The following is a 72089-nucleotide window of genomic DNA, read 5'->3' as shown; positions in this document are numbered from 1 at the left end:
TTTTCATAAAAATATACCCTGGTTTCCATCTACGTTGCATGAAAAATAATTATGCACGATTTTAAGTTTCTAGACTGTAGTCGAGATGTTAGAAATCCTAGGGATCCAGAGATTAATCTGTGTTTAGTGTGTGTTTGTAGCCATAAAAGAGAAATCAACGTAGATAGTAGGAAAACTAAAAATCTTTTTTTTTGTAACCTATACCTTGATTTCTGTAAAGATTATTATTTGTTTAACAACTGCAAAATCTTCCCGTAACTTTAGTTACATTCATAATCTTATTCTTTATCCCGAAAAGTATGAACCCAAGAACCAAGGTGACATTTGATACATTTCCCCCAATATTTCATCCCGTATTACATTTTTTTATGTAAGAGCCGGGCTACACGTAGCGACTTGCATGCGCTTGTGGCTTGTACAAAACTTGGCGTACTAAACTGTATGGCGGCCAAAAGTACATGTGCGGTATACCATTTTGGCGTCTTAACGCACATGCTTGCTTGTGCAAATTGGAATTTGCGCAAGTATGATTGAGCATGTAGCCGGACCCTAAAAGAGAGTACAAACGAAATTAAAACGCTCATTTTCCTCACGCTCGAGAGTCAGAGGAGGAAATGGCGCTTGCCTCGGATTACCTTTAATTAGCTAATGTTTGCAAGTCGAGTGCAGGACAGGTTTCATGGCGAAGAACTCTAATTAGACCAGTAAAAATATCTGACGGAACACGTGAAGAATGGACAACGAAGTACACATTCTGCCTATCTCAAGGTATATCTTTAAATGAGCACTTCATTCACGAGTTATTTATTTCCGGGATTTCAGAAACGGCTTGAACAAGTTCCTGGTTTTTTTTTCTATTCGTTAAGCATGAGAATAATTCGTTAAGTATTGTTATTATTTATTTTTAAGAATGTTGAAGTAAAATCAAAATACCCAAAATGGCAAAGCTGGTGACCCACGTCTAGATCCTAAATGCATCTGTTAACAAACGTTAGGATTCAAGAAGTTTTTTTGACAGCAAATACGCGGAGTAAAGCTAGTCTTTAATATATGACATTCCTTAAAATCGTTATTTTATTCCCTAATATCGCTGATCTCGGCCGCCCATGCCACATCCCGCGGGACTCCCGTAATTACGGGATTAAAAGCATGTGTCCTGGAATGTTCGGCGCAGGAAGAATTTTCTAAATCGTTTGGGTAATTTCCGATTGGCTTTGGAACCATGCGAGCCATTTCCTCATTTATGTCTATGATTACGTTCGTGGAGGGAAATAGATGTTAGCACGTTTCGGATTTTGCTACATATTTCGAATTTATTTCGTGGGGATCTTTCAACAGTATTTTTTGTATCTATCTGAAATATAAGAATTTTACGCATCCGTAAAGTACCTAATTATATCGTGGTTTTCATTGACGTTAAATTAAAACACCCATGCCAAATTTCATGACTCTAAACACAGCGGTTGTTATTTCGAGATTTTATCCCTATCCTGTAGGAATATCGGGATAAAAAGTATCCTATGTTTTAATCCAGGTTATAAACTAACTTTTTGCCAAATTTCATACAAACCCATCCAGCCGTTTCAGCATGAAGAAGTAACAAACATACTCACTCACTCACTCACAAACTTTCACATTTATAATATTAGTAGGATAGGATAAATTTTAAATCACCTGGTTAAAGCCACAGGTTCACGGTGGATGCAGGCCACTTTCAACCGAAGCAACTGGAGGTCTATAGGGGAGGCCTATGTCCAACAGCGGACGACCTACAGCTGATAATGATGTTCATGATGACAAATACTTTAACTGCATTGTGAAGTTGTGTGTAATTTTTGATGACCTTTTTTAATGAAGGATACCTGGAACTGGATAACTAAGGATACATGAAAGATGCGCCTCATGCACGTTCATTATAACACATCCCCACCTGATCCCTTGGTCATTGTGGGACTAATGGGAGCATGATGAGACCTGTAGTATCTACGCTCGTTGGCCGTGTCGGAATGAGGCCCCTTATTGCACCGCAAGATGGTGGGTGGGCACCGCACCCCTCGATAGTTTTTAAAGAGATTCACTCGTGGTTCGTCTGTTCCAACTCCTGGAAGCAGAATGGTACGGAGGTCTTGTTTCCCCACGACCTATTCGGTGACAGATGGAGCTGAGTTGTACGCTCCGGATAGCAGGAAGTTGTGGCGCCCTCGTAGAGGTTAGCCGAGTTCCGACATTGCACCCGATAGACCTAGTTATGTAGACGATTTAATAAGAAATATTCGCAAGTAAGCTCTGCTACGCACAACACGTTGGGGGCTAAAAACTTGACTCCGCATAATCCTCTAAGATTTACGAGCTTGTAGGAAGGCTTAAGCGAACTTATCATTTTAATACATCAAGCTCACGGCCACATGTGGAATCAAAAAACATCTGCGATCTCAGCAGATATGGAAAGAATTGATAGAAGTTTAGTTTCAGCATTTTTGTGCTTGAAGATGGTACGATTTAAAAAGCATGACACTATCGTATTGTACAGTTAATAAATGTCCCGCTGTTGAGCGTTCTTATCTTTTTAGAATGTAAGGGCATAGGCTGCAATTCCCACGCGCACCTATTGCGGATTGAGAACTTCACACTTAACATTGACTTGCTTACCTACTTGACAAGTTGGTTTTCCTCGTGAAATTGTCTTGGTCATGGAATATTATAAACGGATGATGAAACAACTGGATGAGACTTTCTTAAACATCTTGTTTTTTCCATAAGTCTCCCTTCTTTTTTCTGATGTGTACTTACTAACGTAGTTTAAAGCTGAGTGTCCTCACAATAACAATAATAAATACTGAGTAAATTCCCGTACCTACCTATTAGAATGAGAACATTTGGAGTCAAAATAAAAACAGCGGTTTCCGTCAAACCACTAAGCCACCTAGTCTAAGAGCTAGTGGATCATTACATTGGTGTAAATAAAAGGTCTAATTAGCAGTCCCTTAAAACATTCAGTAGCAGTTCAAAAAATCAAGAGGTCACTTAGTTACTTGTAAAGTTTGCGTTACATAATATCTATATGTAAAGTCGAATATTGGCAATAACCTTAGCCTGAAACTACCGTGAGACGCACTCATATTAAATAACATTGTAACGGATAACTCACATCTTAAATCGAGTTTAGTTCGACATGTTTCGGGCTATTTCGTAGCCTTTCTTCACAGGAGTAGGCGAACAGCCGCCGAGTCACGTGTTCCTATAAAGAAGGGCTACGAAATAGCCCGAAACATGATTTTTTTTATTCGACTAGATGACAAGAGATAGATGGCTCCTGATGATAAGAGATCACCACCGCCCATAAACATCTGCATGCAACACCAGGGGTATTGCAGATGCGTTGCGAACCTAGAGGCCTAAGATGGAGTACCTCAAGTGCCAGAAATTTCACCGGCTGTCTTACTCTCCACGCCGAAACACAACAGTGCAAGCACTGCTGCTTAGTGGCAGGATTAGCAAGCAAGATGGTGTTAGCAATCCGGGCGGATCTTGCACAAGGTCCTACCACCTGCAACACCTGGCACCTGCACCTGCATGTCAAGCTAAACTCGATTTAAGACGTGAGTTTTCCGTTACAATATTATTTAATATGAATCCTTCGCCTGCTCGTAATTATTCGGACATCCAATAATCGGAGTTGAAAGTAGGTAATCGTGTATATCAACTTTGGCACACCTGAAGAAGAAGAAGAATGCTCGTATCATAAATGTATTATTGTACTGTCACCTTCATTAATATATGCCACAACGGACGGAAAATATGTGACATGTCCTATCAGCTCTACAAATAGAGTCGTATCAGATTATGCACGCTTTTTTATGACTGATACTGGTGCTAGCGATTGTACTAGTTTCTACGCTGTTTCGAATACCTACTCTAAAAAGTGTCGCAGCTCTTGAAGCAACCGGGCGCTTTGGTACCGAAATCTTAGTCGGCAGTCGAGTGGCGCGGGGAGCGGCGGGCGGAACGGCCAACTCTCTAATTAATTCTACGAGCTGTCCGCAGGTGCCCGGCCGCCCCTGTCCCAGTAATAAGACCCGTTTTGTTCCGAATTCTTAAATTACAAGGACACAATTAAGTAATGAAGGCAGTCTGTCACTTGACGTAGTCATGTTTTTTGTGTTTAATTAGCTGGCATTCGTTGCCTTTTTAAAGAAAATTTATCCGTTACTCGTTACTTAAAATAAATGGAATAGCTGTCTTGCCCCTCCGCCAAGTAGTGAGGCCAAGTCGTGCAAAACAGCTACGTTTGAGTTGGAAAAAATGTTCTTTCAATCCAATTTCGCAAAACATCTACTAGAACATAACCATGATTTACCACATTCACATACATATGACATATTACATGTTTGTGAAAAAGGATTAGGATTAAATTTTTCGTCATCGCCATTATTGAGGATATTTTCTAGTACTACAGGCTATTAAAGTCAAAGGCTAGCCGTTCTGAGTGTGCTTAGCGTCGTAGGGTCAACACCGCTGATGATGCTTCGTAGAGAAGCGAAACACGTGTCCGGGATCTTGTTTATGGTTGTGGTGGTGGTGGTGGTTCTCTTGGTGGCGGGTTCAGTTACGTTTGCATTGGTTATTTACGTTTTTTATGCGGAGGGAGGGTTAAATTGCATTAAAGAACATTTTTTCCGACTCAAACGTAGCTGTTTCGCACGACTTGGCCTCACTACTTGGTGGAGGACTTTGGACTCACTACTCTGCAAAGTAACGCCTGAATCTATACAGTAGAGCAAACCTTGGCTTATTGGTGATACTTGGTAATTCGGTGATACTGCGTTATTATCTTATGTTGAGCTCACAATAGTGAAATGCAAGCAATTAAATCGCTGACAAACCGGATTTAAGGTTTGCGAGCATCAAAACTGACAGCAGCCATCGATTTATCGATTTTATAAGATAATAAAGCAGTATCAGTATCATTCGGTGATACTGTATCACCGAATTACCAAGTATCACCGATAAGCCAAGGTTTGCCCTACTCGTTACTTACCTCACAATCGTGTTTCGTTAAATTTAAAGCAAACATACGCAGAAGTAAATACGCAGTATTTTGATCTTTATACACTACTAGCTTTTCCCGCGACTCCGTCCGCGTAGAATTCGTTTATCGCTATCCCGCGGGGGCTAAGTAATTTTCCAGAATAAAAACTAATTTAAATAATAATAATAATAAAACATTACATCTAATTCGGTTCAGTAGTTAAACCGTGATGAAGTAACAAACAAACGACTTACAAACTTTCGCATTTGTAATATTAGTAGGATAGTGGGATTGTATCTTTGGTTGGGACTTTGGGAGGCAGATTTCATTTTGAATATTTCTACCCCGAAATAACTATCTTAAGCTGTTAAAAAATCTTGACAGTTTGAAAATAACAACACCATTATGGGTTTCTCGCTCGGAACACTTCGCATCCTGGAAGCCTGCCTAATCATTTAATAATGATACGCATCGCTCACGGCGGCCAAATTACATTCGCAGCAGACATAAACCTCGCAAAGATCAGCCATCGTAATTAACGGAACGGCCCCCAGGAGCCCGATGCACTGCCCAACGCTGGGCGCGGCTAACGTTGCCCAACGATAATTGCCCCGCGCCTCCCCGAATAGTCGTAATACGGAATTATTTCTCAGCCATTATTACACCAGTATACCCGGATCTCTCGTGATAGTTGTGTGCACTCTTTCTGCGCTCCCGTTTGTTGAAGGTCCGCGGGGCGCGGTAGACCAGGCTGTGGTGGCCATGCAGAGCACGGGCGCTAATCCTCGCGCGATATTTCCAGCACGTCGCTGCTGCGATTGTCCTGCTGATTGCAGCTCGATCGGCTGCAGTAAGAATAGATTTCAAACGGATTAACAGCTGTGCAAAGTTATTGAAACCCGTGGTTCGAATAACTGGGCGGGAACGTTGGATTCAGATGTCTGATTTGACTAAAACTGAGTTCGAGTTTAAAATTGGCACAAGTTTTAGACACAATATTTGATCTTGATTTAAGTTTCGTTTAGCAACTGCTGATTTTTGTTATACTTTTATTTAATTTATTGAATCAGGCGTTACTTTGCGGTGGTCCATATCAATGAACTAGAACAATAACTTTGCTCACCCTATTATGTTTCACTCTCATTATAAAAAATATCAAACTTGGGGTAATACATTAGGTTTTTTTTTGTCTTTTTTGACAACCCTTGCACATTTGCAGCTGACAATTTAAGTATCTACATGGGTGGTGGTGTCCTTTGACACCCAAGCCATTTCACAAGTGTTAGATAGTTCAACTGTTATTTTAGTCTGCTTAAAGTGAGTAATATAAATTTATTAGCCAAACTTCCCTTGTTGTTTTAAAAGAAAACACGAAACGTGCAGCTTAAGATTTCGTTTGATATTTATTTGAGCGCAAACTCTGACTCTCAAGAGGATTAGCCCCCCCCCCCCCCAAGATCAGAGAATTATACGTTCAATTTATTTTACCTATTTTTGTCTCTCAACAACTGGCGCTTTGGCAAACCGGTTCAAGTTAAGAAGGTGTATTAAATAAGACTAGTGTTTATAAGAATGGTTGTGTTGGCGGTAGCTTAGGCTGTATTAGTTTTGCAGCTAAAATGTCAGAACCGTTAAACAAGCGTCGCGAGCCTGAGCTGAGTGCTGAGGACCTGGGTTCGATTCCCAGCGCTGGTCTCTTTTTCTGGTTTTTCTGTGCATCCATGTCTCAGGATGATTTTTGTCTCGTCTACTCCATGGTGTGAGGTATCATAGAATGGGTGTTTTAAAAATATTATAGGTTTGCGAAAACCATTATTCAATTCTGGCATCTTTTTATGAAGAATTAAATTTTCTAATTTTTGTTTGTGTTGTTTTGTCTGTTTTATAGAGTAGAGAAATGATTGCTCTATGGGAATAATGGTCAATTATTGCTTACCTTGTACATTTTCTCAGTGAACATTAATAAAACTATTTTATTTTTCTTCGTGCTAAAAGAATAAAGTCTCCGAATTAAATAATTTACGTCACTAAAACATTTCTCCGTACTCCTGCCTGATAGACAATAGTTATTTGTGTCACAAGGGAGCAAAATGGTGTATTTACGGCGAGGGCGTACATTGAATCCAGAATGTAGCGAAGGATTCTACAATAGAATCCTGAGCGTAGCGAGGGATTCTAAAGTAGAATCCTGAGCGTAATGAGGGATTCAAGTGTTAACGCCCAAGATGAAAATAATTTTGCTCCCGAGTGGCTCATACAACTTTTCACACTTTTAATTACACATTAAGGAACTTGAAAAAAAATCTAAATATTATTAAAGAACAACCAGCATGAGAAAATGGCGTGGCTTTACAATTATCAACTTCAAAAAATAGCATTTGCAATAAAACACTTAGAAAAGCCTTGAAAAGAAAAGTTGCACTTTGCTCCCTCTCGTCAGGGAGGAAAAGTTGCTTTTCTGAAGGAGAGGTGTGAAAAACATCATTATTTATCGCCTACTTAAATTCTTCACGTTTCAAAAATACATAACTAACTAAACTAACTATATACGGAAGACGGAAGATAACTAAAACAACATGAAATTAAATTCTCGTTATCTCGCTAGAATGTTTCTCCGGTTTCCGCACTCCGTTTAAAAATATTTATGTAAGGGGAAGAAACTCAAAGACCTGTGTCAAATAAATAATACGGGAGCGCTTCGTTTGCCCAGTTTACTCCTGTAAATACGAATTCCTTCAAAAACATAAGTGTGCTAATCGGAGCCAAGTTCAATAATAAATACTCGCATGCGTGGTCAACTTTGCCGACGGAAAATTGTGCCATTTATGGCTGCCAAGTTTAGTCATCTTGACTTATTACACGTTACTATGCAGGGCACAGGCATAGGTTAAAAATAAGAAGGCTTGGGTCGTAGTTCCCACGCGGGCCCAGTGCGGATTAGGAACTTCACAGACATCATTGAATTTCTTCGCAGGTGTGCAGGCTCCTTACGATATTTTTCCTTCACCTTAAATTAAAGCTCATGGTAACATTTAAATGCAATTTTTTGTACAGTAGATTATTTTGAAAAGACAAAGCAAACAATTTAGGTGAAGTTTGATTTAGACTATGTTAGTTTATACAAACAATCAAGTTTTTTTGATGTAAAAGATAACCTTTTAATTAAAAATAGTACGTTGCATATAACATAGAAACAATAAGTTGATTGGACTGAGTTAACTCGTATGTCAATAAAGCCAAATTAAATCTTGAACTTCGATTCATGCGTTTACGTCAAATAGATTTTAAGTTATTCAAAACAAGGCTGCTGTGTCACCAGTTTCTTTTTATCCGAACTTGGCTAGTCACGCCGCGTGTCTCTTTGCGCCCTCTCGCAGAACGCCGACATTTTAAATAAAATAAATTACATGAATTTTTAAGCCGCATTGAACGGGAAGTAACTATTTGACGTCGAAGTTTATTCGCGTGTTGCGTTTCGGGGACTGTATTTTTCTGATCACAATTCTTAGTTTTAATAACGTCTTTCACTCTTGTTTTAATGATGAACTCTGGTTGAGTTCTAAACGTCAGCGTGGTGGTGGAGATAGTTGAGTTTGTGAGATATGTGTGTTCTTATAACGTGGACGCGGAGGAGCTGTATGAAAACATTTGTTGCGCAGACGCAGCTATAGTAAGGTCGCGGTTGAGCAAAGTACTTGTTAATAGTTCAGTGATATGGACCTCCGCAAAGTAACGCCTGGTCTTTAAAATAATAGCCTAAATATTTTAACCTGGCTCACTCGGGTAATTGAAGTCCCGTTCAGCAAAACTAGGAGTGTCAGATGCGGTGCCATCCCATTTTTTTTTTTTTTTTTTTTTTTTATTTGACTGGATGGCAAACGAGCAAGTGGGTCTCCTGATGGTAAGAGATCACCACCGCCCATAGACAACTACAACACCTGGGTATTGCAGATGCGTTGCCAACCTAGAGGCCTAAGATGGAATACCTCAAGTGCCAGTTATTTCACCGGCTGTCTTACTCTCCACGCCGAAACACAACAGTGCAAGCACTGCTGATTCACGGCAGGATTAGCGAGCAAGATGGTGGTAGCAATCCGGGCGGACTTTGCACAAGGTCCTACCACCTGCCTTTTAAATCAAATAGCTGGCAAACGAGCATGCGGGTCACCTGATGGTAGGTGCACAGCATCATTAGGACTGCAGGCATCATTAGGAAGCTAAAGGGGGAGGGAGGAAGGGGGGAAGGGGAGGTGAGTTGGGCTTCCGGATCTCCCACTCACCGTACGAAACGCAGAAGCAAAACCTACTATTTCACGCCGGTATTCTGTGGGAGTGTGGTACTAACCCGGTCGAGCCGGCCCATTCGTACTGCAGCCAGCAAGCGGTTACAGTAAGGCTCTACCACACCAACCCCTTGGCCACCAAACCAAGGCCTTGAAATAATGCTGTATTTTTTTTATTATTAAATACCTAGATAAATCCATCTTTATTTCGGTCGGATCGATTAAGTTTTAAATTAAAAAAATGGCCATCGTTAAACCTACTCCGAGATCAACAGATGGCGTCCAAATCAACAGAACGAAACCCCCTCGGCAGGGGGTCACATGATGCGTCCGCGCCGCCCGCGCCGCGCCCCGGGCAAATGTTGGTCTTTGCGAATCAGGTGTAGTTTAGTTAATCCCGGGAGTGATATATCGAGCTGGGTGCAGCGCGGACACACGGCCAGGGCGGCCGGATGATCTTAGAAGTAATTTGAAAAATTCAATTTTTTAAGTAGGTAACTTAAATTTCCATAGTGCAGAGCACTCTAAATCATAATCAGTTTAAGAACGTTTATACCTGCTGAGCAACGTTGCATTTTAGTTAGTTTTTCTCGATTATTCCATAAAAAAATAATGAAAATTAAAAAAGTGGTTTGATAGAACTGTTCTTAATAATATAAGTAATGTGTCTACTCCAATAATTATTCGTGATAGACTTTTATTTTCTTTAAAAACCGTTAATAAACATTTATTTTGTTGGTTTTCAATTTTTATCGAATAATCGAGAAAAACTAGCAAAAATGCAACGTTGCCAGCTCAGCAGGTATAAACGCTCTTAAAAATTCATAGTTGAATATTCAAAGTAATAAGGTGTCGCGCTTTGAAGTCTAAGTTACAAAACATAATTCTAAACTAGACTGTTAATTTTGGTAGTTTCCTTTTTTTTTAAGACAGCCCTGCTTTTTATTTCATATTTTTGTTGTTCCAGTGAAAATTATTTTCTTCTTCAGGCGGGGTACGGATTGAGATGGACTTGGCAGGAGGAGGCTTACGATGTTTTCCTTCATCGAAAAGATCATAGAAAATTTTAAATGTAATTGCGAAGGTATTTTGTATATTCGAAACATGAATGTTGTGTTGATAGGCTGTGTGTCTCCCCACACACCGTACATCCCGGCTGACAACTCAATTTGCAGCCCCCCCCCCTATTACCACCACGTGGTCGCGAACAGGTGCTCCTGCAGGCAGGGTCCCGGAGATTGTGTGTATGATACACTACAATGTGAATCATACGAGGTCTCACGTTGTTTCTAGCACGCAAAGCTGGCAACGTTTTCTGTAGTTTAATATTTTTAGAGTTCCTTGCACAAACTTTCGCATGAAACTACCGTGAGACTCACTCATATTTAATGAAATAATACCGGATAATTCACGTCTTAAATCGACCGAGATATTGGTTGTTCGGTACCCCCTAGTTGGAAAACATTGTTAAATACTCGTGCGCGTGATCGGTTAGTGTTAACGACAGAGGGATGTTGTGAGTGTGGTATGCTACCTTACATTTGAAAGTGATAACAAAAATGAAACGATGATAACGTGGGTAGTTGTGCGCCGGTGTTAAGCCGAGTTTAGACTTGCAAGAAAAATCGTGCAAGTTGTATTACATTGCGAGGCTGTAAAGCCAACGAGTTTGTAGTGGTCAATCGAGCGCCGCAATGTAAATAATGCAACTTGCACGGTCTTAACTCGGCTTTAGTTTCGTCGGGTAGTCGCGCGAGCAGAGCGGCGGCGCGCAGTGCGTGTTGCGCAGCCGCCGGGTCGCGTTGCTCCGAGAAGAAGGGCTACGAATTGGCGCGAAACATGTCAAGTTAAACTTGATTTAAGACGTGAGTTCATCATCCCAGCCTATATATGTCCCACTGCTGGGCACAGGCCTCCTCTCAGAACAAGAGGGCTTGGGCCATAGTTCCCACGCGGGCCCAGTGCGGATTGGGAACTTCACACGCACCATTGAATTGCTTCGCAGGTTTGTGCAGGTTTCCTCACGATGTTTTCCTTCACCGCATAGCTCGTGGTAAATTTCAAATGTAATTCCGCACATGAATTTCGAAAAACTCAGAGGTGCGAGCCGGGGTTTGAACCCACGACCCTCTGCTTGAGAGGCGATAGGTAGGCCACCACGGCTCGACGTGAGTTATCCGGTATTATTTCATTAAACTTTAGCATTGATAATATTAGTAGGAACACACATGTGGATCGCACCCTATAACACCATAACATGAGCTGAAGCATGTCTGACATACAAATAGTTCCCTGAAGGCACTCCACAATGATCTAATGGCGCATGGTTGGGATACGATAGCCCACACCCGTGGGGGTCGTAAAGGTAAAGGAGCTGGAAGCGGGACCGTAGCCTTTATGTCGTATAATGGTCGTCTTGTAGTCTATGGCGTGCATGGAGTAGGCAGTGCTAGTATTTGTGGTGCGCTGTTGCGGCGCCAACCGCCAACCCTAGAATGGACCCAATGCACGCCAATGGTAGCAAGTGCCACGCCAGGCGCTTGATAACGACAGCAGCTCTCTGGATGCATCCAGTATTTTTTAGGGCGGAGGGGGGGCACCCTACACACAAAAAACTAACATATAAACTTTTAAAAAAATACAGCAAAAATCAACATGTGGTATGGCATATATTCCGATAAGTTTATACTTTTAAGGTTCCTTTTTTTTGAGTTAGTGAATATTTTCGGTGATAATCGTTCTTTATGTTGCAAAGGTTAAAATTATGTCCCAAAAATAACCAAGAACCATAGTCAAGAAACAATTATTTTATATTATTGTAATGACAAATGAAATAAAATAGCTAAGTTTAATATTATACAGGTATTTACAAATAAAAAATTAATTAAAATTAAAATTAATTGTTTTCAAAATGATATTATTTTTAAGTCAGTTCTTGCCAAAAAATGCGCTTCTCAACAAAAGCAACGTATTTTGTTATGTGTTCCGGGATTACTTGAGAACCGCTGGACCGATTTACTTAATTCTAGTTAGGGGTAAATGTCCCCCTTCCCTAGTTTTTTTTTTATTTACGGATACGGAACCCTGCACTGAACATGGTCCGACATGCCTCTTGGCCGGTGTTTTAAACAACATATTTTATATATCTAATAAATTATCAAGTATATATTTTAATGCGACAAGTTTCAATCGCGCTTCGATATAAAAATAAATATTATTATGTGATTACAATTAAGATAACGCTCCTGAATTTCAGACTCGTTTCAAAGTATTTTTAGGGTTTCAGCTTAAAAATATCTAGAGATAGGTACTTCATTGCTTTTATAATATTTTAAAACTTTTGAAATTTACATTATTTCAGCTATTATTTCACTTATCATTACGTCTTTAAAAAAGGTTTTCATTTCTCTCTAATGTAAATTTTACGAATTTTAAATTTTTATAGTAACTTTGTAATGAAACGTTATTTAATTTCATCTTTAAGAATATTATAGGTTTGCGAAAACCATTATTCAATTCTGGCATCTTTTTATGAAGAATTAAATTTTCTAATTTTTGTTTGTGTTGTTTTGTCTGTTTTATAGAGTAGAGAAATGATTGCTCTATGGGAATAATGGTCAATTATTGCTTACCTTGTACATTTTCTCAGTGAACATAAAAAAACTATTTTATTTTTCTTCGTGCTAAAAGAATAAAGTCTCCGAATTAAATAATTTACGTCACTAAAACATTTCTCCGTACTCCTGCCTGATAGACAATAGTTATTTGTGTCACAAGGGAGCAAAATGGTGTATTTACGGCGAGGGCGTACATTGAATCCAGAATGTAGCGAAGGATTCTACAATAGAATCCTGAGCGTAGCGAGGGATTCTAAAGTAGAATCCTGAGCGTAATGAGGGATTCAAGTGTTAACGCCCAAGATGAAAATAATTTTGCTCCCGAGTGGCTCATACAACTTTTCACACCGAGCATTAAGGAACTTGAAAAAAAATCTAAATATTATTAAAGAACAACCAGCATAAGAAAATGGCGTGGCTTTACAATTATCAACTTCAAAAAATAGCATTTGCAATAAAACACTTAGAAAAGCCTTGAACAGAAAAGTTGCACTTTGCTCCCTCTCGTCAGGGAGGAAAAGTTGCTTTTCTGAAGGAGAGGTGTGAAAAACATCATTATTTATCGCCTACTTAAATTCTTCACGTTTCAAAAATACATTACTAACTAAACTAACTATATACGGAAGACGGAAGATAACTAAAACAACATGAAATTAAATTCTCGTTATCTCGCTAGAATGTTTCTCCGGTTTCCGCACTCCGTTTAAAAATATTTATGTAAGGGGAAGAAACTCAAAGACCTGTGTCAAATAAATAATACGGGAGCGCTTCGTTTGCCCAGTTTACTCCTGTAAAAACGAATTCCTTCAAAAACATAAGTGTGCTAATCGGAGCCAAGTTGTGCCATTTATGGCTGCCAAGTTTAGTCATCTTGACTTATTACACGTTACTCTGCAGGGCACGGGCATAGGTTAAAAATAAAAGGGCTTGGGTCGTAGTTCCCACGCGGGCCCAGTGCGGATTAGGAACTTCACAGACATCATTGAATTTCTTCGCAGGTGTGCAGGCTCCTTACGATATTTTCCTTCACCTTAATTAAAGCTCATGGTAACATTTAAATGCAATTTTTTGTACAGTAGATTATTTTGAAAAGACAAAGCAAACAATTTAGGTGAAGTTTGATTTAGACTGTGTTAGTTTATACAAACAAACAAGTTTTTTTGATGTAAAAGATAACCTTTTAATTAAAAATAGTACGTTGCATATAACATAGAAACAATAAGTTGATTGGACATATGAGTTAACTCGTATGTCAATAAAGCCAAATTAAATCTTGAACTTCGATTCATGCGTTTACGTCAAATAGATTTTAATTTATTCAAAACAAGGCTGCTGTCTCACCAGTTTCTTTTTATCCGAACTTGGCTAGTCACGCCGCGTGTCTCTTTGCGCCCTCTCGCAGAACGCCGACATTTTAAATAAAATAAATTACATGAATTTTTAAGCCGCATTGAACGGGAACTAATTATTTGACGTCGAAGTTTATTCGCGTGTTGCGTTTCGGGGACTGTATTTTTCTGATCACAATTCTTAGTTTTAATAACGTCTTTCACTCTTGTTTTAATGATGAACTCTGGTTGAGTTCTAAACGTCAGCGTGGTGGTGGAGATAGTTGAGTTTGTGAGATATGTGTGTTCTTATAACGTGGACGCGGAGGAGCTGTATGAAAACATTTGTTGCGCAGACGCAGCTATAGTAAGGTCGCGGTTGAGCAAAGTACTTGTTAATAGTTCAGTGATATGGACCTCCGCAAAGTAACGCCTGGTCTTTAAAATAATAGCCTAAATATTTTAACCTGGCTCACTCGGGTAATTGAAGTCCCGTTCAGCAAAACTAGGAGTGTCAGATGCGGTGCCATCCCATTTTTTTTTTTTTTTTTTTTTTTTATTTGACTGGATGGCAAACGAGCAAGTGGGTCTCCTGATGGTAAGAGATCACCACCGCCCATAGACAACTACAACACCTGGGTATTGCAGATGCGTTGCCAACCTAGAGGCCTAAGATGGAATACCTCAAGTGCCAGTTATTTCACCGGCTGTCTTACTCTCCACGCCGAAACACAACAGTGCAAGCACTGCTGATTCACGGCAGGATTAGCGAGCAAGATGGTGGTAGCAATCCGGGCGGACCTTGCACAAGGTCCTACCACCTGCCTTTTAAATCAAATAGCTGGCAAACGAGCATGCGGGTCACCTGATGGTAGGTGCACAGCATCATTAGGACTGCAGGCATCATTAGAAGCTAAAGGGGGAGGGAGGAAGGGGGAAGGGGGAGGTGAGTTGGGCTTCCGGATCTCCCACTCACCGTACGAAACGCAGTAGCAAAACCTACTATTTCACGCCGGTATTCTGTGGGAGTGTGGTACTAACCCGGTCGAGCCGGCCCATTCGTACTGCAGCCAGCAAGCGGTTACAGTAAGGCTCTACCACACCAACCCCTTGGCCACCAAACCAAGGCCTTGAAATAATGCTGTATTTTTTTTATTATTAAATACCTAGATAAATCCATCTTTATTTCGGTCGGATCGATTAAGTTTTAAATTAAAAAAATGGCCATCGTTAAACCTACTCCAAGATCAACAGATGGCGTCCAAATCAACAGAACGAAACCCCCTCGGCAGGGGGTCACATGATGCGTCCGCGCCGCCCGCGCCGCGCCCCGGGCAAATGTTGGTCTTTTGCGAATCAGGTGTAGTTTAGTTAATCCCGGGAGTGATATATCGAGCTGGGTGCAGCGCGGACACACGGCCAGGGCGGCCGGATGATCTTAGAAGTAATTTGAAAAATTCATTGAAGTAATTAGAAAACTTGATTGCCTTAAAAATCTTTGAATTTTTTAAGTAGGTAACTTAAATTTCCATAGTGCAGAGCACTCTAAATCATAATCAGTTTAAGAACGTTTATACCTGCTGAGCAACGTTGCATTTTAGTTAGTTTTTTTCGATTATTCCATAAAAAATAATGAAAATTAAAAAAGTGGTTTGATAGAACTGTTCTTAATATATAAGTAATGTGTCTACTCCAATAATTATTCGTGATAGACTTTTATTTTCTTTAAATACCGTTAATAAACATTTATTTTGTTAGTTTTCAATTTTATCGAATAATCGAGAAAAACTAGCAAAAATGCAACGTTGCCAGCTCAGCAGGTATAAACGCTCTTAAAAATTCATAGTTGAATATTCAAAGTAATAAGGTGTCGCGCTTTGAAGTCTAAGTTACAAAACATAATTCTAAACTTGACTGTTAAATTTGGTAGTTTCCTGTTTTTTTAGACAGCCCAGCTTTTTATTTCATATTTTTGTTGTTCCTGTGAAAATTATTTTCTTTTTCAGGCGGGGTACGGATTGAGATGGACTTGGCAGGAGGTGTAGGCTTACGATGTTTTCCTTCATCGAAAAGCTCATAGAAAAATTTAAATGTAATTGCGAAGGTATTTTGTATACTCGTAACATGAATGTTGTGTTGATAGGCTGTGTGTCTCCCCACACACCGTACATCCCGGCTGACAACTCAATTTGCAGCCCCCCCCCCCCCCCTATTACCACCACGTGGTCGCGAACAGGTGCTCCTGCAGGCAGGGTCCCGGAGATTGTGTGTATGATACACTACAATGTGAATCATACGAGGTCTCACGTTGTTTCTAGCACGCAAAGCTGGCAACGTTTTCTGTAGTTTAATATTTTTAGAGTTCCTTGCACAAACTTTCGCATGAAACTACCGTGAGACTCACTCATATTTAATGGAATAATACCGGATAATTCACGTCTTAAATCGACCGAGATATTGGTTGTTCGGTACCCCCTAGTTGGAAAACATTGTTAAATACTCGTGCGCGTGATCGGTTAGTGTTAACGACAGAGGGATGTTGTGAGTGTGGTATGCTACCTTACATTTGAAAGTGATAACAAAAATGAAACGATGATAACGTGGGTAGTTGTGCGCCGGTGTTAAGCCGAGTTTAGACTTGCAAGAAAAATCGTGCAAGTTGCATTACATTGCGAGGCCGTAAAGCCAACGAGTTTGTAGTGGTCAATCGAGCGCCGCAATGTAAATAATGCAACTTGCACGGTCTTAACTCGGCTTTAGTTTCGTCGGGTAGTCGCGCGAGCAGAGCGGCGGCGCGCAGTGCGTATTGCAGCAGCCGCCGAGTCGCGTTGCTCCGAGAAGAAGGGCTACGAATTGGCGCGAAACATGTCAAGTTAAACTTGATTTAAGACGTGAGTTCATCATCCCAGCCTATATATGTCCCACTGCTGGGCACAGGCCTCCTCTCAGAACAAGAGGGCTTGGGCCATAGTTCCCACGCGGGCCCAGTGCGGATTGGGAACTTCACACGCACCATTGAATTGCTTCGCAGGTTTGTGCAGGTTTCCTCACGATGTTTTCCTTCACCGCATAGCTCGTGGTAAATTTCAAATGTAATTCCGCACATGAATTTCGAAAAACTCAGAGGTGCGAGCCGGGGTTTGAACCCACGACCCTCTGCTTGAGAGGCGATAGGTAGGCCACCACGGCTCGACGTGAGTTATCCGGTATTATTTAATTAAACTTTAGCATTGATAATATTAGTAGGAACACACATGTGGATCGCACCCTATAACACCATAACATGAGCTGAAGCATGTCTGACATACAAATAGTTCCCTGAAGGCACTCCACAATGATCTAATGGCGCATGGTTGGGATACGATAGCCCACACCCGTGGGGGTCGTAAAGGTAAAGGAGCTGGAAGCGGGACCGTAGCCTTTATGTCGTATAATGGTCGTCTTGTAGTCTATGGCGTGCATGGAGTAGGCAGTGCTAGTATTTGTGGTGCGCTGTTGCGGCGCCAACTACCAAACGCCAACCCTAGAATGGACCCAATGCACGCCAATGGTAGCAAGTGCCACGCCAGGCGCTTGATAACGACAGCAGCTCTCTGGATGCATCCAGTATTTTTTAGGGCGGAGGGGGGGCACCCTACACACAAAAAACTAACATATAAACTTTTAAAAAAATACAGCAAAAATCAACATGTGGTATGGCATATATTCCGATAAGTTTATACTTTTAAGGTTCCTTTTTTGAGTTAGTGAATATTTTCGGTGATAATCGTTCTTTATGTTGCAAAGGTTAAAATTATGTCCCAAAATAACCAAGAACCATAGTCAAGAAACAACTATTTTATATTATTGTAATGACAATTGAAATAAAATAGCTAAGTTCAATATTATACAGGTATGTACAAAAAAAAAAATTGTTTTCAAAATGATCGTATTTTTAAGTCAGTTCTTGCCAAAAAATGCGCTTCTCAACATAAGCAACGTATTTTGTTACGTGTTCCGGGATTACTTGAGAACCGCTGGACCGATTTACTTAATTCTAGTTAGGGGTGAATGTCCCCCCTTCCCTAGTTTTTTTTTTATTTACGGATACGGAACCCTGCACTGAACATGGTCCGACATGCCTCTTGGCCGGTGTTTTAAACAACATATTTTATATATCTAATAAATTATCAAATATATATTTTAATGCGACAAGTTTCAATCGCGCTTCGATATAAAAATAAATATTATTATGTGATTACAATTTAGATAACGCTCCTGAATTTCAGACTCGTTTCAAAGTATTTTTAGGGTTTCAGCTTAAAAATATCTAGAGATAGGTACTTCATTGCTTTTATAATATTTTAAAACTTTTGAAATTGGAATTATTTCAGCTATCATTACACATGTCTTTAAAAAAGGTTTTCATTTCTCTCTAATGTAAATTTTACGAATTTTAAATTTTTATAGTAACTTTGTAATGAAACATTATTTAATTTCATCTTTAATAAACCGATTTTTTATCACAACATATTGCTATTGATGTTTTAATTGTTTTCACCAGAGTTTATTAATCAAACAAATCAAACCAAATAATTCGAAATGATCTTCAAATTAGTAAATGAAGCTACCCCAGATTGCAATCGTTTGTGACAGACGATACTGTATGTAAAATTGCTGTATTCAAAGGGGCCAAGTTCTGTGTAGAAAAATTCGTAAATAATTTGCGAACTTGGCACCTTAGATCTCAATTAATTCGTTCTACTGAACTTGGCTCTTATTCCACATTTATATTTTTGATGGTGGTATTTATTTTGCCAAAATCTGAATGCACTGAGGTAATAAAATAGAAAACTTAACGCATCCAACCCCAAGTCTTCGCAATCCAATCAACCTATAACTAAGCATATTTGGACTTCTGATTTGAATATTTACAAGTGATTTAACTTTGATTCGTCAGTGGCGCCAGCGCAGGGGCCGCGCGACAATTAGCTGCGAGGGGCGTGGCCCCGGGGGGCTCATCAGCTGTGCCTCGTGCTTTATTAAAACATGACGTTTTTCAACAATACTTTTACTATGCCATTCAACTTTCAAACTGGCTTTATAGTAGCAGTGTCTTTCGTATAAATAATAATAAAATGACGTTACCTTGATTTTCAAACAAGATGTTCACAATAATTTCAAATGTAATGACATTTTCATAAAAAAGTGTTGAGGAAACGGGCGTAAATGGCACGTGCTGGGTTATGGTTTTATAAGCAATTTTAGCCTAATATCGTCAAATGCACCGTATCGCTTGGCTAACGTGCGTCAATGCAACTGGATTAGCTGCGTCCGGCGCTAGCTGCGGACTGCAGCGCGTTGTAGCTCTCTGCAGGCGGCGAAGTATTTCATTAAATCAAGCGGGACAAACACGCTGCGGTCACGCTGCAGCCGAGATATAGCCAACTACCATGTGTCCCTAAAAAAAAACCATTTTTTATCAAATAGATGGAAAACGAGCATGCGGGCCATTGTAATTGATCACCGCCGCTCATGGACACCCACAGCATTATTAGGACTGCGCGGGTGCGTTGCCGGACTAAAATATAAGTAATATTAGTTTTTAGCCAGGAATCTACCTAATTGTTGTCAAGTTTGTAAATATGAGATATTTCACGGCTGTAACTAATAAAATTATAGTTTAGTTATATTTTATTTTAGTAATAATTTTAACTTAGTTTAAGATATTATGTAATTTAAATAATCAAGTTTGTATGTATTTATATATTACATTTGTATCAATCAATAAACTTCTCATAAAATTGTAACTGACAATAAAGCATATTTGTATATTTTTTTGACATTAAGTATTTTGAGTAGTTTATGTTTTATTATATTATATTGTATTATTCTGTCATTTTTTTGTGTAAGTTTGTACGTTATTTTGGCTATTATTTTTCATGTTTTTATATTGCATTTTAATAATTTTGAGTTGGTATAAATTTTAATCTGTTTTTGTTTTTAACGTTTTTGACTTTTATTTACAGCTGAAATTGGATTTATTTATTTCTTAGATTTGTAATTTTTAATTGATACCTAATACAAAAATATTTTTATTTTATTACTTAAGTATTTAATTTTAATTGTATGCACGTAATTTCAAACGCAATAATTCATTCTTTATGAAATAAATGAAATTAGTGAATGAGTTAAATAAATAGGATGAAAACTATTTATAGTACCAAACTGCAAGCTCGTAGTCATTGTGAGTTGTCCGGAGGAGTGGACACGAGCAGTGCACAAACACTTAGAGCTATTGCTTCCCAACACAAATAATGAGAATGACCGGTCGCAAACACACACACACATTGACAAGCGAACACACATTCCGAGCGGGATTTGCACGCAGCACAGCAGGGCTACTACGAAACTCGAAAGTTCGTGTCGTGCGGTCCCTCTCGCTCTCGTATTAAATAGTATAAGTGTCAGAGGGAAGTGTCGAGTTTCGTGTTTCGTAGTAGCCCTGCTGTTTACATTGACATCTATGTACCTTATGGCACTAGACTGGCTGTGTGGAACAAAACGCGCGGCGCATCAATCATCAATTTTACTTTGACACAACCGTGTCACGGACGTCAACAAAGTTAGTGAAACCGTCGGGCGACAAGGAAAAGCCACCAAATACCACTTAAAGTCAAGAGGGATAATCAAACTTATGCACAGCATCATAAGGTTAATATTCCACCAATCTTTTTTTGCAGTTAGTGACCCTTGCCAGCCACCCGACGAGGTTCACAAAACCGCGCTGTGAACCAATTTTGTGCTCCGTTTTGATGTAAGAAAACTGCAGACTATACATACTCGTAGATGTCGATGACTGTTTTGTAAGAATTTATTTGACTTTGTGAGTTAATTTGTCTTTAGTTACAGTAGAGCATTATAATCATTGTTTAACTGCCTCTAAGACGGTATACAGCTTTATAGGTTTTTTTTGTTATATTAAGAGCACCACTGCCCTTGATTACCAGCAACTCAAGGAATCAGTCAGAGTTAATTAAATCTTTTTTTTCATTGTATATTTTTTTTAATTCATAACTAAAATTTGTATGCTGAAAGGCAAGACATGGAGGACAGGAAATAAGATCTAAGACAGTAGACATAAGACAGAACATCTATATTTATATTCCACTAGATTTTGCCCGCGGCTACGCCCGCGTGGGATTCGATAATCGCGAGAACTGTGCATTTTTTCGGAATAAGAAGTAGCCTATGTCACTCTCTGGCCCATAAACTATCTCTATGCCAAAAATCACGTCGATCCGTCGCTCCGATTCGACGTCAAAGACGGACAAACATACAAATACACCCACTTTCGCATTTATAATAATATATTAGTATGGATTTAATAATTTGTATATAGGAACTCATGTTTGACAAATAAAATTATCTTTATCTTTTACACTACATTCGGTTAAAAAACATAGTGAGATAACCTGCACACACCTGTAAAGCAATTAATTGGTTTGTCTGAAGTTCCCAACCCACATGAGGCCCAAGCGGGAACTACGGCCCGGTCAGCAAAACAAACCTCAGGAATTAAAGCCTGCGAAACAAACTAAGATTTTATCAAAAAATTGTCACATCAAAACCCAGTTCTGCTAGCATCGTGAAGTGTTCACGGCCGTGGGCGCTTAAAGTTATATTTGATCTGTCGCCCGTAATCCCGAAGAGTGGGATGATTGTCTGGCGCGGCGTAGGCTGAGAGACAACCTTCCTTATCCTCGCCTCGTGACAACTGGAATATCTTTGTTAAGGCTGCATGCGTCTCCACCGAAAATGTGTGAGGATGTGTTGCGAGACATGTATTTTGAATGATGAACAGCACATTTCTGGTGGAAACAGGTGAGCGGAGCGAGGCGTGGTAAGTGAAGCGTTCTATTAATTCATGAAAAACATATTCCTCGCAACACACCATGCACATCTCTGGTGGCAATGGAGTAAACAGGGTAAGGGCCTCTGCAAAGTCGCGCTGGTGCACGGCTTGGCTTGGTGAGGTGTGCTTGTTTCATGGCTGCATGAGGCTGGTCTATTGAAACCTATTGAAAAGCATGGTGGCCTTATGTTCATGAATGGAGACCGCGGATCGGCAAGGGCAGCGTAGAACGTTGACCAACGAGATGGACGGATGACCTGGTTAAAGCCGCGGGTTCAAGGTGGACGCAGGCCGCTTCCAACCGAAGCAAGTGGAAGTCTATAGGGGAGTTCTATGTATACGGCTAAATTGATGATAATGATGATTTAAGAAATAAATTAAATATTAATAAATATGCGAGTGATGCGGTTTCTTAAGTAAAAATAATTAAAAGCGAATGTACTAGCGCAGGTTCATAGCTACGTTTAATTAAAATCGGTTAAGCTGATATACTGAACTATGCAAGGACAATGTCGGGGATTTTTCAGCTTTTCTAAGATGATCAGTTACTCGATAACAAACAGTTTTCCCCGGTCGTCTCTCCGCCTACAACGGGGCCTGTCGTGTTGACGGACGGATAAGATGATTGTTCCTGCGATTGGATCCCGCTTGTTCCAAAATATGGAATTTACTCAGGGATTTAGCCAAAATAATTCCCGTAGCACACAATAATAGTATAACGCCAACCCATTGTGGGGGATAATATGCTTACTTTAGATAAGAAGGATGTCTTGTTTTATTATATTTAGAAAAGCCTTCTTAGAAGCGAAAAAACCTTAAGTACGAAAGTAGAAATGTGAACTGAAAGGTGTTTTATTATTATTCTGTAGATATCATGGCCGGCTTTCCCTTCGACCTCACACTGAAAAGGAACCACAGATAGGTTCGAAACATGTCAGATATACCTCGTCAATTAATACGTGTATGACTCATAACTATTTCAATGATTAAGTCTGTGTCTAATGGTAGTTTTAATTTTTTAATTCAAAGCGCGGTTTATACTCTGTTCGTACGGCAGGCGAAAGACTGTACTATGGGCAAACTTTCACATGTATCTCAATGTCATTCTAAAACATGATACAAAAAGTGTTTTGCCTTGAGTGACCAGACCGTACTTTGAAATTTTTTATTAAGAACAAATGATAAAAAGTGCATCGGACAATCGTTTGTTCGCCTGCCGTAGAAACAGAGTACATACGTACCAGTATCTCCGAATTCCAAAGCCTTTCAGCCTCGGCGAACCTTGTCCTTTACTTGGCACAAATTGGAGCTGCATCATCCCGATCCGGTTAACGGCCGGCCTACATCCGAGTAATTTATCCGGCACTAAACCGGACGGCGACGTTTACGGCGCCCGCTACGGCCGGAGCGCTAGTTGCTTAGACGAATAATTTACATTAGTTATCTGATTATTTGAGCTGAGTTGGCGGCCATTGTGGGTATATCCACTAGCACAGGGAGTTCGAATTTTAAGGGAATTATGTTGTCTGTGACATAATTATTGAAACTACGTTTTCAGCGCGGCGTACGTACTTACTAGGTGATTAAAAATGCATACGCTTGTAAAACCTACACTCCGAAGTGTGGATTACTCTACAGGTGCTCTTTATTAGACGGATAGCTTTCTCCGAAGGCGCTCTTTCATAAAAAGTAAATCTTCTCACATGGTAGAGTTTTTAAGATGATAGACTTTTCAAAAGTGCCGTATTTATGCGTATTTGGATTATTATTAAAAATATCTTAATTATTTCGAAATGTACCTCCCCTCCTTGACTGATATTTCTACACTGGTTATTTGTACTTGTCTGTTTTTTGTTTTCTAAAGGCATACATACATAAAAATCACGTCTGTATTCCCAAATGGGGTAGGCAGAGCACACGAAACGTTACCGCTTCGGAGCCACTTTTAGCAATTTTAGGTTTTAAGTTTGACAAAAACGGTGGACCCGTGTGGTGTCGGGTTAGAATAACACCTCTCCATTTCTTCCATGAATGTCGTAAGAGGCGACTGAGGACATGGGTTCTAAAGGCAGTCGGTTTTTTTTTTTAATTAACATATCTGCATCATAAATGAGCCTCTGCGTTAAATTTCAGTATCCAGTCCAAGGATTTGGGCGTCAACGTGCCAACATTCAGCTACGACTTTTCCGTTTAAGTAGATTTATTGACATTTACACACAACATGCCGCGTGCATAGCATACTCGACTGTCCTGAGTATCTAATCACCCCCCCCCCTTCCGCATGTTCCGTCCACTAATACGAATTAGCGTAATGGAGGAAACCACGCTCACAGGGAATTACACGTGTAGTTATGCGTGGATTTATAGAATTAAGGGCTATTAGTCGTTATACGAGTAACAGTAGGTACGAGCTTTATGAACTAGTATTATCACAAAACAAATACAACGTATATCTGCCCTCTGGACAAAGATGAGTAGAATGTATTGATTAGGATGTTCCTAAGCTACATACCAAACGCCACAGTATTAACGGACATATTGATAAAAGGTTCTTGAAAATTCACTCACTTTTTAAGTCCGTTCAAAATAGAATAGAAAATATTTATTTTTGAACAACTACAATAATACAACTAAACAAAACCTTAAACATATGCATGAATGTAGGTAGTTGATACAAAAAAGGACACCCCTCAGCATGTGTCAGGGCACGCGGTGCCTTAAACACACAGTAACTTAAAACTAAACCAAGATAGACCATGACCACATGAATGTATATATAATAATTATTATTAATTATTATTATTATTGTTTGCATGCTTACCCAAGCCGAATTTGGCGCACAGTGAATAACATGTATTATGTACCATCTTGTATGTACCCATTTTCTGCAATAAACTTTATCTTATCTTATCTTATGTGTATGTAATATTTTTTCTAGAATTTTCATTTGCCATAAAGTAATTTATTTCTTAAATAGTAATTTCTTCAGAGTTGATATTAAACTAAACTAACCTCACGTACCTACTGCATTCTAAATCCTAAAACAGCACGGTTTTATATATTTTATGGCAAACGTTGATATGGCAAGTGAAATTCGAGCAAACGAAATTCGGGCAAGTAAAGGTAAACGCACTACAAGACTCCATTCCAATTTAATAAAAATGCCTCGTGTTCTTCATCGAACAATCTCTAATATGAAACTAGATGAAAGAATAACATCGCAGCAGTCTCGTTTGTACTCGTACCGTAACGAACGACTAATATTAATATTATATTTCCAAGAAAAACTACACCGCCGTGTATGAAATCTCTATGACATTCCATTCCTGTCTCATTTGCTTTCTCCTCGGAATGTCCGAGGTTCGACGCGCTCGCTCTGCTCATTTACGAATGATGTCAGGTAACTTGGAAACGGGAATAGAATTTTGAAAAGTTTAACGTCGCCTATCAGATAGGTAAAGCTGTAATGCAATAGTGGAGAATCGCCACAGAATCCGGAATAAACAACATTTAACATCTGGTAGCATGGTGAACGGTTGTGTTGTCCTCACGATGAACTCTGGTTTAGTTCGAAACGCGTAGTGTGGTTGTGATAGTTGGGTTTATGATGTGCGTGTGTGTGCGTAGAGGCCGAGGAGCTGCATGAACACATAATTTGTTTCATAAACGGCTTATCGTAAGGTCGTCATTATTATTATTATTATTATTTTTATTTATGACGGTGGAAGCAGTCTACACTTCCACTGAACGTAGATAATAGTTAGTGTTTAGTTTTGTAACTAGGGGCCCCATACATCCCTGTATTAGGGGAAGATTGGCACCATTCGTACACGGGGATCCTTCATACAGTCACTACTACAGCTTGTTAAAATAGCATATTTGTTACGGCTTTGCGTGTGTGGGTAGGCGCGGGCGACCGACGGTTGTCAACGAAGTTAGCCGCCAGTGCGGCCGCTGAGAGCGACACGAGAGGGCGTAATGTGTTTTCGCATGCTCAAAGTAAATATTTTGTTGATGTTCTCGGATGTTTCTTGCTTTAGGAAAGTGTCAAATTATAACGGATTATTGCTTAATGATAAGTGACTACAATCAAGATCATAATAATGTATCTATTTTGTAGATTTTTCTGCATGATTTATGTGTCGGTAAAAATCTTTTATTTTTGACCTTCGGGGCAAGTTCGTACGCCTTCTTCAGGGGCACATTCGTACGCGTCTGAATGTGCCCCCTATAACATCAATGACTTTATTTCAGACAAAATTTCAAAAACGGTCCGGAATTATAAGAATAAAGAGACTAGGTGTACAATAATAAATGAAAAAAATATGTCTGCGGCGGTAAAAAATGTTTTAGAAGTAAACTTATCTTATAGAAAGGCAGCAGATAAACATAATATTAAGGTTTCTACTTTAGAGAGTCGGATAAAGAAAATAAAAGGTAATCCTGATGATGATGGCACGAACCGCATTACATATCAGTCTAAAAACACATTTACCAAGCATTTTCTACTGAAGAAGAGTCACAATAGAACGAATGTATTGAAAAAAGTTCAAAAATGCATTACGGGCTCACGATATTGCAACGTAATTGGAAAGTCATAGACGTAGTAGGTCAGAGACTTCTAACTTTTACACATTTCCTAATTATTTTAAAGATTTGGTTTATGTTTAATTTATGTCAAATGCACCAAAAAACTATTTTATTAATGTGCAATTATTACTAAAAGATTGATCTCTTCATAACTGATTTGTAGTTAATTAGTTTAGTTAGTCTGCAACATGATGTGTTTTTTCTATTAAATATTTTTTTCTAAGTGATGTATATTTTTTGTTAACAAAAGATTTTGTCATTTACTTTATCGTTGGCATATTTAAGGCCAATGAACACGATTATTACAATTATTTTGCTCTTTTACTTAACCCGTATGAAGCTACCCCACACTGCCTGAATGTTCCCCTATTTATATACGAATGTACCCCATTGGTGGGGTAGATTCGGACATTTGACAGCTTTTGCAAAAATTCAATTCATTCATTTATTTGAAAAGTTATTGACTTTAAACTTTTTGAATAAGAAGCGGAACATATGCTGAGTGCTATAATAACTGATTGAGCATTCTATCTTTATTTATAATTTTTTGAAAAATCAAAGTCTAAAAAGTGTACGAATGGTGCCAATCTTCCCCTATTATTATTATTTTTTGTATTTTTTTATTTAATTGTATACTGTAGTTTTTAAGTATTTTATTTGTAATTATTTTATGTTGAAAAAATGTCTTTCTGCCAAATTTCTTGCGGCGCATTCTTCTTGGCAATGATGGTCTTTCCGAAAGCGCTGGTAGTTTAAAAAATGACGTGTAAAAGTGCCCATTGCGGCCTATTTACTGAATAAATGTTTTTTTTTTATTTTGTCGCGGGTGAGCAAAGTTTGTTTATAGTTCATTCCTTCGATTTTTTTTTATTGCAGTTGTTAAATATTTTGGAGCTATAGAGGCTGAAAATGTACACATAAGTATAATATTTTAGCCTTTCGTAATGTCTACTACAGCTCAGTGTGTGTGAAGTTCCCAATCCACATCGCGTGGGAACTACGGTTCAAGCCCTCTCATTCTGAGAGGAGGCCTGCGCACAGCAGTGGGACGTATATTAGGGTGGAGCGATTTTTTTTTTGGGTTTTGAATGCTGAATAAAAAGTTGCAATTTGTTTAAAGGTTTATGAGAATATTCAAACCTACCTCTACTGTCATACTGTCATTCAAAGATTGAAAAAAACTGTTATGTTAAATTCCGTTTAATATTGTGTTTTTACCTAAAATTATGTTGTCATCTTGTTCAAAATATACCTTAGTTTAAGTAAAACGCCTTTGTAACGCACTATATGTAACAAAATCATAAATTAAATACATTACTGCCAAAACTACCAAATACTCGTACCACCAATTTTCATTTAAGTATGTTTATGTGAGTTGAAACACGAAACTGTATGTATTGATACAATTTTTGATTGAAGCTCGTGTCCCGTCACTTTTCAGCATAAAAATATTTATTTACTTTTATGTGAAATTACAAACTTTTATACAAGAATAAAATCTTCGAGGTAAGGTAGTGGGCTAAAACATATGTCAAAAAAATAGTATAAAAATATTTATGTAAGAAACTAGTTCATATGCAAGTTTTTAGAGGTATTCGAGACTAATTAAACAACTTTTTTTTTCTCCATACATAGACGCTCCACCCTATAGGCTGGGATGATGATGACTACAGCTCAAGCAAGCGCAGCGTAGGGCGTCCACTAACGAGATGGACGGATGACCTGGTTAAATCCGGGGGGTGGACGTAGAACGCTTCCAGCCGAAGCCACTGGAGTTCTAAAGGGAGAGGCATATTTCTAATAGACGCGTTCTACAGACTAGGTCAATCATGATGCTGTTGATAGCTCACAGAGCCACTATTCAAATAAAATAGCTAGACTAAATGCCAACCTTTTAATAGTCAATTCCACTATGATTTCATAGAGAAAAATATGAGATGTCAACATGACATTAGTAGCACAAAGGTTCCACCCTGAGTCATGATTCAATTTGTTCTTCTGTATACCCTATTCCACAAATGAATTCAATTTCACTTAACATTTTCTCCTTTCATATTAGAAGGCAACTAAATTGTACGTAAATATAAGCTCGAAGGTTTTCCAAGAAGATGGCTTGTTAGTTTCTTGTTAGTAAAATAAATCAGAGTAATATTTGCGAGTCGCGCGCTGCACGTGTGCATCCAATCCGAGTTGTTTGTTGACATCTTGTAATTTCAAAAAGCTGCAGGGCAAGTTAATGAAATAGAAAGACGAGTTGAAGTTAGAATTCCCGTACCTTAGAGGAAAAATTTGGAACCATTATAGAATCGCTTTGTTGTGTGTCTGTCCGTCTGTCGAGGCTCTTTTTGTCAGGAACGCGTGGAGAAATATAGCTAAAATTATATTATGATTGGTTTTTGGAGTCTTTTTGTAATTTTTATTTCAACTCCAAATTTGTTACTTTTGCGCTAGTAACTGTTTTTTTGTCAGTGCTGCTGCTTAAGTAGCATAGTAGAAATAAGCAACCTGAGATATGTATGCATAGGAAAAGTTCGTGTCTAGATTCCTGTCCAGCAGTGGTGTAGGGGTTATGCACGCAACACGGATTGCTGAGGACCTGGGTTCGATTCCCAGTGCTTGTCTCTTTTTCTGGTTTTTCTGTGCATCCATGTCTCAGTTTGTATTTTCGCTAAAATTATAATCAAAATCTCAGGCCTGCTACGCCTTGAAGTACTAAAAACAAATTAAGGCAATGCAATCGAATGTTACGGTTATCGTATGTAACGGTGCAGCGGGTAGAGATCTTTAGAAGAGAGAATATAATTAGCAGGATAATCCCGTAATCGAGTTCAACAATTCTTAAAAGGTACGATAGTTTTGTGGTCTGGCAAGTCTCCGTCCTTCGGCTGCTTCATGAAGCTACAATGTTTCCCGTCGCGCTGGGCTTCTGCCAATCTGTAGTTTTATTATCTCGTTACTTTGTCTCTTTACGAATCCTTGTAAAATTCCTTTAATGCTGAGGAGTGCTCAGCTTCAAGTGCATACGAATAAAAATGACGGTACACTACGCCACTGAAAGTTTGGCATATACAGACTCCTGGTGAACAGAAATATTTTTCCATACTCTGCATCTCTAGATTAAACACTTGTTCATAAGAATGTAAAAAAAACAATGTTTTTGTATAAATTAATTTTTAAATTTACTTGGTCACGAGGTCACCCTACTTCTTACGTTGAGAGGTCATACACGACATGCTGTTTTTTAAACCCATATTGATACAATAAAAAAACTCTCACCAGATTTTTTTCGTGGACGCTTCTTTGAAATATTCTAAAACCTTATTATCGCTCAGACTAATTTAACGAATCTAGTGATAACTCAAGTCTTCTTATCTTATAATTTCATATGTTTTATACAAAGAGTTATACAATAGAATACAACAAAAATGCTAAATCTAATTTTAAATAAGAGCAAAGCGGGCTGAGGCTGGTGTTGTCAAATGCCTTACATATTTTAAACAAAACCTTTTCTAAAATGTAGCTACTGAACTTTGTAGCTGTCAAACATTCGCCGACGATATTATTTGACGTAAAGTTCCAAATAAAACTGAACTAAAACAAAAGGTCAGTAGTAAATTAGAGTCTGTGCAAAAAGCCGTAACGCGACAAGCGAATCCATTTACGACGCGCGCCTCGCTTCCTGCCCTAAAGGTGCTGCCACAACGGCGGAAATTACGCAATGTCTCCACCAGCTCCGTAAATATCACCTGGCGTAACTTATAGCGTGGAAAACAAAAATAGACCTTTTCTTAGGTGATATATGTATTAAATGATATTGTAACGGATAACTCACGTCTTAAACCGAGTTTCGGGCTATTTCGTAGCCCTTCTTCTCAGAAGCACGCGACTGAAGAGATTATATTGGACAAATTCACTTTTGCCCAATATAATTTCATTGCCAAAATGATTCATATAACATCTCTTTATATAAGTAATAATATTACTATAGACATTTTTATTTGAAGTTTGAGTAGCCTACGAGAAAGTCAAAAAATCGACGTTTTTGCAAATAAAATACGTTGATAAGTATTTTTTTGTGTAAAAATGAAATGAAATGAAATATTAAGAATATGAAGATAGATAGATTAGATTTTATGAAGTGTACATAATATTAATCCTGAAAAAAATATATTCACACAGCTAATAATGACACAGTTCTGTTTCGTAAGGTCGATTAGAATGTCATTATAATGCTCGAATGACAGAAAATTTATTTATTTATTAGAACTCATCAAAAACAACCAATCTGGACCTACCGGTGGCTCAATTTAAATGCATCTTGGCAAGAACTACATGTAAAAAACCCAAAATAAACTTATTTGCCTTACTTTACTGAACAAGGCGTAACAAGTAAAGTTACGCTTCACCGCCGATGTGCATGAGCCCTTACCCAAAGTCCTTGCCGTAAAACTTCTACAAGAATTAACATTTACTCCGCTAAATTTGTAGTTCTTAATTAGCGAAGGTGGAATTAGTCGCAAAGTTTGTTAGTTCACCTTAACGGAATGAGAATATTTTATTCATAGGAGACATGGAAGTAAAGGAGCGGAGAAAAAGTTGTCCTGTATACCAGACACGAGGTTCTATACGTAGTTTCGTTTTAAACAGTAGATATTTCGTAGAAAATACTTAACTACCTTAGAGTTCGCGAAGATACAATTTCTATAGAACGAATAAACAAAATAATTAATATTAAAACTTAGGATTAAAGGAAAGATAATAATAATATTTCAAGGTTTTTTTATCTATCTCACATTTAAAGGTAGGTGTATGTGTAAAATGTATGTATATTTCACCAACACAATCAGTTTTCACTACAGACGACATCTTGTCTTGAATCGTACACATCTTATTTACTTTTCTACTTTAGAAACTTACGCAGAATAAACCCACAAAACTCAAGAGCGTTGTAAGTACCGAATGACTTCCCTAAACCATCGCAAAATGGCACTTCTCCGTATGCAGTGCTCTAAGTTGGTGGACTTTAGTGCTTCAGCGACGAGCTTACGAGTTTGTGTTCCAGTTAAGCTTGTCCGAAGCGACTTACTACGGTTTAAGTATTTTCTTCAGTTTGTTTCTAAGCCCAATTAGATGCTAGTTGAAAACTACTGACCAAGTGCGCATGCACTGAGTTGTGATTTAAAAAACAATAAATTAATTCACCTGACGTTATTTTAAAAGCAGAAATGGCAGAAACTGCCAAAGCAGGAAAATACAGTGGTCTCGGTGCCGAATATAATTTTGTACCTTTCGGCGTCGAGACCCTTGGTCCGTGGGGCCCTGGCGCTCTGAGTCTATTCAAAGATCTATCAAAGAGACTCAGAGATACCACAGGAGCCCGAAGAGCTGGCAGTTTCCTGTTTCGCAGGGTCCATTTTTAGATTTATTATAGTTTTAGCTTATTTAAGTTTAATGTAGTTTTAGTTTTTTTTATTGTACCTAATCTACCTTTTATACTATTCTATCAATAAAAACAATTAGCACTTGCACTGTTAATTTTAATTTATTTTTTATTGTTATTATGTTTATTTTAGTTTTTATTGTGATTTTATTTTCATTGACGAACTTTTTCACATTTTATCATCAGCAACAGCGAGCATACAGCCACTGTTGAACAAAGGTCTCCCAGCGACAGCTCGCTACTTGTATCCGCCGGTTGTTCGCAACTGTCGCATTGCCGTCAGTGTACTCAGTGGGAGGCATGTCTACGTGGTGAAGACAACTGTTTAGGTTGAAAGCACACTACAACGTTTCGTCTTCTGGCTCGTGATCACTACTCGAGGACTTACTACTTAAATGTACTAATTATAGATCATTTTTTACCTTATTGTGTTCCAAGTGTCTAAGCTACTGAACCAGTGAGATAGACCTTTGGCTTATCTGCATTTTACATCAGCAGGGCTGCTACGAAACTCGTAACTCGAAGTTCGTGTCGTGCGGTCCCTCTGACACTTGCACTATTTAATACGAGAGTGAGAGGGATCGCACGACACGAACTTCGAGTTTCGAGTTTCGTAGTAGCCCTGCTGGTGAGATAGGGGTCAATCACGGTCAGTTTTTTGTAAAAAATTAAACCGCCGAAAAAACTGAAAAGCAAAAAATAATAAACCTTTTTCTCCTTTCTCTCCTATTTAACCTCAACCTAGGTACTAGTTTGAAGTCGGTGCCTCAGTACTAGCCATCAGGAGTGGACCTATAGTCCTGATGGGCTTCTATCGCAGTTTTTCTGTTTTTTCGGTGGTTTAATTTTTTTGTTGAAAGTTTTTATTTTATACAATTTTTTTTTTCCACCCTTGGGAGGTAAAATTCATATAATAACAACTTCATGGTATACCCTATCCAATATTTTTTTTTATAATCATACATTACAATCAGTGACTGAACAATCAATCATACCCTGTTTCCCTGTTATTGCAAAACTATAATAATATTTCTTGTTGAACTACAGAACCCTGAAAAACGGAAGAATATTGTAATAAGTGACATACAGAATATTTCCAATCAAAACACCCACAATTAAAACTACGTCGGATCTCCGCAAAAGTAAATTAATATTCATTCCCTCATATTTTTTAAGTAATCGTTTTTTATTAAAAGCAATAAACCTCGTACAAGCGAAAATATTTATATTTCCCAGAACTGATTTATTTCTTCACTAATGGAACGACACTGGTACAGGTAGGCATTGGCGGAAACACAAAAAGCTTTATAAATAAGAACGGACCAATAGGGCGTCGTAAATAAAGGGGGGGCGGGTGACCTGGACCTCTATAAATTCGGGTTAAGCGAGCTAGCTAATGTCCATGGTGGTTGGTCGTGAAATAATGTCGAGATAGTGCGAATTAGGAGCCGTATGACGGCGGGGAAAAATAATCATGGGGACCGTTTCTGCGGCCATACAGTTGAGGAAACTAAATCACGTACCTACAAGGGTGGAACCTTTTTATAACCAATTACACTACGACTTCTTCGGAAATATAGGAGATGTTAATACAAAGGTTTCAACATAGTACAAAACGTAGAACAGTTTACAGACTCGCCATTTTCTCTCATTTACAATTATATAACAAATCACGGCCTGTGTACATAAGGGTGGAGCGATTTTTTTTTCGGATTTTGAATGCTATTCAGAATGCTGAATAGTGCTAAAAAGTTGCAATTTAGTCAAAGGTTTATGAGAAAAATAAAAATGTTCAAACCTACAAAACTACCAAATTACCACCAAATTTTCGTTTATTTAAGTGTTTATGTGACTTGTAACACGAAACTGTATGTATTGATACAATTTTTGATTGAAGCTGATGCCCCGTTACTTTTCAGCATGAATTTTTTATTTTTATTTTTATGTGAAATTACGAAGTTTTCATTCAAGAATCAAAATCTTCGAGGTAAGGTAGAGAGCTTAAACATATGTCGTAAAAATAATATAAAAATATTTATGTAAGAAATTATATAGTCCATATGCAAGTTTTTAGAGGTTTTCGAGACTGATTAAACAAGTTTTTTTTTCTCAATACATAGACGCTCCAACCTAGTATACATCGCACTGCTGGATACAGGCCTCCTCTCAGAATGAGAGGGCCTGGCTCTAGATAGTTCCCACGCGGGCCTAGTGCAGATTGGGCACTTAACACGCCATTTAAATTGCTTCGCAGGTTTGTGTAAACCCTAAAGCTCATGGTAATTTTTAAAGTAACTTCGCACATGAATTTCGAAAAACTCAAGGGTCCGTGCCGGGGTTTGAACCCACGATCCTCTGCTTGAGAGGCCATAGGTCAAACCACTAGGCCATCACGGCTCTACAACGTAATGTTGTCATCGCACAACGCAATGTAAAGCCAAAACAGCCAGCATTCCCCGCAAAGTGTAAAATTCCGCATTCCGCCCTCGTTACCTCCGCTCTGCCGTCGACATGTGACAAACGCATAACCCCCTTTGACCGACATTACCCCGCTGTTCGTTTTCTGCATTCTCTGACGTACGCCCGCCGTTTACAATTTTGTGCAGTTTTAAGTTTGAATTCAATTTTGTCTGGAATAACAGGCTACTTTTTATTCCAATATTCCCACGGGATAAGGATAAAATCTTGATATTTCAACCACTGGGTAAATTCAGTTACGAAATTTTGTACAGTTATTCTTAACATTACCTCAATAAAGATCACGATCTGAATTTTGGGATTTCCCAGGGGAATTTTGTAAGATCCCGGAATTGCAACGCATGGGAAGCTGCGGGTAAACTCTAGTAAAATAATAACCTTTAATTTCATCATCATCATTCCAGCCTATATACGTCCCACTGCTGGGCACAGGCCTCCTCTCGAAATGAAGAGGGCTTGGACCGTAGTTCCCACACGGATCCAGTGTTCAGCGTTTCAATGTTTGGAACCGTTTCAATAATCATTCCCTCATTTCAAGTAACCTTTTTACAGCGGCTAAATAATTGGAAACCTGTAGTCATTCCCTCACCTCACAAATGGCGGTGACAATCATCAAAACAGCAACAATGGGTCCCAAAAACTAGCCCGGCCTTCAAGAGCAGCCGGGTCGTGCTGTCGGACGATACGCGGTGACGGTGACAGGGGCACAAAGACCGCTTTTTGTCGGCCGACATTGGCGACCCGACTGTGGTCCTGAATTAGCCAGTTAGCTGCTAGGACCAGCGACTGTGATAGTATATGATTTTAGAAGCAATTCTATTTGAATGAACATATAGGTAAAACTTTAAGAAGATGTCCTGTTGTATACAGTAGTAACGTGTTCGATAACTGACTTAAGAGCGTTTATACCTGCTGAGATGGCAACGTTGCATTTTTGATAGTTTTTCTCGATTATTCCATAAAAATTGAATTAAAGTTAAAAATGTGGTCCGATAGAACTTTTCTTAATATATAAGTTAATGTGTCTACTTCAATAGTTATTTGTGATAGACTTTTATTTTCTTTAAAAACCGTTAATAAACATTTGTTTTTAAAGAATATAAAAGTCTATCACGAATAATTATTGGAGTAGACACATTAACTTATATATTAAGAAGTGTTCGATCAGAACAAATTTTTAATTTTCATTTCATTTGCAAAATAATAGACCCATTATGTACTACATGGCATATCCACGCAGCAACTCTTTTATTTTGATATACTATCGTATGGACAAGAGGATGCAAGCAGCTTACTCGTGGTTTAACAAACATAACAAATGGTTTAATAGAAAAATATAAAAAAATGCCAAAAACATACATAAATATGAAAAAAACACATAAATACTACCAGGTGCTTTATACACAAATTTCTCTTTTCCAACCAGAAAATATACGCCCGTTTGTATAATAAATGAGTTGCCTAAAAACAAATTTTTATTTTGACGTGATGAATATTCCTAAGTACACTAACGAAAACTTTCCATAAATTGTATGAAAACATTAATAATGCGTAAGCATTTTATTTACACATGAAATACCTCTCCATCTGTCGGGAGGGATGTTTGTTTTCTAGCTGGGAACTCAGGCGGCGAAATATTGAATACAATTAAAGTTACAGTCTCAAAACTGGTAGGGCTTTTATAAACACATTTAGCGCTTTTCATTAAAATGAGTTTTGACAAAAAAGTGTACCTTTTCTTTTTTTTCAATTTTATAAAAAAATTAGTTTTTTCTTCCCAAAATCAAGAGCATAATCGATTCCGATAGTTTAAAAAAATGTCTGAAACAAAAGCGTCAGTCACAGTCACGTTTACACAACTTTGTTTTTACACAAAACTTTTTGTTGAAGGATGAACCTCGAAACATTTCTACATAACAGCTGGATAGTTCTAACAACTGAATTTATCTTGAGTTTATTATGTTCGCACAAAAAAAATTGTGCCACTTTTTTGTGGGGGCTTGGTATACGCACGCTCACAATGATATTTGTCATACTTGAACCTAGAAAAAAATCTCCACGTGACCGCTAAAAGCACTCCTTGCCATCTCCGGTTCTAAATGCTTTGTTCTTCAAAAACTTTTCGACCCCGCTCGCATCTATTATTAAAGATTAGTAGATAATCAGCACTAGGCCGATTCTTTTGGGGACCCCGCGGCATTACTAAACCACCTTACGCCATCCATACACGGTTCATAGCTGCTTGTCTAATACCAACATAGATAGCCTGAGATCCTACCCTAAAATTCTGGGAATCCGTTTATGTGTCAAATCAATGGACATAATTGGTAAAAATGCATATTGGTTTATTTGATATATACAATTTTCAGTGAAACTATTAAGTATCTAATCATTATTTTTTTAATAATTTATTGAATCAGGCGTTACTTTATTTTTTATTATATATTTTTTTATTGTGTGAGTTTAGACTACTTTAGGTTTATTTTAAAACAATACTGTGAAGTTACCTATTTCTAAGAAAAATAGCATTGTGTCAAATGAATAATGAAATGTTATGTCTTTGTTCTATTTCAATCCGTTTAAATCGTAATTTGATTTGTATTATTTTGTACAATCTAAAACGGCTACGTATAGGATATAAGTAACAGAAATGATGAGAGATGAAGTAACCGTGTTTTTAGAGGAAAAAGGGAGGATACTGACTTAAATTATACATTTGGTTACCATTTTGAACATGAAACTACCGTGAGACTCAGTCATATTAAATATATTGACCTGGATAACGCACGTCTTCAGTCAGATCCGTCGGGTAGTCGCGCGAGCAGAGCGGCGGCGCGCAGTGCGCGTGTTGCAGCAGCCGCCGAGTCGCGTTGCTCCGAAGACGAAGGGCTACGGACTACAGCTACTCGATTTAAGGCGTGAGTTATCCGGGTTAAATATATTTAATATGGGTTGGTTACCATCTCTCAAACTGTAACAACTCCTGGGTTTTCAGGTGCTAAATTATGACAGTCTATTTCTGTTTAGTTATTTAGATCTATCTTTCTAACGACCTAAGTAGTTAGGCCACCCCGCGGCCTTGTAAACGACCTCAATGCCCAACTTTTCTAAATCACATTTCGGTCCACTACACATTGTCATAATTGTTATGTAGCAGAATATCACAGTGAGATCCTAGGCTAGGAGTCTTCATTTTCAAAATTGCACTGTCTCATTATATTATCACGGTTTCTTTTCGTCTGTATTAGGTATCGGAAGGTATCCGATGACGTGTGAAGGTGCGCTTTGCAAACGTGGGAGTGACGCAGCTGGTACACCATGATATATTGCCCGGGACACCGGTATATCTTAAGCTTCCATCCAGTAGTGTAGATACTGAGGAAGATACCAAGTTACGCTGGTTTTTAACTTGAAATATGGCACAGTTGACCAATGTTACTTGAGCTTCTATCTTAAAATACTAGTAGTGTTGTAGAGACCAGGATATGCTGGTTTGTCGTTTAAAACTGTGACAACAAGATGGCTGAAATTTTAACATGGATGAATAATTGTTGTAAGCGGTCGGCTTGTGCACGATTTGGGATTTTTTTAGGATTTTATGAGATGGGAGACCTGGTTGTGTTGAAATTTCTGCCTCTGAACGTAAATTGTTTTGTTAATGTAAGTACATGTACCGGATACTTTGTTGTAATGCTGTCGTTATGGCAGCGCACCTACCGTAGTAAGTAGACTAGTCGACTAGCTTAGTTAGTTTTTAGTTTGGTTGAAGACTGTAAACCAGCGACCTCGCTGAGTCTCATGTCCATTTTGCCTCACTTAATAATGTTAGCTGTCTTGTATTGTAATTTTTGGTTTGTGATGGTGAATAAAATTTATATTATTATTTACACTATAACTACTTAACTGGGAACCCCTTTGGAAGCCCATGTTTTAGATAAGAGGATTGTAATATAGTACATTTTTGTCTTGAAAAATTCAAATCCAATGGGACTTTCTGCCGAGTTTCTTGCAGCAATCTGTGCATCAATGAATACACTTTCATGAAATTAAACCTTTACACTTGATAAACGCGATGTTTTCCATATTATTTTCATTACCAGCATATTACTATGTAACGAGGTGTCATACAGCTCGTTTCATCCTAACTCTTTGTACTGTCTGGTTTAGCACATATTCGAAAAAATAACATTTAAATTCAAATTTCCTTTTCTAAATTCCACACCTGTTCAATTTACGTCAAGTAGCCATTCTATTCAGAGCCTCCGAGCTGAACACTTACCTTTCTTTTAACCTAGATCCTATAAATCTCTTAAAACTCCATAATAAGCTCATAATTATGGTACTACTCCTATACGAAGAAAGTTTTTATAATTGTACAGTGCATTTTGTGAAGTTTCATAAGATCATTAGATAATAATACTACTGGACTTCAGTGCCATTGATTTATATAAATAAAGAACTGGGCACGGAAACGTAAGTTGACTAACTATGTATTTTTATAATTGTTGATGCAGTGTCAAAGCATACCTTTTAGATACTTAAGACCGCGTCTGTTTGTCCGCAGGTGCCCTTTTATTATTATCATATTAGTGAGTCCCTGAATTATTTTTTACTAAGTTCGTTTCTCAAATTAAGGGTTCCTTTTTGCGACTGAGACAAAGAGCGCTACACGTTCTTACCCCACAGAATAAGTAATAGTACAGTACAGAAGCTTCACTGCCATACAAAGGTGACGTTTAGGCATAAGAATCCTGCCTTCTGTACTTGTATTATTACTTATTCTGTGATATAATTTCGAGTTGTCCATTTTCCACTTGCACCAACTGACAGTAAGTCCATTTAACGAAATTCATCATCATCATCCTAGCCTATATACGTTACACTGCTGGGCACAGGCCTCCTCTCAGAACAAGAGGGCTTGGGCTATAGTTCCCACGCGGGCCCAGTGCGGATTGGGAACTTCACACGCACCATTGAATTGCTTCGCAGGTTGTGCAGGCTTTCTCACGATGTTTTCCTTCACCGCAAAGCTCGTGGTAAATTTCAAATATAATTCCGCACATGAATTTCGAAAAACTCAGAGGTGCGAGCCAGGGTTTGAACTCACGACCCTCTGTCTGAGAGCCGATAGGTCCAACGACTAGACCACCACGGCTTTTTTTTTTTGTTTTTTTTTTAGGCTTTATTTCACGAAGTAGCACTCGCAATTTTATTTGTTCCTATTCCTCAAAGAAACTTTTTTAATGAACGAGACAAACGCTCCGGCACGGTCCGGCGACGCTGCCGGCGACCGTAAATCAGCGCCGTGTGGGAAACGTATGGAAGTTTAAATTTCCCCGTGGGCGCGTATTTCTGATTTGCGAAGCGTCACATACAAATTATTTGTTTGGAATCAGTTATTGTCGGGTAATTATAGTGAGACTAGCGTTTACCCGCGGCTTCGCACGCGTAAACTATTCGATATGGTAGGTGCAATTGAAATTTCCGGATTTTACAAAATACCCCTGGGAATTTCCAAAATTTATATCGTGGTCTTCATTGAGGTTGTGTTAGGACAACTGTCCAAAATTTCAAGACTCTAAACCTGGGTTGAAATTTCGAGATTTTATCCCTATCCCGTAGGAATATCGGGATAAAAAATATCCTTTGTCTCCAGGTCATAAACTAACTTTTTGCCAATTTTTTTTTTATTCGACTGCATTGGAATCGAGCATGTGGGTCTCCTGATGGTAAGAGATCACCGCCGCCCATAAACATCTGCAACACCAGGGGTATTGCAGATGCGTTGTTAACCTAGCGGCCTAAGATGGGATACCTCAAGTGCCAAATTTCATCCAAATCTGTCCAGCCGTTTCAGCGTGAAGAAGTAACAAACATACTCACTCACTCAACAACTTTCGCATTTATAATATAAGTAGGAAGTAGAATAAGTGGGATTGTGCATAAAAAGCCGTATAGCCCATAAGCAGGGGGTTGAAATAGAGGGGAGCGCGTCGTGTTTGGGAATTTTCATTTTAAGTGTGCCCTTTACTTTTTTGCCAGAAGTAGGTAATTCGAGGTTCTTCTTACGCAGAATAATTAACACTATTGATACTCGTATGGATGAAGAAAAATGTCTCTATTTTATTGGTGTCTCTAGTTTTTAGGTTAGGACACCATATCATAAGGACATATAAACGGCAAAACTGACGAACAAAGAATCGACTCGGAATCCTTTCGACTGCCATAATTTTATAAGTCATAATGTAATGTTAGTCAGAATTTTTGTTAGTCATAATTTTTTCCCTGCTGAAACCGTACATTTTTCATTAAATTTTAAATGGCCATCCTGTAGAACTCTATAGGTTAGGTTAGATTTATTTTATAACAGTTCAGAAAAAAATGGTTTCAGAGAAAAAAAAAGAGATAAAAAAAAAAAAAAAAAAAAAAAAGTTTGAGCTGGCATATATGTCCTAGCTCGCTGCTTAAGTGAAAAGTAAAAACACAAGCTGAGACATGAGATATAGGGAAATTCGTCATCATACCATCATCATTCAGCGGTATAGCACGCGGTACGGAATACCGAGGACCTGGGTTCGATTCCCAGTGATGTCTTATTTTTCTGGTTTTTTCTGTGCATCTATACAGGTATTTTCAATTTTTTACGGGATGACCAGTAAAAGTTAAATTTGGAATTGAAACAAAAAATACAAAAAGATTCCAAAAAACCAATCAAAAGAGTTTATGTCAAACATTTAATTATGGCTAACAATTTTCGACCAGCCGATATAGACCCAATCTACTCATTAAATGAAAATGAAAAAGTTTATTCGGACACACAGATATAAATATTAGGTAAAATAAAATAAAAAATTAAACGAATAAAAATTAGACGAACAGGGAAAGAAACCAAACTGAATGAGACGTATCAATCACTGCCGAACTTAAGCGAATTTTTCTTTCGAACAATCTGTATAAAATTTCCACTATACTTGTAAATTCTGTTATTTACTACAATGCGGTCGTGTCGCTCATACCACATCATTATTGCAGAGTTCGGTTAAAGTTCTGACATCATTTATTATTGTTATATAGCAACCATACTACTCGTAACATGCATTCTGTGAAAATAATGATAAAAATATTCAAGTGTTTTGAATCTTTTGAAGCATTTTGTCACTATTAAATGTTTTCTTTTTTAGGGTTCCGGAGCCAAAATGGCAAAAACGGAACCCTTATAGTTTCGCCATGTCTGTCTGTCTGTCCGTCCGCGGCTTAGCTCAGGGACAATCAATGCTAGAAAGCTGTAATTTTGCACGAATATTAAACTAAGCCGACAAAATAGTACAATAAAAAATTCAAAAAAATAAGATAGGTCTTTTAAAACCATTAGGGGTTTGCTAAGACGTTATTTCGATTCAGTGATTTGTTTGCGAAATATTCAACTTTAAAGTGCACATTTTCATTAAAATAGTGCGTCCCCCCCTCTAAAATCGAAACCGGTGGGTGGAAAAATTTAAAAAAATTCGCAGTGGTAGTAAGTATATCAAACTTACAAGGAAAATTATAACGGCTAAGTTTGCTTGAGAATTATTAGTAGTTTAAGAGTAAATAGCAGCCTAAGGTATAAAATATACCTAAACTTGGAAGATTCCGTATAAACTACGGAATCCTTAGAAAAATATTACTTAATTTTTTCGTAATGGCTACGGAACCCTATTTTGGGCGTGTCCGACACGCTCTTGGCCGATTTTTATTTATTTATGTTATACAATGCGTACAACTCATTCGAGTCTTCGTGTGGCACAAACTGGATTATTGTATAAAACTCAATACAGGAGAAATTACGCAACTAACACAGTTCAATATCTCAAAAACGGCTGAACCGATTTTGATAAAACACGTCTAAGAACTATTGCTGGAAAACCTGCTATCAAATAAAAAAACCGCATTCAAATCGGTCCACCCGTTTAAGAGCTACGGTGCCACATACACACAGACACACATAGCGGTCAAACTTAAACCACCCCTCTTTTTGCGTCTGGGGTTAAAAAATACGCGACTCACGACTTGAAAAACTATCTTAGTATTGGGACAGAATTATAGTGTCCATTACTATTTTTTAGTGTTACCACGACAATACCGATAGTGGGGCAGCAGGGCACAACATTATCTAAGGCGGGTACTTCCAAGTAGCACGTGCCGTTCAAAGCTCCTGGCTCGAAAGCTCCCGTGCTCAACATATAATATGAAAGCTCAGCTTATCAATCAAAGCCGCGCGAGCTTCGCGGGTCGATGACACTTGACAGGAAATTATCACTACTTAGAACGATCGTATTTTGCTGTTTACGTACTGATTATTTTTAGGGGCTGTTTCACCATCCATTGATTAGTGTTAACTGGCGGTTAGGTGTGATGCCGTCTCAATTTGTTTTGTTCGAATAGACGGAGACGGCATCACATTTAACCGTCAGTTAACACTAATCAATGGATGTTGAAACAGCCCCTTTCCCAAGACTTTATTAATTTGCTAGATATTATCTGGGACTCTGTCTGCAAAGCATTCGTTAATACTCACGCGGGAACTTTACGAATTTGAAAAATCTACCCTAAGACTTCGACGAGAGGTTTCGACTATGTCTGATTTTATTTCGAGCCAAAAATCGGTTGTGGAAATATTTGAGACTTAACATAAGCTATACGCTGAAGGAAAACACCGTGCGGAAACCTTTGGTATGCCGTAGGTATTCAAAATTTTCCGATAAGGGTTCAGAAAGTTGGGTTAAAAAATAATTATTCTTAGGTACACATTACAAGTTTATTTTATCGGAAACCTGATAAATAACCAATAAATCATAAGTGTCTTATTTAATTCTAACTCTACCGTGTCTACATATCGATGGGTCCTATGTATAAGGGCCAAAGTGTTTTTTTTTCAATTTTGGGTTTTATGTGTTAAATAAACTATACATATTTAGATAGTGGATTAAAAAAAACATTGTTATTTAATTATTTTTCAAGTTATCATTGAGGTAAAATGGCCGAACTAGATGCATTTTTAACGTAAAAGGGCTAAACGTACGTTTGATACTTTTACGCGGTAAATCCCGGGCGGTTTTTTTTAAATCTGTGGGCATAACTGCCATTTAGGTACTTTTTCGTCAAGCGGAACGCCGCTACCCAGATGCTACATCGTAATGTGATTGTATTACTTTTTTTTTATTTCTCCAAGTATCTTGGGTAACGTATTTTTTTCCACAGATTTTAAAGTTGAACACGTATATGAGCCAAAGTACCACATATATCTTTTTACTGTCTTTTTGAACAAAAGTTTATTTCCCGGAAATTCACGTATATGGGCGTATGTACAATAAGTTTTAATGAAAAAATATTCTATTAAAATTTATTCTTTGTAGTTGAAGGACAGAGTACTATTAGCCAGTGTGCCAAATTTTAGTTGTCTCGGATGCACTATCTCTGAGTTACGACAGTTTTTGACTTTGAAAGTAAGGATTTTACACTTAAGCCCTTGTACGAGTACGTAGGACCCATCGATATTTGAAGTAGCTGTGTTTGTAAAAAACACCCGGAACTATTTAAGAGGGCTTCAGAATTATTTCCAAGAAGTACGAGAAACAAGTTCGGGCTCGTGCTTGATATAGTTCCAAACAGTGCTCTTGTTAGGAAAAATAGTTACCACATGTGCATCAAAATTTTTAATGCAATCCCAGACGACTTCAAAGTTTTTCCTTTAAATTTATTTAAAAGTAAACTTTATAGATGGCTCAAAGAAAAAATGTTTTATACAACAAATTCCTTCTTTAACACAAACACACAATTATGCCACTTTATGTGTTCTGCTTGCTATGATGCCTGTGTTTAATTAATCTAATTAGTCTAGTTTTAAGATAACTTTGCATGCTATTACGTAGCAAAATATGTTTTTGTACTGGAAATGTTAATTTATCACCTTTTGTACCATATTTTATGCGAATAAAGACATTTGAATTTGAATGTTGCAATATAAAACGTAAAAGTGCTGCCCTCGCGGCAGGTTTTTTATATTTCATTCCTGATCAGCCTTTCAACTCCATTCGACGACGACAACCTCCTTTGTCAAACAGTGTAGCGATTTAGCAAAATAACAGAATTTCATATTTGAAACTATAAATCTTCGCGATTAATTTAATTAATCTTAAGATTAAATCAGGGAACCACACCCCTGATATTTAAGGACCATCTCAAGCCATAAATCTTGTGAGTCGTCCTCGGACTTTGATACTAAGCAACAAACGGCCATCGTTAAAGCTCTCTGTCTTACTCTAATTGCATAGATTTAAATAGGGAAAATATGATGAACAGTAGGATAAAATATATATTATATAGTTAAATAAGTTATATCAAAGAAAACATGGCTTGCTCCGTTTATTGTTGTAGGATTGATATTAAATGGTGGGTAGTGTAATGTTGTTTGGACACAAACGAATAAGTACAGTTGAGGAAACTGAATCGCGTACCAGAGTGGGACCTTTTCATAATCAATTTCGCTATGATTTCTTTGGCAGATACATGAAATCTCAAATAACATGAGTGTAACACAAAGGTGCCACTGCGACTTTAGTACGGGGTTTAGTTTTCTCCACTGTACACTAGAAGGATTCAAAAAGTATGTTTTCATATAAAAACCATATGACAATAAAAATATTTGTGTGTCAGCTTAGCTTGGTGAGTTTAATCAACTAGGAACCCTTATAGTTTCGCCTTATAGTTTGTCTGTCTGTCTGTCCGCGGCTAAGCTCAGAGACTGTTAGTACTAGAAAGCTGTAATTTGACATAAATATAGATATCATCCCGCCGACAGCAGTAATATATAAAAAAACTTTTTTAAGTTACCTCCCATAGACGTAAAGGGGAGGCGGCGATTTTTTTTCTCGACTAACCCTATAGTGTGGGGTATTGTTGGATAGGTCTTTTAAAACCATTGGTGATTGCCTAAATGATTTTTCGAATTAGTGATCTGTTTGCGAAATATTCAATTTAAAGTGAAAATTTTCATGAAAATTGAGCGTCCCTCCCCTCTATAATCTAATTTGTTGGGTGGAAAAATTTGAAATAAATCAGAATGGTAGCAAGTATATCAAATTTACAAGGACAATTATAACGGCTAAGATTGCTTGAGAATTATTAGTAGTTTAAGAGTAAATAGCATCCTAAGGTATAAAATATACCTAAACTTGGAAGATTCCGTACAAGTACGAAATCCTTAGAAGAATATTACTCTATTTTTGGCAAGGAGCAATTACCCACACTATGTTTCCAAGAAAGTAGTCATGAAGTTTCATCGCTGATCCTTAACCGACAACTACGACCGCTCTGTCAAAAGAGTATCGCTTTAGAAGATATTTCCTCGACTAGCTTGTGAGTGGTTTCATACAGTGGCCATGTCTTGCTAGTGCCTAGTAGAAATATCTCGTTATAACGTATCTGTTTGTGCAAGTCGTTATACGCGAGCGATCGTATTGTCTCAGGTATATTACATCCGGACCGATATATCCAGATACTCTAGTTTTTGTTGCTACGGCAAATGAAATGTACTGGAAATAAATTACAGTTGTTTGCATAGCCTAGATAATATATTATACTATATAATACACTAAATATTACTAAAACTGAAAATTAACGATGTGCTACTCAAGTGGGTGGGTTTTACTATTCCTCTGGTATTTTTTGGGCTCACACGATACACAGGCTAAATTAAGTATGCAAAAGCTATTGCAAATCTATATCCAAACATCCATACCTCGTTGAGTTTCTCAGCAGATTCTTCTCAAGATTTTTTCCGAACATTCATAAGTGCTTGTTGTAGCCTAAATGAATAAAGATATTTACTTTGACTTTTTTTTTTTTTTTTTTTTATACGACTGGAAGGCAACGAGCAAGTGGGTCTCCTGATGGTAAGAGGTCACCGCCGCCCATAAACATCTGCAACACCAGGGGTATTGCAAACGCGTTGCCAACCTAGAGGCCTAAGATGGGATACCTCACGTGCCAGTAATTTCACCGGCTGTCTTACTCTCCACGCCGAAACACAACAGTGCAAGTACTGCTGCTTCACGGCAGGATTAGCGAGCAAGATGGTGGTAGCAATCCGGGCGGACCTTGCACAAGGTCCTACCACCTGCATAATGCCTGCACTTTGACATCCTTTAATAACACTTCTTAAATATTTATGTCTTCAATGGATCAATGTACATACCTATTTGAAGTTTAATCGCTAGTATTTTTAAAACTTTAACTTTCCTGTGTTTTTCGTAATCTTTGGTAAGTGTGAGAATTTTCAAGAACAATAACGTAGACGTAACATAAACAGTAACGTAGGCGTGTGTCTATGTAATATGTGTGAGCGGGAAGAAAAATTATGAATTCACAAAAAACTTCTTTAATACTAACTTAACTTCCTTATCATTTCATCTTTGTTTCTACTGTTTTACAAAAACATTTAATGTCTTTAAGTCAGCTTCCCACCCAAGCATCGTCAACGTACCTGCTCGGGGATTTTATAGGGGGATTTGACTCGGGGATCGCATTCGGGGAATTCGCCAGGTTTTCGCGAGACGGTAATCCGCGACGTCCCGCTCGAGGAAAAAAGGAAAAATAATTATCCCTCCATTGTTTGAATATTTTGTTTACACGTTTTAATAAATGCTCGAAATATCGAGCGTGGATGAGCCGACCGTTGAATATAATTGTAAGAAATACTGTTATTTTGATCTTGGTACTTAAGTAATTTAGTTTTCTTTGCGAAAGCAAGATATTTCTTTTCAGATCTTTTGAAGGAAGGTGTCGAGGGATATGAATATTTAGGTATTTTAAATTGTTATAAGGATCGTGCATAGAATACGATTGAAATTGAATTGCATATTATTTTATTTGTATTCCAATGTGTTGGTTGTTACTTTTATCTCCAGTTATTGACACATTAGTATTTTATATGCGCAAAGTGTTTTAGAACAGAAAACTGGCGAAACGTACCTAGAGGTTCGTACAAATTTGTAAGTATCTATGAACATCTAGTGTAAGAAGAGCCCTTCTCATAAGCAAAAAGTTAAGTAGTGTGGGGTCATTTTAGATAATGGTGACCGACAAAGACAAACAAAATAATATTTTTGTTGACTTTTTTCATTAGGACAGACAAACAGACGAGCAACAAAGTAATTTTACGAAGGTTCCGTTTTCCCTTTGAACTCTTAAAATGTTTACTTAGATCTCTTTCAACCAACAAATTAAAGTGCTTACAGGAGCCAAACATCATTAAAAGGTATTATTTGAATTATTTGAAAGGGAATTCAATGCTTATTATGTTAATAACCTAACCATAAAATTTTCATTTTTAATAAAAGATTTTTTGCTGACTGTACGCTTTGTTGACTACACTTACATTGTCATGTCACCCAAACTACCTTTGCGTACCAAATTTCAAGTCGATGCTATTAACCGTCGAAGAGTTCTGTCCTGCGGAGACGATCCTGGCTGGACTACCAGGATGTCACTACTAAATTATTGTATTGTCACGGCATTTACATAAGTATTCCAAATTTCAAGTCAATCTGACTAGGTACTGGAAGTTGGTCAAATTTAACTTACAAAATTTGATTACAGACAGATAGATAGACAGACAGACAACGGGACAGGTGGAATTAAATAAAAGCTTGTAAAAACAGATAAGTACGTCGATCTTCAAGTCTTTAATAATTATTTTGGATGATTGAAAAAATATAAAATAAGCCAGCCATCGGTAACAGACTAACTGTGACCTTTAAATGCAAGGTTTGATTCTTTTCGCATAAGTGAGCTCACAGAAAGAGATGGCAAATATCATTTTTTTAAAGGCTCCCGTACAAAGTAAATTTCGCCCTCATACCATGACACAGCGATAACACCGCCATGTCCGAAACAGTGATTTAACAATCAAAATTTGAGGATTAATGTAATATCAACTAAATTAAAGTTATTTGAAAATGTTACACAACAAAAATAGCATCATGGTTCCGAGGCACCCTGTATACCCTATGACATATATTTACGACTAGCTTTTGCCCGCGTGGAACTCGGTCATCGCGCGCTGTTCCCTCGAGAAGTGCGCATTTTTCCGGGATAAAAAGTAGCCTATGACACTCTCTGGCCCATAAACTATCTCTATGCCAAAAACCACGTCGATCTGTTGCTCCATTTCGACGTGAAAGACGGACAAACATCGGACATACAAACACACACACACAAACTTTCGCGTTTACGTATGGATTTTCCCCATTAGTTACGATACGACTCTAACTCTAACTAATGTTTTTTTCAATGTTAATCATCCAGTCGACAAATATAACCCTCCTCAGGATAACCGGATAAAAATAAACAACTCACTCAAGAAGTATTAAAGCTATACTTCCAAAAACTGAAAATTGTTTAACTGTTCATAAAAACAACCCTAATATCTGTCACGAACTAATCGCCAACACGACACGACATGTCGTAAGCAACCCCTCCCTATCCACATATGCCCTTTGGCAAACCGACGGGCGCGCTTGACCCGCGATAAATATCCAAGCCGTCCTTGTCACACTTATGCATTTCACTATAACACCTCTCAACCATCCCAACTAAGTCTCTAACATCCTCAGCAGAAAAAGCAACCGTGATCGTGTTTTGTTTGGAGTCTGGTTTGCCTTGAGAAATATATGCAGTTGCTACGTTCATTTTTTGGGGTTTGTTCCCGCCAGTGTTGCTAGTCGATTTTGAGAAAAAAGCCAGGAGATATTAAGTATACTAGCAGGGAATCAAGTTAAATAAAACTGTAGGTACTGAACCCTTTAAACATTAAAAAAATATTAATGTTGTACATCGATTATTTATTTTTAATTGTAAATCTGAAGATCATAATTTACAAACGTGAGCAAAAACTTATTTGTTGTAAGCAATTTCATATAAAAATTAAAGAAATCTTAATTTTAAGTACACAGAACTCTGTTTACAGATCAGCGTCGGCCGCGAGGTTGCCATCATGCTGAGTTGGGACCATTTCGCGACAAAATTTGTCTCGATTTCCATGTTTCTCTTTTTATCTGCTTTTAAATAAATGTTTTCTGTCTTCCTTTCTTTCTGACACAGATTAGCAAAGAAAGTAGGTAGATTTTTCTTCCGTCCGCTAAAATCAGTAAATTCGTAAAAACAGGAGAGCTAGCAACACTGGTTCCCGTCCTGTACCCAAACACCTTATCTTGATGTGTAATGGAAAGGAATGTAGTGCCGGGAGTTACTTAGCAACGAAAACAAGCGTCGACAGCGCGGGTTTTTGCCTTATTTATTTGCCGTCCCGAGCTGGAATTATTTGCGAGGGAAAAACTACGGTTGGATCCAATTTGGTATCGCGTTTTAATGCGGCAGGGTACGGGGTTCGTAAAAATAATACGTCATAATTTTTTGTTGTGAGAAATTTAAAAAAGTTTAGTTGTATTTATGTACGATAACTGCATTACTATCTGGTCTGTCTGTCTGTCCGTCCGCGGCTTTGCTCTGGTACTATCAATGATAGAAAGCTGTAATTTTGCAAGAATATGTATGTTAACTATACCGACAAAATGGTACAATAAAAAATTAAAAAAAAAATTTTTTTAGGGTACCTCCCATAGGCGTAAAGTGGAGGTGTTTATTTTTTCTCATCCAATCCTTTAGTGTAGAGTATCGTTGGATAGGTCTTTTAAAACCATTGGGGGTTTGCTAAGACGATTTTTCCATTCAGTGATTTATTAGCCAAATATTCAACTTTAAAGTGCAAATTTTCATTAAAATCGAGCGCCCCCCCCCCTCTAAAATCTAAACCGGTGGGTGAAAAAATTCAAGATGGTAGTAAGTATACCAAACTTACAAGGCAACCTATAACGGCTAAGTTTGCTTGAGGATTATTAGTAGTTTAAGAGTAAATAGCAGCCTAAGGTATAAAATATACCTAAACTGGGAAGATTCCGTATAAAATACAAAATTTTTTCGTAATGGCTACGGAACCCTATTTTGGGCGTGTCCGGCACGCTCTTGGCCGGTTTTTATTTTTTGTTAATCTAAAAGGCCGGTTTTCTGCTTTCCGTGGCCGTTGCTCCATCTTGTTGGAGGCCTACTGGCAGCTCTTTTCTCGGTACGCGGACACCATACGTCTGACCGACCAAGACCGGTCTGGAAAGCCTTGGGGAGGGCTATGCCCAGCATTGGACGTCTTTTGGCTGACATGATGATGATGATGATGAATCTAACTGACGGACTAAATAGTTTTTTTACTTCTCATGCTCATAAAGTTTGTTTTGATGCTGGATGTAGTCGACATAAAATAACTTTTTCACACCTCTCCTTCAGAACAGTAACTATTTATGCTCTAGTGCATAAAGTAAAATCTTCGTCTAAGACCGAGGTAATCAGGTGTCATCAGCCACGAACAAAATAGTTTGTAAGTATATTTTTTTATTAATGTATATTTTATGTAAAACTAAAAATCAATCAGAAATAAAAATCAATCAAAATAAATCAATAAAACTGAAAATTTGTAATTACATAGCAATTCATGAAACATAAAAGGTACCTAGCAAATGAACAATTGTTTCCAATGTTGCTATTTAATTTTTGTTCCTAATTAATTTTGTGTACAACTCGAGCATTAAGCCCATTTTCCCCTCGACGTGTCTATCCACCCTCGCCGTACCGTTACATGAACGTCTCGGGTAAAATGACTCGTTTTATGATCTTATTGTACAATCTACTATTTTTTAATAGGAATCTACGCAATTGTCACGAGATATATACCAACTGTCTTATTTACTGCAGAACAAACACACAGCAATCAACAAAGCCACCCGGAAGAGCCCACTACAACCTCCAAAAGTAGAAAGTCCTCAATCCGTCAGCAACTTTTAGCCCAAAAATAGCAGACAAACAAATGGCTGACGATGCCTCCTTTAAAACAAAACAGCCGAACGTCCAAGGGCTCTTCAACAACTCCGGTGTTCGGGTATCACATTCGTCTATATTCTGTTCTGTTACTATACTTATTATTTTCCAGCGAAATTCACTTTGTTTGAAGTCTTTGTTCATGACGGGCTTTTTCAGCTCGCCGGAAATTCTGGAGCCAGGAAGATCGCTTTGCTTGGCAACGGTATTTGATGTCAATTACCGTTAGTAGAAGGACAGGGTATTGTGCTACAGATTTTATTACTCGACAGTGGAGTCCAAGAGGAAGTTTATTTTTTATTCTAATTTATTGAATCAGGCGTTACTTTGCGAAAGTCTAGATCAATATGAACTAAAACAATTACTTTGCTACCCGCGCTTATGAAAGCTACGTTTTGCTAAGCTTACTTTGTAGGTCATTGATGCAGTTCCCGTGATATTTTCATTTTAACTTTATTTCAGTTCATTTTCTATGTTGATTAGGTTATTTAAACTGCCTTTCATCAGTTTGGCTACTGTCCACAGCGTGTAGAGCACAGCACACTGCATGATTTAAATTGGCGCGCCACGCTCCAACGCTTCGTGGCGACCCGCAAACCTGTTTTGCGCTGTTGCGTTCCTCTATTTTGCGCCATGGCACCATTTTGTGCAATTGGTGACATGCGACGAACATAGATTCTATCTGATACGGGGTATGGATTGATTGGGAGTTGAACTGTTTTCAATGGTATGATTTATTACAGCTGTGCCTTGGATTTAACGATGTCAAAATAGTTGTAGTGTGATTTTTTGATGTTCTCCAGTGGTTGTTATAACCAATGTAAGTCGAAGAAAATATCTGGCCTTTGACTTTGAATTTAAATTGTGTTTTTGAGAAGATACGTGTTTCAATAAGATTCAGAAGAAAAAGGTAAACTAAATGAATACGTAAATAATACAGATTTTAAAACTAATACGAGTATACACCTAAATCACGATGTTTATGACAGAGTAATTAAAATTACTGATCATTGCCCGTGATATTTTCAATAGAACCTTAGAATAGGACCTTTATAAGTCAAAAACATGTGTTTTCTCAGAAATAGAACCAACCTAGATGTTTTTTGTAGGCCCCCGAAAGTCTCCACATAGCAAAGGTATGAAAAAATGTGGTTTGAGTTAAATATTCTGAAATTCTAATATGTTATAGATTTCAAAATCCTGAACAAAAGTCTCTAAGAGTGCAATCTCTGTTCCCGAGTCCCTTCTAGAGTTCAGTTTAGTTGCTTAGAGACTTTCGTTCAGTGATTTGAAATCTATATCATATCAAAATCTGCAGGTGGGTGGATTTGCAGGTGGTAGTAGCACCTTGTGCAAGGTCCGCCCGAATTGCTACTACCATCTTGCTCGCTAATCCTGCCGTGAAGCCGCAGTGCTTGCACTGTTGTATTTCGGCGTGGAGAGTAAGACAGCCGGTGAAATTACTGGCACTTGAGGTATCCCATCTTAGGCCTCTAGGTTGGCAACGCATCTGCAATACCCCTGGTGTTGCAGATGTTTATGGGCGGTGGTGGTCTCTTACCATCAGGAGACCCATTTGCTCATTTGCCATCCAGTCGAATAAAAAAAAACAAAATCTCAGGATATTTGATTTTATTTAAACCACATTTTTCATACTTTAGGTCCGGGGTCCTTTGTAGAGGTCCCCGATATTTTTAAACATGTAGAATTAAGTATGACTATTGGTCATTGACATGCGAGGTTTATTAAGGATCTGCATTATAGCACCTACGAAACGCCAGTGTTGCCATGCGTGGCGCGCTTGACTGAGCTGAGATCTTGACGCGAGAAAAGCGATCGTCAATTTTATTTTAGTTTTGTAAAAGAAGTCTGGCCCAAGTCGACATTCTCAGGATTCAGATCGTGAGATTGTTTTATTATTGACACGGCTTAAGTTTGTATTACTAAGATTTAAGGGAATGAGTGCCATATTGTTATGGCTTTATGTTGACCAGAATTAGTGGACTTTTTGTTAGTTCTCCAAAATAGTTTCATTCATTGCCCGAATCCCACTTTTTTGTCCATATTGACTATGTCAGGGTCGGATCCAGACTCTCTAAATCCTCATCATCATCATCATCAACAGCCAGAAGACATCCACTGCTGAACAAAGGAGGAGACCTTAGAACGCCATAATGATCGACAAATCGCTACTTGCATCCACTGGTCTCTAAATCCTATCTTAAGACAAAAAATATTATACAAAACTGGCCAAGAGCGTGTCGGACACGCCCAAAATAGGGTTCCGTAGCCATTACGAAAAAATTAAGTAATATTTTTCTAAGGATTTCGTATTTTATACGGAATCTTCCAAGTTTAGGTATATTTTATACCTTAGGCTGTTATTTACTTATAAACTAGTAATAATTCTCAAGCAAACTTAGCCGTTATAGTTTTCCCTGAAAGTTTGATATACTTACTACCATCCTGAATTTTTTCAAATTTTTCTACCCACCGGTTTAGATTTTAGAGGGGGGGTACGCTCGATTTTAATGAAAATTTGCACTTTAAAGTTGAATATTTCGCAAACAAATCACTGAATTGAAAAATTGTCTTATCAAACCCCTAATGGTAAGACCTATCCACAGATACCCCACACTATAGGGTTGGATGAGTGAAAAAAACACCCCCACTTTAAGTCTATGGGAGGTACCCTAAAATTTTTTTTTTAAATTTTTAATTATACTATTTTTTCGGAATAGTTTACTTATATATCCGTGCAAAATTACAGCTTTCTAGCATTGATAGTCACTGAGCAAAGCCGCGGACGGACAGACAGACAGACAGACATGGCGAAACTATAAGGGTTCCGTTTTTGCCATTTTGGCTCCGGAACCCTAGAAATGGATTGTTTGAAGATATAAGATTAGGACCTTATGTCACTGACGCTTGGACGTCGGGTTTTCTCGCAGCGGAAAGCCACCCGCAGGCATTTCCATCCATAAGTGGTCAAATTTCCTTCCAGACACTGATACTATTGCCGATTCCTTCCGCCAGAAAGGGTCAGAGAAGGGCTGATGCGTTACACCGGGTATAGTAATCTCATAATGCTTTAAACTATTTCTAAGAATACTCTTAACGAGTAATATTTACCTAGATGTCTCAATCACGTAGCAGTGGGCGTGGTCACGAGTAGATTGAAGTGTAGGGACGTTTGCTTAGCAGCGCGAGTTTCTCAAACTATAGTATACCCGCACTTCATTACAAATTAGCACTTTCAGCTCTAAGAACAAAGTTTACACAAATTTTAACATACACGATCCCCGTCTAGAGTCCTGCCCGATCCAAAGGTCCCCATCACACCAGCGGTATGCCCCGCTAAAAAGCAATGGAGACCAGCTGAACTAACCAGGACCCCGAGCGGACATTTAGGGTCTGTTCTACCATGCATTGATTAGTGTTAACTAACGGTTAAATGTGATGCCGTCTCCGTCTATTCGAACAAAACAAATAGAGACGGCATCACATTTAACCGTCAGTTAACACTAATCAATTGATGGTGAAACAGCCCCTTAGATTGACATTTGCTTTTAATAAAGTTAACAAGAGCATTAATATTGCTGAAGTTTTCATCCAAAAAAAAATTTAAAGTTTAAAATTCATAAGCTTGGATTATACAGCACTAAACATAGCAAAGGGCTGTATAAAGTCCCTGAATAAATAATGTGATACCCAATCTAAATCACAAAGCTTGGAGATGTTTCCTTAAAAGCTAATGAAAACTAATTAGTTAAATAATCTACAGACGTGTAAAAAGCATAATAATTAAAAAAAAAATTACACATATAAAGAAATCAAGTTTTCTTTGAAATAAATCTTTACGTAACTTCGCAGTGCACACTATTATCATCTGATTCCTTTATGTCTTTGTTAGGATACTAACAAAAAAAATAACAGCTCTTATAAAAATCCTTTGACTTTGACTATCACCCTAATAAAAATGCGTTTTTTTAACCAAAAGCTTCTGAATTACTTTAAATTTAAATTTGTGATATTTCTGTTTAAAACCACCAAGTCCTATTAACCTTTTCAAACACCTCGCGAAATAGACCTAATGCAAAACTTTCAAGGTTTAAGTTTGGTAGAAATCATACTGCATAAAGAAGTATGTCGTAATAAGGGGGTGGGTTCGTGCAAGCTTGTGTAGGTTTAATATTCTGTCTGCCGCTATTCTGTCTGCCGCGATCTCAGAATTTTGAGTTTTATTTTTAGATTCATTCTTTATGTGCCCGCGGACACGGAGCAACTCTAATGTTAAGAGAGCGGAGTGACATTAACAGCCGCTAAAGACGGACTTGGTGTCTCAGTCTTTGAACAGTGCATAGTTGTTTATAATACTTCTCGTGCCTTGAAACCCTCGACTTAGCTCAGTATTCTTCTTTAAAACGACTCGCTTCGCTTGTGATTCAATGCTAAAAGCTTCTGTTTCCTCGTGTTTTAATGTGAGCACTCTTGCCTCAGTAACATTAGAAAAATAATTTATTGAATCAGGTATATATTACCTACTTTGCGGAGGTACATACTTATTAATGAACTATACATTCACGAATTATAAAGATCGCAAGTGAGCAATGTAATTGTTCAGTATCAGGAAACACAAATTGAGGATGTCCTTATATTTTGAACAGAACTAACAAAAACCCCACCGCCGTAAATCTAATCGTCTAAATAATATTTATTTATATACTACCCACTCGTGTTCTTTTTTTATACACAGTACTTCAAATAACAATGGTTGTTATATTATTTATCAGCTCTCAGCCTCTCCCGCCGTGAATCGATTACAGTGAAATTACAGTCGTAATTCGTAATCCGAACGCGATATGAGATGAGTTTTATTTGCAACATTATTATAATAATATCACAGTACAGAGATATAATCCCGTCAATTCCCGTAACGCATATTACGCAACTGACTCGTGGTTTTTGGAACTCATTGTAAATATCGTAATTTTAAGGTTAAAGCGAATCGTACATATTATAAGTTATGTTAACTATGCTACTTCATATTCATACATGGTTTTAAAAAATGGTATGTATACGTGATAGTCACAGTCGGTCCGCGAATACCGTAGGCGACAGTTTATTCCACAGTTTTGCTGTGCGAGGCATACAATGTTTTGGAAAAACGCGAGTAAAATTGCCAATTTGTAAATGAAATACAATGTAAACGAAAACTACGATATTGACAAGATTTCATTTTCTAAGACTATAATGTGAATCGTTCTCTGTATTCTAGTTAGAAGCAAGCCGTGGTGGCCTAGTGGTTTACCAATCGCCTTCATGGCATGAAAATTAGTACGCGCAATGACTCATTTACCGACCACGGGTTTCATGACAAGCACATTAACGTCGAGGGTTTTATTGGGGGTTGCAAAAGGTAGCCTGCATGTTACGACACTTTTACGAGCAAGTGTGATGAAAAAAATGGTATGTATACGTGATAGTCACTGCACGAACCTGCGAAGCAATTCAATGGTGTGTGTGAAGTTCCCAATCCGCACTGGGCCCGCGTGGGAACTATGCCCAAGCCCTCTTGTCTGAGAGGAGACTGTGCCCAGCAGTGGGACTGATAGGCTGGGAATGATGATGATGATGATGATTCTAGTTAGAAAGAGAAAGACGCTGATATTTTTAAAATTTCGCTTCGATTATTAATTAATTAATTACAATTTTTTTAACATGTGCTTATTCTAAAAGGGCCTAACTCCAAAACTACCACACAATTAGATCCATTACTTTTGTCTAGTCTCTATTAAAAAAAAGATCACGTAAATCTGACGTAGAAGTTGTCAAAATTATGAGAGCTCCTTTTTCTGGTGAAAAAGGCAAAGGAATCATATCTATTCTGTGGTAGTGTTGGCAAATTTAGCTATATTTTTTTTTTGAATTTGTTAAATATGGAGAAATAAATGATAATAAATATTTTCCCATTTTCAGGAGGCAAAACTCTTTCGATTCCTGTAGTAATTTACAGGTGTTCAAAAAATGAAATCTTGTCAATTGGAAATCCTCATCGAAATTAGTGACATACTTATATTTCTATTCAACTGTCCACTTTACGCGAACCACGAGTAAAGGCTTATTTTTCGCAATATTTTTTGAAGCTTCATCGCATAAAAAAACACGTACATTTCTTCGTTAGCCCAAGTATATTCCGCGGCCTGATTTAATTTCAGGCGCTGGCGGGGGTGGGGTACTGCAGGAGGAGGGCTAATCTCATTTGGACCGGGCGCACACCGATTCTGTTAAGAGAAACTGGTTTTATTGCAGACGTAATGTAGGAGGGTGTAGTGTGCGCCCGGACTATGTAGTGGTGTTGGGGATACAGAGCTCTGGGTTTTGGGGCGTGCGGCATTGCGGCGAGGGCCACGCCGCGTGCCGCAAGTTGTGCAGGCTTTGTTTTCACTAACTTGTCTTGTTGTTGTTGTTGTTGTGCAAGCTCCGCCCGGATTGCTACCACCATCTTACTCGCTAATTCTGCCGTGAAGCAGCAGTGCTTGCACTGTTGTGTTTCGGCGTGGAGAGTAAGACAGCTGGTGAAATTACTGGTACTTGAGGTATCCCATCTTAGGCCTCTAGGTTGGCAACGCATCTGCAATACCCCTGGTGTTGCAGATGTTTATGGGCGGTGGTGATCTCTTACCATCAGGAGACCCACTTGCTCGTTTGCCATCCAGTCGAATAAAAAAAAAACTTAAATTTAAATGTATTGAGTAAAAGAAAGAAAAACATTTTATTCGTGACAGAACATGTAGAGTCAAAGTCAAAGTCAAAATATCTTTATTCAATTTAGGCTATAACAAGCATTTATGAATGTCAAATAAAATCTACGGTTACCACCGGTTCGGAAAAACCTCTGTTGAGAAGAATCCGGCAGGAAACTCAACGAGGAGAGAGAAGAAATAAAATAAATTACGTTTCACGGACACGAACTGGTTTCTAAGCAGCATAATGCTGCCCTTACGGAGGGCGCTGGTCCTCCTTTGGGACCACCATTCTAATTTTACCGACATACATTCTTTAATTAATATACTTACGTGGTACTTAAAGTCGTTTATTTATTTATTTATTTATTTATTTTTTATTCGATTGGATGGCAAACGAGCAAGTGGGTCTCCTGATGGTAAGAGATCACCACCGCCCATAAATATCTGCAACACCAGGGGAATTGCATACGCGTTGCCAACCTAGAGGTCTAAGATGGGATACCTCACGTGCCAGTAATTTCACCGGCTGTCTCACTCTCCACGCCGAAACACAACAGTGCAAGCACTGCTGCTTCACGGCAGGATTAGCGAGCAAGAGGTGTTTGAAAAAAAGAATGTAAAAAAACTCGGCTTTTTTACTAAACAAGGTTTTAGTAATTTTGCTTATACAAATAAATGCGTAGATTCGGGCTTGTGTGTACTTCGTTTTCGTGTACGCTGAAATGGTTGATAGATTTGGATTAAATTTGTAATGTAGAAAGCTGTATTTTTAATGTAGATAGCTGTATTTTTTATGTAGATAGCTGTATTTTTTATGTAGATAGCTGTATTGTAATGTAGAGCTGTATTTTTCGCCATGTCTGGCTGTCTGTCTGTCTGTCTGTCCGTCCACGGCTTTGCTCAGGGACTATCAATGCTAGAAAGCTGTAATTTTGCACGAATATATGATTATGTAAATTATGCCGACAAAAAAAAAATTTTTTTTTAGAGTACCTCCCATATATGTAAAGTGGGGGTTACTTTTTTTTCTCATCCAGTCTTATAGTGTGGAGTATCGTTGGATAGGTCCTTTAAAACCAGTGGGTTGCTAAAATGATTTTTCGATTCAGTGATTTGTTTGCAAAATATTCAACTTTAAAGTGCAAATTTTCATTAAAATCGAGCGTTAAAATTCAGGATGGTAGTTATTACATCAAATTTTTGAGGAAAACTATAACGGTTAAGTTTTCTTGAGAATTATTAGTAGTTTAAGAGTAAATATCAGCCTAAGGTATAAAATATACCTAAACTTGGAATATTCCGTACAAAATACTAAATTCTTAGAAAAATATTACTTAATTTTTTCGTAATGGCTACGGAACCCTATTTTGGGCGTGTCCGACACGCTCTTGGCCTGTTTTTATATGCCAAAAATATACTCTTATCCCAATATTTCAACAGAACGGGATATCGTTACTAAAATGGGGAAATAATCAATCTCAGAATAAAGAGACAAAAGACTTAATTACTTAGACAATTCTTGAAAACTGCCACGAAGGATTTTAATTCAATGAACAAAAATTATAAGCCGCGGGTATATAATAAAAAATATAGCAGTCTTCAATAAAAAAAAACTGTTTCCTAAATAAAACTGAAAGCAGCTAGGCGATAATAATATAAATTCAAAGCGATATTACAGTCGGTTCAGTAGATTTAGACATTCGCTCACACGTAAAAAACCCGCACGTTCATCTTCCAAAATCTTATTTTTTGTGACACTATGCCGAGATACGTAGCCAAATTTAGAAAATGTATAATCCATGAAAAATAAAAATTCCTCTCCGTAACTATCAATCACTTGCAAAATAAATTTATATACAATGTGTGACATGTATTTTCATAACACTTGGTTTTAGGGTTACGTAACTCAAAAGGAAATAAGTTTTTGGTAAAAAAATCATTTTTAATACAAGCTTTTTTTGCTGAGGGTTTTTTGTTGACTGTACTTGCATTGTCGATTTCGAACTCAACCAGAGCTCATTTTCAGAGAATTTAGATGTATAACATCTGGTAGTATGGTGTACGGTTGTGTTGCTCTGAAGATGAGCTCTGGTTGAGTTCGAAACGCGTCAGTTGATGGTTAAGAATCAATAACACCTTACTATCATGCTAAAAGATGGTAGATAGACGTATTGGTTCTTAACCGTCGAAGTGTATTGTGGTGGTGGTGATAGATGGGTTTGTGTGATTTGTGTGTGTTCTTACAGTGTGGAGGTAGAGGAAATGCATGATTACGCATATCTTGCATAAGCTTAGCTATCACAAGGTCGCGGGTGAGCAAAGAAAATTATTTTAGTTCATTTGCTGTACATTGCTGGCAATTATAATTTTGTTAGAAAGTTAACAGTCTGAATTTTAGTTTATTAATTAAAATTTTATGTCATGGCTAAGTTACAGAAATACGTTACTTTAACCTGCCATAAAACGTTAGGCTACCGGTAACACACTGTACAATTTCCAAGAAAACTATAAACTTAGCGAAAGCAAAACCTTGCTAATAAAACCTAAAACGTAATAACCTCGTGCTACGTCGTAGACGGGCTACGAGCCGCGTAGACCCTCTACGTGGTGGGATTTCATTTTACTTTTTGCGGAACCTATATGAGGCGGGTGAAGGTGCATAAATTGAGCTTAGAATGAACTCACCGATGCATTTTTAAAGCATTTTCTGAAAGGAATTGCTGGAATATTTTATATCCATGAAGTCGTTTTATTTTGAATATGTTAGCTTAATGTTATGCATGAGTTTATACATTGTTTTATTGCGGCGTCTGACCGTGTTAGTATAATGTCGAACTGACTTATTTGTTCCTGAAACTAAGTTTAGAAACTTGGAAACTTGTGTTGATGACTTTCTGTTTCATGCAATTAAGATGATTTACTTCAGAAACGTTATCTCTTACGCTTGATAAAATTTAAACATTTTCATATTATGAAATATATTCTCAACTGCAATGATACACTCGCTTTTTATCCTTTGTGTTGTCATGCATTTGTATATTTTTGACCGGTGTTGTTGTGAACAAATGTATCTTCTATCTTTTTCAGTACTAGGTATTAAATAATCAAAGATGTCGTAGTGAAACATTACAGTTTTTGTGAAGTAAAATTATATCTCTTCCGACCGGGGCTTGAACCTTGAATTCTCTCCAAGAAGTGGTTGTCCGTCTGGCAATCGTTTATCATCATTATGTTCAATGACATATATATCACTTGTATGAGCTTGTTACTTATTCATAAAGCCATAATAATAATGTTTGTCATAATCTGTTCGTCATAATTATTTTTTCACCGAATTCATTAATTGTTCAGAATTGTTACAAAACAAACCTTACCTAACCAAAAAGAGTCTTACAGGATAACTATTAAAAAAAAATTATAAAAAAATATGTCAATTTTTTTTATGACAAACATACATTATGACTCAATAATTATGCGACTAGACACGCAGCCTACCCACGTGCCTACGCTCCTAACTAAATCTACTGGCAACCCACTAAATATTTAATTTTATTCCGTGCGTATTCCATTGTCACGACATTGTTGTTACACTTCATTGCCCCCGGTAGCTGTCGGACGCACGCCTGTCGTGCGACAGCCGGGACACGTTGACGTCACTACCTTGGAAACATTGGAAATAAAAGTTGGAATGGATGGAAAAAATCTAAAAACTGTTGGAACGTGTTCTGTTATCGATTCTAAGTATCCTCAGCCAACTTTTTTTCGGCTATCTTCCATGTACAGACTTTCGACCCTCTTCAGATTTATTATATGTATAGATAGATAGATAGATGATAATGGTAACACGGGCTATTTTCCGCAACTCGACGACTCTATTTGCGCCTATTTTGCGTGGTTGTGATTAATAATATAAAAAATAATAACAAATTAAAGACGTTGTTGTATAATTTAAATTTCAGAATAAAAATTATAACTCAATGTTTTGTTTTTGTAAAGCCCTCTAAACCTTCCATACACTTATTTAAGAAGGACATTGTTAAATTAAAATAAAAAAAAGTTTTTTTTATAAATGTGGTCGGACTGCAAAAACTGCCAGACTAAGGTGAGGCCGACCAAGACGTACGTCAACAGGTTTAATTTAGCTATTATAATCCTTTTTTTTTTCATTCAATTTTTCGATGAGGTAAAATGAAGCTGTCACGTGGTACCACAAATTCGGTCGGACACAAGAACCTGCCAACACAGGATTTGGCCGACCACTTTTTTTAATATCCTCAAAAGGTCTCTATCATATCAATACAAGTTTCATTCTATTTTTCGATGAGGTTTTTTTTGATGAATTTTTGCACCACTTTTTTTTCATTTGCGCAAAATTTGCCAAGTTCAGCCACGGCCGACAAAGAGCATTTGAAAGCCACTAAAAGTCAGCTACCCCCTACAGATTAGGTATTTTCTATTTTTTATAAGGTAGGGTTTCTTGCAGTGGGCTCCTGGACTATTACAGTCATTAAACAACGTGTTTCCATACAAATAGCAGTGCACTGAAAATTGATAGTGCACTTCCAGTTGTCCTAGAAACTTGAAATTCGGTATGAAGGTAGCTATTATAACAAAACTAACTAGTAAATTCTGAAAATTTTGTTTTTTTTTTATTTCTGTCTGTAAATATTAATCACCAATTTAATCTGACTCCACACTGCGTACATTTTGCTTAAGAGTAGGGCTCTGCATACACTGGATATATTAAATCACTCGGAAAAATCAAGAAATATCTTCAAGACACGATTCCCGTTTTCATACCAATAAATGTGCACGGAACCCTCGGTGCGCGAGTCCGACTCGAACTTGCTCGGTTATTTATTTTTACATAAAACTGACCGTGATTGACCCCTATCTCACCTGATGTTAACTGCAGATGAGGCCAAAAGTGTATCTCACTGGTTCAGTAACAGCCTATTCACTCTAGCCTTGAAGAGCCCTAGATTGTATTTATCTGGAAATACAGACGACGGTAGCGAATTCCATTCCATAGCAGTTCGCATTATGAAAGATAAAGCAAACCTCTTCGTGCGGGCCAATGGCACACTAAACTACATAAGGGTGAAGACGCTCCCCCCGCCTGGAAGTACGTTGGAAAAATGGAGATGGACGAATTAGATCATGTAATTCCTGCGCACACTCACCAAAATGTATCCGGTAAAAAACAGACGGACAAGCAACTCTACGACGGTATTCAAATAGAGATTTTTCTCTTAATGTATTTTTCTGTGTAAATAAATCTTTTCTCTCGCTCTCTTTCTATCTCAGTCTCTAAATGAAAGAGCGTTTTCTATTTACAAATGCTCAATTAATCTAAATGTTTTAATCAGCCGGCCAGTCATTACAATCGGTTCACAAATAATTAACCAACTCGTTAAGTTTACGCGAACGCTGTTGTCTGTATAGTTATTGTAATTATCCGTGAATGGTACTAATGGGTTATGGTAACAATGGTTTGAATTGGATCACTGACTTTGAAATAGTTTACATGGTATGCCCGACCAAAAGTTGGTGCTCTCGTTTGGTCATTTGAGCACACCTTGACTATGAAACACACCGTGTATTCTAAAGAAAATGCGTAAAAGAGATTGCGCATGTATTTTGAAATTAGAACATACGTAGCAATTTTGAATTATTCATTTGATATATGCAAGTGTCTCAGAAATAATCAACTTCACATATTATAACCGTAGATTATACAAATCGTGTAGATAATACTTTTAATTATTGATAATTGTATCATATCACTCAATGATCCATGTTGGTCAAAAATAAAAAAATATTATTATCATTATTATATCAAATTAAACATTTTGTCGTATTTTGACCAATTACGTCCATTACTTTTATAGCTGTCTGTAAGTGTTAATTATGCGATTAAATAAATAAATATCAACTACAATATTTTGACCCTGCTTCTCAACTATCAACCTATTCTCCCTTCTTCCGCCCTTCATTAGTAAGAAAATCTAAAAAATCCTGCGTACCGAAAAATCAAACAGTTGTTTATAAATACCATTTTTACCTTTGGGGTCGCACCCTTCCTTTAGATTACAGCGTCTCTATTTCACGTTTGACTACAGAGTACCTTAGAAGGGTTGCAATGCCCTGAGGGACACTTGATATGTCCTCTTACATCTAACCCTAGAGATTATAAGGAGACAGAACTATCATAAATATAGGTAGCTTGATATCTCATAGCTATTGCAGTATCTGATTTGACATTAGCTGTTATTACATTTCTAAGATATTAGGTACTTTATCCCTATCTTAGTTAATATGACCAACGACTTTTTAGGGTAATTTTGGTTTTTGGGTTTTAAAAAGCAAAATTAAATAACCTAACCTAACCAACAAAAAGTTCAAATTTCAAAAACAGCTGAACCGATTTTGATAAAACATGTCTAAAAACCATCGCTAGAAAACCTGCTTTCAAATAAAAAACCGCATTCAAATCGGTCCACCCGTTTAAGAGCTACAGTGCCACAGACAGTCACACAGACAAACACACACACACACACACACACACACACACACACACACACAAAGACAGACAGACACATAGCCATCAAACTTATACAGTAACACCCCTCTTTTTGCGTCGGGGATTAAAAATATGTTTTTTTATGAAAATTCCCTGATATTTTGGAGATAAATGGGAACATTTATTTGCGCACACACAAACAAACAACCTCTCACCCTAAACGAATATACCCTCTCCGTTTTGTCGTGTGTAAAAAGGTAATCAAAGTAGTAGTTACGCGCAACTGCAGGGCTACTACGAAACTCGAAACTCTAAGTTCCTGTCGTGCGGTCCCTCTGACACTTAACTATTTAATACGAGAGCGAGAGGGACGGTACGATACGAACTTCAAGTTTCGAGTTTCGTAGTAGCCCTGCTACGCGCGGGTCGTACGACGGGTTAACAGACCTACCTTCGATTTTTTTTTGTTTATTTATAAAACCTAAACGAAGATAAAGTAGCCCTCCGAGTGCTAGTCTAATAGTTGAAATCTCTAATTCTAGTAGCATGTCAATACTATGCCATGGCATTATCATCATCATCATCATATCAGCCATAGGACGTCCACTGTTGGACATACGCCTCCTCCCTAGACCTCCAGTTGCCTCGATTGGAAGCGGCTTGCATCCACCGTGAACCCGCGACTTTAACCAGGTCATCCGTCCATCTCGTTGGTAGACGTCCTATCCACGTCCTAGCCATGTACCTTATGTAAATATTTGAAAAATAACTTGTTTTCAACGCAGTTAAAATGTACGTGCGTATATATTATGAACCCTTTATTGTACACAAACAAGGAAACTCGTTACGTAATATTCATTAAATTAGAAAGGATTCATTCGCTTCAATCAGCTCTTGCCGGCGTATCAACTCAAAGCAACAATAACCTCCCATATTCCCTTAAGTTCAAGGCCCTCACTTGCGGACTCATTACACGCGCGTAACTTGACGTATCGGGAGTAAATCACGCGTTACGCAGCGGAACGTAACGCAAACGCGTATACGCGTTACGTGCCGCAAGCTGTGCGTCTTCACGCACGAATCGCCCATAGAGAGATTTAATTAACCCAATGTGAATGCGTTTAAGACAGGCGTAGGTTGGTAATTAGACTAGAAATAACCTACGCGCGATCTGCGGGGCGGTGAGTGCTTAACACATTTTATCTACACCCATTTAGAAAATCTCCATTATGCGTTCAAAAACCATAGATAATGACCAGCATTACGACATTGGATTCTTTTATGAGCACGGCTGTTTTGAAATGTTCATTACGATACAGATATTTATTTATTTATTTATTTGTAAAAACTCACACAGCATAACAGTTTGACACCAAAGCACTGAGTAAGACAAAAAAATAAAAATATAAGTAATAATAATAATAATAACAATACTACAAAATTAACAATAACATGACGACGGACGGGCATCCATCATCTCACAGAACTTCAAACATTCATCGCACACTCTTCTCCAACAACCTGCCAATACATCACACTGGGGCACTGATGCTAGGAGGGCATTAACGTAGCGCAGCGCTCGGACCAGTGGCGACTGCTTGCGAGCGGCGGTGCGCGCCGGTGGCAGTGCCAGCAGAGGGTGGTCTCGAGGCCTGAAGTTAAATTTTGTGAGAGGCGGAACGTACAGACGCAACAGCTGCGCCCCCAGCTCGACACTGTCACATTCCCCGCGCAAGGCCCTACAAGATATCATTAGGAGCATATAATTACGTCTTACTTCCAGAGAGTTAAATCCCAGTATACCAAGCAGAAACTTGGTAGGGTACAAGAACGGGTAGTACCCATGCGTTTTTTTGTATCGTAATTCGTTTTATATATCATTACAGCACCTTGGGCTAGCGCGCTGCGCGCACGAGCAGGCGCAGGTCGTCGCGCGCGCAGCTCGTGGGGCAGACATGCCTACCTAGTTAGAGTTAATGCAGGTCATTCTCAATGGTTTGTGGAACACATGATAGAGGATTTAATATATGGATGTAGATAAAATATTGTATACAACTGTATGCAATTAGGCCTTAAAAACCTAACTACCTAACACCTAACACTTAGGGACCCTTATTACGATACAGTTGCATAAATAACTTTTTCACTTCTCATGCTCGAAAGTTCGTGTTTATGCTGGATCTAGGCGACTTAAAATGACTTTTGCATAAAGTAAAATCTTCGTCTAAGATCAAGGTAATCAGTGTCAACAGTCACAAAGAATAAAAAATCTGCATAATTTTGAGTTGCGGGTACAGAATAACAACACTATAGTAGATTGTTCAACAAGGGACTAAAACAAGCCATAAAGACACGAGATGTTTAGCCAACCTCGCTTTGCTCGGGTGGCTATAGTTCGAGTGGCATTATGGTTGTTTAGTCTCGAGTTAAACACTACTTTTCACTTTGAATGCGAGGAAAAAAAAATGTTTTGTTAAAAATTACAATATTACTTTTTTAAAACGTATACGCTCGATTAAATCTGTTAAAAACTCAAATAGAAAAACAAAATTGCGCGGTTTTTTCTTTAATTTTACCTTTTGTTTATGAAAGTGACGTTTTAAATGCTTGCATATTTAGCCAACAGTTTCAAAACTGAAAACTATTTTAAAACTAATTGGACTATGCATAATACAATTATTAATTAATCCTATATATAATTAAATAGATCAATATTCGTAATCATTAATTGTGTTTCACGAAATTAAATCGTGTTTTTTTTAATTTATTTTTGTACAGTTGACATTATGAGGTTATTTTCACGCCTAGAAATCCTCCATTCACAAAAACCGTGTTGGCCAACTTAAATATAAAAAAATACTTTAATCCCTAGAAAATAAAAAGGAGCTTTAGTCACGATATGCAGAGACTAAAGTAACATTTTAAGGGCATGAGAAGTAAAAAAAAAATATATTATTTACCCATTTTGAATTACCTACTAGAAGCATTAGGAATTACTACTATCATCCAAGTTGTCACAAAATTCCTATGAGATTTCTCAAAATTGTATCGTAAACGTTTCATAAAGAACATTCGTGCGAAATTTCTATACGACGATTAAGTGGATTATTCGACGCTCATGCCATTATTGTTTCTTCCTAGTCGCGATTCTGCACAATATGGATTCCACACAGTTGCTTCTGATCACATTCCTTATTCTTCGCAGTCATTAGTTTTATACAATCCGGTTTCTTCCTAGTCGCGATTCTGCACAATATGGATTCCACACATTTGCTTTTGATCACATTCTTTATTCTTTAATATGGTACGCATTTTTTTCATTACCATTTTTTCTGGGTAACTGAATAATTATAATTAAGATTACGTTTGCTTTGAGGAGTAAAGGTACAATTAATGAGTAATGAAAATGTATCACCATTCTCGTCGTTATAGTCATATTTACTCACACCACATTCACTCTAGCATAAACGGTAATGAATATTAAAGAATGGTTATGAAATATTTCATTAATTGTACCTTTACTCCTCAAAAGCAAACGTAATCTTAATTATAATTATTCAGTTACCCAGAAAAAATGATAATGAAAAAATGCGTACCATATTAAAGAATAAAGAATGTGATCAAAAGCAAATGTGTGGAATCCATATTGTGCAGAATCGCGACTAGGAAGAAACCGGATTGTATAAAACTAATGACTGCGAAGAATAAGGAATGTCATCAAAAGCAAATGTGTGGAATCCATATGTGCAGAATCGCGACTAGGAAGAAACAATAATGGCATGAGCGTCGAATAATCCGATTAAGTAACTTTGTAAGATACTTCGGGCCTTTTTCACCAATCATTGATTTTTATGTGACAGTTGATTGATTTTCATGATTGTTTTGTCCGAATAAACAGAGACTGCATCACATTTATCTATAACCTAACATTTAATAGTGAGTGGTGAGAGAGGCCATTAGTATTATAAGTTTCCTTGTTTTATGTACCTACCTATATAAAATAATCATGTCTTTATGAAAACATTTTTGTCGATAAACCGAAGGAAAGCTTAAAGTTACACCTTACGGGCTACCTAAAATTAAACAATAATTTCAGGGAGATTGCGTACGTTTTAATGCATAATTCCAAAAAAATATAACCAATTAAACAGATCAAAATTTAGATAAATCTTTTGTCAAGAATACACTAATTCTAAACTCTATAAAATCAAAACATTTAACTTCAGTTAATTTTTAATAAATCACGAGGTTTTTTGGCACATTGATTTTATTCTTCAACGGGATCGAAGCCGCGGTGCACGCGGTAACAGGTTGGTTGTTTGATCAAGCAACGTGATCTCACCTTGCTAAGGTTTCTACAAACCACTGCATCTATCATTACCATTAATTTAATTATCATCTACCATCCCCTTCGCTTCTATAAAGTAAGAAAGAGATGCAATGGATACATTAGAAATCGTAGAAATGTTATTCTGAATCTGATTGTTGGTAATTAAGGTTGATCCTATTGTTTAAATACGACGGAATCCGTGATCGTTGATCTATGGCCTCTCGAGCAAAGGATTGTGGGTTCAAATCCGGATCGAACCTCTGGGTTTTCGAAATTAATTACATTAGAATACCTAAAGATAGAAGCCTGATGTTTTTGAACTTATTTGTCAATTGTTTTTACTTATGGTTTATTGTAATTTATTTATTTCTTGCTTACTTACAACTAATTCTATTTTATTTCTTAATTTTATTTACACATGGATAAGTTTAGTATATTTATGTATCATTCCGTTAGTCACAGACGGTTCTGACTTAATATCAGCGCTGCAGGCGTCTAACGGCCGTTTCTCTTTTGCGGGGACACACAAAATCGTGAATTTTCATTTTCGTATTTCTTTTTGTTGTATTTGTGTGTCTTTGTGAAAGTGAATAAATTTATTCTTTCTTTCTTTTTAGAAATATCTCAGAACGAAGCATTTTCTCGGGAAGTGCAAAACTCAATTACATTTTTTCAGATGGTAGGTAGATACAGTTTTCTAGACGGTACTCTTTTTCAAAAGAGCTGTTTTTGTATAGATTAAATGAACAGTTCTGACTTAAATGTGTACATTTCGAGGAAAGAGTACGTTTTGATAGGTATCCCTTCGTTTTCCATAATGTAATTTGTGCCTACCTTTTTTGCCATAGTCGTAGATACATCTGTGATTTTAGGACACCGAGATATTATCCAAAATTTCATAACTGAAGAACATTGTTCACGTTAATGGCATACGTAACATTATGGCATCAAAATTTTATGCCAATTGAAATTATGTCACATGATTAATAATGCAAACAAAATAGTTATGATAAATAAAGTTTAAAGCAATTTAAATTCGAGTGTTAAAAAAGTCTCATTTAATTTAAATGCGGCATTAATAAATGCCATTTACCCTAGCATGTTCCGCATAAAATAAGCAATAGGTTCATTTCAATTCAATGCATTGCGGTCAAAGAAAGCGGTATCTCATCAACTTGACCTAACGACATTATACTCGTATAATATCGATAGCGTTTAAAATACCTATCCGTACGTGAATAAATAATTAGACTAAGTGCGATTCGTACTCGCGCACCGACGGTTCCATACAAATTTGTAGGACGCCAAAATATACGCTAGTATTTGTGAATCCAGTTTTAGCAGGGCCCTGCTCCAAAAAATATGTATGCAGTTTCTGGCTATATTTGTTGTATGTCCGTGACATCGTAGTTTTTGTACGGATGGACCGATTTTGATGCCTTTTTGTACGTGAAAGCGAGTTTTCTTGGTGTTCCTTAACTACGAGTATGTTTAATTAAATCTGCTTTAGTCGTTTTTGAGAGATTGAATTTTGAAAGGACTATGTCGGTTTTTGAACTTTCTTAAGTTGGTTAGATTATTTTATTTTGCTTTGGAAATAAAACTGTTAGCAAGAGTTAGCTTAACATTTATTTTTGCTTGACGCATGTTTTTTTCTTTATCTTCAGTCTCTCTTTCTCTTAAAATAACTATTAATAGTTTTATCGTTCAAATATTGGCAATATATCCGGCGCGAGAGTGGTTATAGCCTCTACAGTTCCAATAAAACGTAATGTGATTCACGAACTGGGGGGTGGTAAGTGGGGGGATCTGAGATAAATACGTATGTTGCCGTTCGAAGTAAATTGAAAAATTTTACAACCATTTTTTACTCCCGACTCAAAAAGATTGTTATAATTGGATCGACCCATTTTTTCTTGTCACTTGTCGCTATAAGTACGGTTTCCTGAGTGACTCTTTAAACGTTTGGATACAGAACCCTAGAAGGCAACGTTACCGTAAAGACTGATACAACCACTACGTTAGCTAGAGGGGGTTGGGAAGAGTGTCGCAGTGCGGGCGTAGCGGTGGGCAGAGGAGTTATCTATGAACTGAAATATACATGTCATTCTATTGCTGCTTTAAAACTTCATACAATGTCGTTACGTCTCTAACCCCCTTAGTTTTTAAGGGTTATTATGTTTAGAAATGCACATTTACATATATATTGATTGACATATGTGTTAAGGTATCAAATTGGTATGTACAGTCGAACAAAATTGAATCATCACAGGGTGGAACCTTTGTGCTGCTAATGTCATGTTGACATCTCATACTTTTGTCAAGGAAATCATAGTGAAATGATTATTGAAAGGTTCCATCCTGGGTCATGATTCAACTTGTTTGACTGTACCTAAGTACAATTAATTTTGAGGATACCGAGCAACTGGATGTTTACAGTGGAGTACTATGATATTGTTATATATATCATATCACAGTCATGTAACCAATTAGACAAATATTTAACAAATTCTCTAAAAGGTTATAGCCAGAGTTCGGAACTTTCGCGGCATTTTAGATCTGTAATAGTGACTTCTCACTTATCGGCTTCCAATATGTTTAAAGTCTGTTGTAGTGCTAATAAGTGTCACTAAAGAAGATATTATGATTGAATAATTCACACACACATACACAAACATCACGCCTGTATTCCCAAATGGAGTAGGCAGAGCACACGAAACGTTACCGCTTCGGAGCAACTTTTAGCAATTTTAGGTTTAAGTTTGACAAGAACGGTACAATAGTGAAAGGTTACTAACCTGTCGCCTATACCTATTTCCACAATCGCCTCACGATTACGACTATTACTCCACGATAATATCAT

The sequence above is a fragment of the Choristoneura fumiferana genome, chromosome 21 (assembly GCF_025370935.1).
Source record: "Choristoneura fumiferana chromosome 21, NRCan_CFum_1, whole genome shotgun sequence".
NCBI classification, from domain to species: domain Eukaryota; kingdom Metazoa; phylum Arthropoda; class Insecta; order Lepidoptera; family Tortricidae; genus Choristoneura; species Choristoneura fumiferana.
This window is presented reverse-complemented; position numbering follows the sequence as displayed.